The 51,514-nt window shown below is 40.1% G+C and overlaps 2 protein-coding genes, 2 long non-coding RNA genes and 1 pseudogene across 4 annotated transcripts; 1 reads left to right on the forward strand and 4 right to left on the reverse strand.

Annotated features, from left to right (window-relative positions):
- Positions 1-16,434: 16,434 nt before the first annotated feature.
- On the reverse strand, positions 16,435-17,972 carry LOC112190578. Its single transcript, XR_002932458.2, has 3 exons — positions 17,605-17,972; positions 17,400-17,434; positions 16,435-16,688 (listed from the first exon to the last, which is right to left on the reverse strand). It is a non-coding gene; the product is annotated as an uncharacterized LOC112190578 (long non-coding RNA).
- A 4,253-nt stretch (positions 17,973-22,225) lies between these two features.
- Positions 22,226-24,981, reverse strand: LOC112184966 (FBD-associated F-box protein At4g13985). Its single transcript, XM_024323186.2, has 2 exons — positions 24,275-24,981; positions 22,226-23,854 (listed from the first exon to the last, which is right to left on the reverse strand). The coding sequence occupies exons 1-2, from the start codon at positions 24,299-24,301 to the stop codon at positions 22,226-22,228; spliced, it is 1,656 nt and encodes a 551-aa protein (XP_024178954.1). The 5' UTR covers positions 24,302-24,981.
- A 240-nt stretch (positions 24,982-25,221) lies between these two features.
- LOC112185211 lies at positions 25,222-27,334 on the forward strand (annotated as a pseudogene).
- Positions 27,335-29,701: 2,367 nt separating this feature from the next.
- LOC121051493 lies at positions 29,702-31,631 on the reverse strand. The gene is made up of 3 exons (XR_005805878.1): positions 30,631-31,631; positions 30,327-30,406; positions 29,702-29,810 (listed from the first exon to the last, which is right to left on the reverse strand). It is a non-coding gene; the product is annotated as an uncharacterized LOC121051493 (long non-coding RNA).
- A 402-nt stretch (positions 31,632-32,033) lies between these two features.
- On the reverse strand, positions 32,034-32,474 carry LOC112185212 (E3 ubiquitin-protein ligase MPSR1). The gene has a single exon (XM_024323416.1). The coding sequence runs from the start codon at positions 32,472-32,474 to the stop codon at positions 32,034-32,036; it is 441 nt and encodes a 146-aa protein (XP_024179184.1).
- Positions 32,475-51,514: the final 19,040 nt, after the last annotated feature.

The raw sequence follows: 51,514 nt of genomic DNA on the forward strand, positions 1-51,514 counted from the left end.
ATAATCACATTAAATTCAAACCAACTAACTTTCACATTTTATAAACATTATCACTGTCACTATAAACATTGACACATTAACCTTTGCAAAAATAACTTAGAAGCTTCTACCTAATTGTCTTGGTCTACATAGAAGCTTCTACCTTGTCTTGGTCTACATGGGAATGCCAAAGAAATTTATATATAGTAACGAACCTACTGAAAGTGTAAGAGTTCTTAGTTGAAGGCTATTAAGAGAAAAAGTAGCACAACATTGTTTTATCTGTGAGTGAGTGTAGAGATATAAATTGAACAGAAATACCAAAAAGGAGAAGGGAAGAGTTTAATAGACCAGCACGTACCATCATCATCATCATCATCATCATACAGTCCACAATCCACCTATACCCATCATCGGCTTCTGATTGCATCAAAGTTGATGTTATATGCATCCATAAACATAAAATCTAAAGGCTATACACTAATAAGGAATCCAACTCAGAATGAGTAATGATAATTATCAAGAATGAAGTAAAAATAGAGCTCTCGAAATCAAACTACCTCTAAAGGAGAATCCGCAGATGCAGGCTTAACGTCTGTTACAAAACACCCCATTATCAAGCCATCAAGCAAAACAAACATAATTAACTCTCTATAGATATTTTTGTTCATACCTATCATTTTTTGACTTGATCACCAAGCATTCAACACATATACTTGCACTGTTGCACAGTCCTATCTCTTAATAGAATGTAATAGCAGAGTATGTGATAAAAGTGAAAATCTACTATCATAGAAATTGTTCAAATACAAAGTTCATTAGATACAAACAGCCAAAAACACAAATATACTCAAAACTGTCATGCTTCAGCAGACAAAAAGTGAAAACTGAAGCAAATATAACTATGGTAAAGTGAAACTGTAGGAAATATAAATGCAAACAGACCCATGAGAGAATTTAATGGCAGAGAATATTTAAATGCCAATGAACCATAAGCAAATGTAATTTCAAAATGCTGGGACAACTGATGGAAATGTTGAAACATAAAGTTCAATTATAGAGAAGTTGAAATACAGATCATGCTTGTGAACGGAACAAAAATCCAAAGCAAATGGAACTGCCTGAAATATTCAGGATCATTCGGTACATGAACTGAACAATAAGGAAGAAAGAAATGTTCAAACAAGATTCCACTTGCGGCATTCATAAAGAACATAGCAACGGACACTTTCAGGTGGGATTTCATCTTCGTCCTAGTCTTTAAGAGCCTTCATGATCCTCTCAGTAATTGCTATAACCAAAGAAAGCTCCATTTCCTACTGGACAGTAACGATGAAGCAATTGATGACATGAGGAAGATGGAGAAGTGTGTGATGACTGCAAGCAAATGAGTTTCACCTTTCAATTCTATGAACATTTTACCATAGCTCTCAATTATGTGAGCCAAGTACTTCATTTAGTTTGCATTTGCAGATAATCGAAACAAACGCATCATTCAATTGAAAGAGTCATTTTCACAAACACATGGAGGGCAACATCATCTCTCCAAAACCCATTTCATTAAGATCTCAAAAATCAAACAAGATATACAACCAGAGCTACTTCATCATTCTTCAAAACCAGATTTCTCAATCTAAATAAGCAAAAAACCAAATCTACATCTAATTATAGATGCCAAAGAGTGGATCAATAACTTGAAACCAGAACGTCACTTTCCAAACTTGAAACCAACCAATAACACATTACTCCCAGATTTGAATGAAGGAAAAAAAAAAGCCAAATCAACCAATAGCTTGAAACCAACAGTAGGACTCAAGTCCTCAACCATCAAACATTAGTATAAACTAGAAAGTTACTGAAACAAGTGGCTAAACACACAATCCAAAAGCCCAGTGCTTTGAAACTGAAACTGGGTTTTTCAATTTTGACTGATTGCATTGAAATCCAAGCTTGAAAAAGAAGCATACTTACAGCTAGGGAGGTCTCGACGAAGGCAGTGGAAGAAGCTCGAACAGTGATTTGGGTTTTGGGTTTGGGGAGGTCTCGCTCAATGCTTCTCTAGGTTTTGGGTTTGGAGGCTGCTCGAAGAAAAGAGAGATGGAGGCTGCTCTTGGTTGCCGAGAGAGAGGAAAATAAGAACGGTTGATTAAGCGGCATGAGAGAGAATTAGAACTCCAAAGATGCCGACCAAGAATCCTAAACTGAAACCCATCTTAGCTCTGGTCTCCAGCCAGCTAGAGCTCCCCTGAAAGGGACTCACCGACGTCGTTTACGATATGCGACCTAATTGACTCTTTTGCAGGTGAGGGATCTAGATTTGAACGATACCCCCAAAGATTTCCCCAATTTGGTTTGCCGATAAGGAAGAGCTTAGACAGAAGTATTGGCGGAAGATGGGATTTGCGATGATGGAGAGAGAGGGAGAACAAGAGAGACGAAGAGATCGGCCTCCGTTTTGAGAGAGTTTTTTTTTTTTTTTTTTTTTTTTAGCAGAGGGCGACTGTCGTGGTTTTCATACTACGGGAAGAATTGAAGAAACGCGATGCAAACTCTTAGTATTTTACTACGGCTAACTCTTGCCGAAGTAAACCATTGGGTTTGCCATGCCCAGTGACGACGGCAGTTGTTACCGTCGCAAATATTTTGCACAATCGCGACCCCTCAGTTTTTGCCGTCGCAAAACAGGAGGCATTGGCGACGGCAATTGAAGGCCGACGCAAATTGGTGAAGCTAACACAATTCTTTTTTGTAGTGACAGGAAACATTCTTTGAGATTGCTTGGTGTAGATACCTCTACTAGCAAGGCTAGTTTGCTACCTCACCAAGCATAAACAACACCCTCATGGGATCCAACCGCTACTTGCATCTTGTAGCCCTATGTTCAAGCTACGCTACGGTATCCGGAAGTCGCAAATCCGTCGCCGGGAAGGCACCTTTCTGGCCTTGCTAACATGCCCTCACAAATAGGCTTTCTAGACTAGAAATGGTGGTTGCTTGTCCCACATCGAAAACCATGTAAAGGAGATGGCTTCCTTCACCTATAAAACGAATGCCTCCTCCCACAACTCAAAGGATCTCATTACATCTTTTGTAATCTTGTTAGGCCGCAAGGCTCGACACACTAGTACACATTCAAGTGGACGTAGTTTCCCACTAAGGCGGGAGACGAACCACTATACATCTCGTGTCACTCTCTCTCTCTCTCTCTCTCTCTCTCTCTCTCTCTCTCTCTCTCTCTCTCTGAAGCTAACTAGGGATCCCTCGGATCACTAACGTTAACATTGGCGCTAGAAGGACTCGACCTCCTTTGCCTTGTATTCTCAATCAAGCCTTGCATCCGCACCCATCTCAGCGGTAAAACAAAAAACAACAACACAAGTTTGCATCAAGCTCAACCTGGGCTCTCGGTGCTTGCAGAGATCCAGGTCAACTCAGGGTCAACGCCCATAAACCTAAAGTCAGCAAGGTCAACGCTGAACTTAAAAAAAAAAATTGCCACTAATCTACTCTGGACACCCAGAAGACGTCTATGGGCACCCATGGATAGGCACCAGCGGCACGGCTCCGCCGGCATCGACCTTCCGCTTAGCTCAGTCCCTCCGCCGAGCTCCAAGTCAGCAACAAGGCTAACTAGCACCGTCAATAGCAGCTCCGAGCATCAATCGAAGGCAACGTCGAGCTCCATTAGCGGCATCGCTAAGTAGTATCAGCGGCAAACTGCCTTCGCTAAAGCTCCATCAGTGGCGAGCTTCGGCAGCCAACTCTAACTCTAGCGGCAATCACCAGCGAGCTTGCACTGAAATTAGCATGTCACCACCATTATCCGCCGGACAACCCACTAGCTCAGCCAGCCACCACCGCCTGACTGATCACCGCTGACCCCCAGGAGCGTCGTTGCAATGCGACACTCATCTAGAAGCTTGTGACACTTACGACTTAATTAAACATGCTCGGATAAACGACTTGTTCGGGTTACAACTCGCTTGGGTATCGAGTATGGCCACGACTTGCGCTTGAGCCACGCCTCGCATGCTCGCACAACGCCTACACACTCAACTACACCCAACTTGCTCGAACAACCCAACTTGCTCGATCATGTCCAACATGCTTTATTTAAGCCCCAAGTTCACAAACGTTTCATACGATGTCACCGGGACTACTCCCACAAATTTATATGGACACCCATTACATTTGCCACTATCTATTGTGCGTGTTATATGGCCATAAGATCCACATATACAACTACCAATATTTGACATGTTCATACACATTAATGGAATATTGAGTTCTTCTACCATTTGTTGCTCGCAATAAAACGAATTCTTTTCGCATTCCATTAATACGAGCGGTAACCAATACAACAAGCATTCTACATATGCGCGTTTTTGTCTCATTGTGTAGGTTAAAGGAGTCCCTTCTTGCTTATGGAGCTTGGGGACTTGTAGGGGCTAGGCGCCTCTCGGACATTGTTTATGCTTGATGACTTCATGATTATAACTCCCCAACCAAGAAGCTCCTCTTACTCGGGGACTTCAGGGACTTGTAGATACCTCTACTAGCAAGGCTAGTTTGCTACCTCACCAAACATAAACAACACCCTCATGGGATCCAAACGCTACTTGCATCTTGTAGCCCTATGTTCAAGCTACGCTACGGCATCCGGAAGTCGCAAATCCGTCACCGGGAAGGCACCTTTCCGGCCTTGTAACATGCCCTCACAAATAGGCTTTCTAGACTAGAAATGGTGGTTGCTTGTCCCACATCGAAAACCATGTAAAGGAGATGGCTTCCTTCACCTATAAAAGGAATGCCTCCTCCCACAACTCAAAGGATCCCATTACATCTCTTGTAATCTTGTTAGGCCGCAAGGCTCGACACACTAGTACACATTCAAGTGGACGTAGTTTCCCTCTAAGGTGGGAGACGAACCACTATACATCTCGTGTCACTCTCTCTCTCTCTCTCTCTCTCTCTCTAAAGCTAACTAGGGATCTCTCGGATCACTAACGTTAACACTTGGCAGATCCCTATAATGTGAAATACTGCTAGCAATGGAGAGATCAGATCCTAGTGTGTCAGGCATCTTCTTCCACTCAGTCAAAGGTAACAAGATTGAGAGAATAATCTGTATTGATATTTAACAGATTAAGATTGAGTTCATTTCTACATACTTGCTCAGAAGAGGTAATTATATACATGGTGCATTCTAATCTAACAGTGGAGGTAATAGACAAAGATCCACAAAACAGGTTGCTTTTACTTTTCCATGTTTTGTGGTTTCCATGTTTCCCTCACGCTAACACTCCCCCTCAAGTTGGCGCATACACGTCAACCATGCCCAACTTGCTTAGTGAGTCATAAAACGCCTTCCTAGAAACTCCTTTGGTAAGTATATCTGCAAGTTGCTCTTCAGTTGGAACAAAAGGAAAGCTAATAATTTTAGCATCTAGCTTCTCCTTTATAAAGTGACGATCAACCTCCACATGTTTAGTACGATCATGTTGTACTGGATTCTGTGACATGTCAATGGCTGCCTTGTTGTCACAATACAACTGCATAGTACTTTTGAGTTTGAAACCCAGATAATGTAATAGATTTCTTAGCCACAGTAATTCACACACTCCGTGAGTCATACCTCTATACTCGGCCTCAGCACTAGATCGTGCCACAACTTTCTGTTTCTTACTCTTCCATGTAACCAAATTACCTCCCACAAAGGTAAAGTAACCTGATGTTGACCTCCTGTCTGTAGTATTTCCAGCCCAATCTGCACTGTAAAGCCACAGACCTTAAGGATGTTGTTGTGTTTAGAGAACAAAACTCCCCTTCCTGGAGCTGACTTCAGGTACTTTAAAATTCTCATAACTGCATCCATGTGACTCTCACTTGGGTTATGCATGAACTGACTCACCACACTCACTGCATATGCAACATCTGGTCTAGTATGAGCCAAATAAATCAAGCGCCCAACTAACCTTTGATAGTGAGCTCGATCAGTAGGTACCTGATCTGGATACTCAGCTAAACAATGATTTTATTCAATAGGAGTATCAACAGGTCTACAATCCAACAAACCTGTTTCTGTTAGTAAGTCAAGAACATACTTCCTCTGGCACAGGTAGATCCCTTCTCTCCCCCTGGCTACCTCAATTCCTAAGAAGTACTTAAGTTCACCCAAGTCCTTCATCTCAAACTCAGAGGCTAGCTGTCTCTGCAGTCTATCCATCTCAACAGTATCATTGCCGGTGATTACCATATCATCCACATAAATAATTAGAGCTGTTATCTTCCTTTGTTGATGCTTGAAGAACAAGGTATGATCTGAGTTGCTCTGTTTGTAACCAACCTTCCTCATGAATTGTGAAAACCTCCCAAACCAAGCACGAGGCGATTGTTTGAGACCATACAAAGATTTTCTCAACTTGCATACAAAATCACCAGGAGAAGCAACTACATACCCAGGTGGAAGGCTCATGTACGCTTCCTCGGCTAACTCTCCATGAAGAAATGCATTCTTAACATCAAACTGTCGGAGTGGCTAGTTTAAACTAGCAGCAAACGAGAGCAGAACCTGAATAGTGTTCATCTAGGCAACAGCAGCAAACGTTTCATCGTAGTCTATACCATACATCTGAGTAAACCCCTTTGCTACAAGGCGTGCTTTGTACCGGTTTACTGATCCATCTGCATTATGTTTCACAGTAAACACCCAGCGACAACCAACAGCCTTCTTGCCTTCTGGTGACAGCACAAGTTGCCAAGTATTGTTCTTCTGCAATGCCTCCATCTCTTCCTCCATTGCCTTCCTCCACTTTAGATTCCCCAATGCATCCTGCACTCTGTTAGGTACTGATACAGCAGATATTTGATTCACAAATGATTCATATGACTTAGACAATCTCCTAGTGGACATATAATTAGCTACTGGGTATTTTGATTTGGCAGTAAGAGAAGGTTCATATCTTTTGGCTGATTGTCCTCGAGTGGTTCTATTTGGTAACACATATTGCTCAACATTAGACTCACTATTGCTAGTACCAGTGGATGGACATACCTCAAATGGGTGATCTTCAGTACCAGAGAGTTGTGGGTCAGGGGTAGAAGTAATGGTAGGAGCTTCTGCTTCTGGAGGTGGTGATGAGCTGTTGCTTTCAATTGGATCTGTCAAAATACCTCCTGCCTGTGCGACTTCTTTTGCAATGCCTGATTCCTCCCCCTCTCCATGATACAGCTCTTCAAAATATGAATTCTTCCCCTGAAGAGCTGTATCCGAGGAGGAAAAATAACTCATGTCCTCAAAGAAAGTAACATCCATAGTGACATAGTATTTTCTGGTGGGTGGATGATAGCACTTATACCCTTTTTGATAACCTCCGTAGCCCACAAACACACACTTAAGCGCTCGGGCGTCCAACTTAGACCGCTGGTTTTTAGGAATATGGACAAAAGCAACCAAAGACACGAGCTGGAAGGTTATGAAATGAAGGTAAGGAGACATGAGATGCAAGAACCTCAAATGGAATTCTTCCCTGAAGAACACTAGATGGAAGACGATTGATAAGATGGGAGGAAGCATAGACAGCATCGCCCCAAAGATACTTAGGCATATAAGCACCAAAGAGAAGGGCACGAGCCATATCAAGTAAATGACGATTTTTCCTTTCATACACTCCATTTTGTTCTGGTGTTTGTGGACATGTGGTTTGGTGAACAATTCCATGGGTTTTGAAAAACTCTTGGAAGACATGATTAACATATTCCCCCCCCCCCCATTGTCAGAACGAACGACTTTAATGGTGCTATGGTATTGTGTTTGAACAAGAGTACGAAAAGTTTGAAAAGCTGGAAAGACTTCATCTTTGGTTTTAAGAAGAGCAACCCATGACAATCTCGTACAATCATCAATAAATAACACAAAATATCTCATGCCGAACACAGTGGGTTCTCGAGAAGGTCCCCAAACATCAGAGTGAATCAACTCAAAAGGAATAACACTTTTATTAGAAATACTAGGAGAATAAGTTGCACGATGACTCTTGGCCAAAACACATGTTTCACAATGTAAAACAGACTCATCCACACCAATAAACAGAGTAGGCATGGTTTTTCTCATAAGACTAAAAGATGGATGCCCTAAACGGCGATGCCACAACCAAATTTCACTTAGCTTATCAGAATTCGAAGTCAAAGCAGCGTGGGACTGTGCTCCTGGTTTCTCCCCTGCGTATGTCTGATCCAGATGGAACAACCTACCCCTCAGATACCCCCGACTGATTAACTCCCTGGTGAGAAGCTCCTGAAAAATCACATACATAGGATAAAAGGTTACAGAGCATTTAGACTCAGTATTCAACTGTGGAACAGATATCAGGTGATGAGACAAGTCAGGCACGTATAACACATTATGAAGTTCTAAAGTGGGAGTAATACGCACTCTCTCTGACCCTAACACAGGAAAAGCCTCACCATTGGCATTGGTGACATAGGACACGGAAGGGGAAGACAATTCAGTAAAATATGATTTATCATAAGTCATATGATCGGAGGCACCAGAATCAATAATCCATATATCAGAACCAACAAAGTTAGAGACCTTTAAAGCCATACCAATCTTACCCCGACCAGCTATAGAGGTTGTAGGAGTAGCCCCACTTGCTATATGATGATCATGTCCAGCCACTCCATAGAAATCTGGTTCTTGAACCAATTGAACAGCAGCTGCTTTTGCCTTAGGATGATAACCTTGCTTTTTAGGTTTGAGGTGCAGGTTCAGTTTCCAGCAAGTCTCTCGAACATGCCCAACATCATTGCAATAAGCGCATTGTGGACGAGAGCAATTAGGAAAGCCTGGTGGATGTCCTTGCTGATAAAGTGGGACTGATCTTTGCTGTTGGAGAAATGGTGCTGGTGATTTTTCTTGAATGGCTAGGCTAACACTTCAACCCGTGCATGTTTGATATTGTCCTGTTGAGATTCATCCTTGCAGATGTATGTAAAAGCTGTGTTTAGGCTAGGAGGGTCTGTCATTCTGAGCAATTCTCCTTTGGCATTGCTATGCTTATCATCAAGCCCTCTCAAGAATACATGAACTCTTTCAAGTTCTTTTTCCTTCTGGTACCACACAAGATCTTCCTGATTCTTGATCTTGCAAGGACGCTTTTGATCAATTTCAGCCCATACATTCTTTAGCTTGGTGAAATACACAGCTACTGGTTGCCGATTCTGTTGTATACTAGCAACTTTGCACATCAATTCATGAACCTGTATAAAATCAGACTCATTTGTATACAGATCCCCTAATGTTTTCCATATTGCTTCCGTAGTCTCACACCTTTCTACCAACTGTAGCACATCTTCAGTCATAGCTTTGAATAAGATCGCCATCACAGATCCATCATCATCCTCCCACTTAGTATAGCTATCCACATCCTCCTCACTAGGAGCTTTAGTTGTTCCAGTCACATGCCCCATCTTGTGCATCCCACGGAGATAAACAGACATAATTTTCTTCCATGTTCGGAAATTGGTACCGGTGAGTTTGGTACCCCCAAAAGATCCACCTTCTGAGCTTTTAACAAAAACTTCAACCTTGTGAACCTCACTGATCTTAGAATTGGAACTCTGATCTTCTTTCATTTCTCCCATTGAAATAAGTTTTAGGACGGGTTGAGGTCTCAAAGTAGGCAGCGGAGATAAGACAAACAAAAGGTTTGCTTTAATTGCTCAGTCTGTTGGCTTTGCTTTAATAAGACAAATAGGAGGTTTGTTAGATTTGCTTTAATTGCTCAAACTGCGAAGTCCCGGTCTGATAGAGCAACAGGTATGGACGGAGGACGCCAACAATCTGGACGACGTTGGAACGATGTTGGCTGGGCTGCAACGAATTGGACTGATCGAACTGGACGAATTGGACTGACGAATTGGACTGCAACTGGACTGATCTCCAAACCAGATTGGGCTGAGAAGAGTGACGGCGATCCCTGAAGATGAAGCCGATCGAAGATGAGCGCCGGCGATCTTGAACTGAAGATGAATCCGATCTGGATGGGGATGAAGCCGATCTGGAAGGGAGACGGAGCCGGTCTGGGGAGTGATGAACTGAAGATCGTCTGGGCTACGAACTGAAGAATCCGGTTGACGACAAGGAGCGACGGCGGTCTGGGCAGAGCTGATCTTTAGCACCGGAGGAAGGTCTAGGGTCAGGTTTCGATGGATGGAAGTCCGGCGGTGTCTGCGTCGAGGAAGCCGGTTATCTGGGTAGTCGAAGGGCAGGTCCGCGGTTGATTCGACAGCGAGGGCAGGTCCGGGTTCACTGTGATCGCCGGCCGGTGATCTGGAGTGGTCTGAGGTGAACTGGAGGAAGACGAAGACGATCTGAAGATGACGCCGAAAAGGATGAACTGAACCTGCTCTTGCAGGTGACTTGCAGGAGGTCAGAAGCAGCCAGAATCAATTGATCAATTGAAGACTGCTGGACTTGGGTGATGAATGATTGCAGGAGAATATCTGGTCCGATCTATGACAAGATGAAGATCGGTCTCGGAGGAGACGAGGATCAGTCTGGTTTCAAACAAAGAATTAAGGAGACAAAGTTCTTTCGGATCTTTGCTCTGATACCAAGTCAAAGGTAACAAGATTGAGAGAATAATCTGTATTGATATTTAACAGATTAAGATTGAGTTCATTTCTACATACTTGCTCTTACTCAGAAGAGGTAATTATATACATGGTGCATTCTAATCTAACAGTGGAGGTAATAGACAAAGATCCACAAAACAGGTTGCTTTTACTTTTCCATGTTTTGTGGTTTCTATGTTTCCGTCATGCTAACACACTCAACTGCTACTCTCGGCGTCCTTGCTAGCAAAGTGCCGATTTGTGAAATTGCCCAGGGCATACCTTCACACCTCGTTACAATCTGTTCAGCCCAGTCCTCCAGATGGGTTGGACAAATATTTCGTACAACATCAGGAAAGGCCTTCTTGCAGAATAGCTGGTTGGCTTTCTTCGATGATAACCAAGCACACAAATCATGAATATACTTGGAGGAAACCGGAGCTACATCAATGTTCCGAGTAATTACGATTAGTTTACTACCCTCCGTTTTTGGTAGTGCATTTACAATGGATTCGAAAGCTTCGTGGCTCCAAACATTATCCAGGACAACCAAAAACTTCTTATTCTCCAAAATTTTTCTCTGTTTCGCTTGAAGGTCACTGATATCTTCATGAGGATCTACTTCCTGCTTTTGGGGCTTAAATCTTCTTAACAACTTCGGCAGGAGTTGGTCAAGATCGGGTGGCACATCAATCCAAGCTTGAAAATGAAACAAGCTGCTGACCCTTTCGCTTTGGTAAACATTCTTTACGAGTGTAGTTTTGCCTGAGCCTCCAGGACCTACAATCACAATTGTCAAAAGCTCTGGATTTCTTTTTCCCAAGTGTTGGAAAAGTCGTGTTTTCTCTTCATCATAGCCCACTATTTCATGGTCTTCAAGAAAGCTGTGGGTCAAAGTTCCCCCTGAGGTCCTGTGCTGGAGCTTAGGCGGCCTTCTTGGGGACCATTTGAATGTACTGAATCTAGTAACGTAACCAATTTCAGGTCTCGTTCCAGTTCATCAATGCTGGAGGACAATGGCGGAGCTAGGATTTTAAAATGGAGTGGGCTAAAAAAAAAAATTTGATAAAAGTTTACTAATGCTTTAAACTTTTTTTTTTTTTTAACTTTTTCAAGTAACATGTTTTATTCCTTTCTTAAATTAAACCTCATCATATATTATGGAAATTCTACAATGTGTTAATTATGTATGACATGCATATAATTACCTTAAAGTAGTAAAATGAGTCTTCAAAATAATAATATTAAAGTGGTAAATTTTCTTAGTTACCACATGAATTCTCAAGTGGTAAAATCAGTCCTTAAAGTGGTAAAATGAGTTCTCATAGTGGTAAAAATAGTTAATATATATATATATATATATATATATATATATTTGATAGAAAGATGTAAGCCCTTTATTGATAAACACACATTACACAACTGGGAGTTCATTGCAGCTGCTAGAAAACTACTAGGGACTGAAACATAAAAGCAATCCTCCACAATATATAGTACTACCATGTGCAACTAACATGTGAGCAACTGCATTTGCCTTTCTACTTAGAGCAACTCCAACAGCTTCTCTATAATTTTTGTATTATAGAGAAGCAAAAGTCAAACCTTTAGCCTATTTTCCTTCTCCAACTCCAACAGATTCCCTAGTTTACAGTAATCTATAAAATCTCCATATTCTTCTTTAAAATTATGGAGTTTGCTGTAAATATAGGGAATTTGGTTTTCTTTCTCCTCACTTTCCCTAAAATAGAGATAGTTATAAGGAATCAGTTGGAGCAAAAGAGGCTCATTTTTCCCTAAAGTAGAGAAAAATCAAAATATAGGGAATCTGTTGGAGTTGCTCTAACATAGCTAACTTTCAAAAAAATTTGAGAATCCATTGTCACGCCCCGAATTTTGAATAAGAAATTCAAATCCGAAACATGAATAAATACAAATACAAATACCAATCTAAAATTTTCTTTCAGAGTAATACGCCTCACACCACTCAATAACACATATATTTTATCAATAATAAAATATGTATAAAGTCATTTGCACATGTATTAACAGTTATAAATATTATAGCATTAAATATAAATATTTAGAACTCCGGTTCGTAAATGAACCATGTGCGGTTTACTCACCTCTAATCCCACTGCGTCTTCTTATAACTCGAATAAGAATCACAATTCGTCCGCCAAATCAAACCGTCAAACACCTAATCATAAGTGACTTGAATTTAGCCAACAACTCATAAAATAAAATAACTGACGATCTGACGGTCTAATCGAATTTATACCATGATCCAACGGTCAGATCGGATTTATACGATGATCTAACGGTCAGATCAAATTTATACAATGATCCAACGGTCAGATCAAATTTATACAATGATCCAACGGTCAGATCTTACTAAATCGCCCTTACTAACAATTTCCTCCCACATCAAATTCAACCCTTCTTTACTTGTCAATTTCGTCAAAACCAATATCCGATAAACACCTTCAAATATAAAATTGAAATTGTTCTAATTACAACTAAAACTCCATAAATTTAATAATTTGACCAAATCAGTGATAGCAAATAAATAGTAATTACCATTCCCAAATGATCACATTCTTACGATAACTTTGGGATATGGCAACACTAGAGTACTCTAATCTTTAACCTTATTTCATGAATAATTGACTAAATAAAATCAATTATTTTCATTATCAATTTTTCCTTAACCTTGTTCACAACATAACTCGATCATTTTCATTAACGGTCCATTCTCATTTATCAATTTCTTTCTATGTCGCATCACATAGTAATTCTATCGAATTTACTATGGGCACCCGACACCTTCCAACCTTTCTGCACACCCACAATCATTCTCTTCACGACCATTAACATAACAAAATGTCTTAGCAAACCTTAACCAAAACATTTACTCACAGAACCAAAAACAATCTCAAACCACCATTTCCAATCCCATGTTGTATTCTCACAACCACAGATTCACAATAAGCATAGTTAACATTCAATCAACCAAGTCTCCAATTCAAGGTTATAACACTAGGTTATTAACTCATCCAAACAGTCAAAAAGTACCAAAGCACATAACTTCGATTTTTACCTTCAGTGGTACAATTTGCAGGAGCAATGTTACTGACGAAGAGCACAGCAACCAGGAGCTTCAATGTGTATATGAATCTGAAAAGATCGAAGGCCTCGTTGGCTTTCAAGGATGGTAACGTTGTCTCCAAAAATGGACTCCATAGCAAGCAACTCATCCTCCTGAGCCTGATCATTGATCCTCAGCTGCTCTTCTGACAACTTCGACTCTTCGACACAGCGCTGCAGCTCTTCCAATCTTGTCACAGCATCATCCTCCTCTTTCCCACGCTCAGACACCTCAGCAGCATTCTCTACACTAGCCACAACTCTCTCTTCTTCTTGTTTCTCTTGCTGCCCACTTTCTCCCTCACCAATAATACTCAGAGACCCCCCCCCCCTCATCATTCAAAGCACCCACTTGTTCATTCTTCGAAGAAGAACCCACTACTACTCCACTCGAAGAAGAGCCCACTCGGCACCCACTACTACTCCACTCGAAGAAGAGACCACTCGGCCAATGTCTCGGACAGAAACCGCTTTAGTTCAAACAGGTCATTCTGGGTCTGTTGCTTGTGCTCTGTTTTCCTCAGCTTTACGAAAACAAAGAAAGGGATGGCGATGAAGAAAGTGAAGAGGAAAACGAAGAGATTGATGCTGGTGTGCAGTCTCAGGGTGATCAGAGATGGGACTTCCCTGTGATGGCAGAGACAAAGGAGAGAGAGATATGATGGAGACCAAGAGAATCTTCCCTTTAAGAAAAGGAATTCTCCTGTTGGCCTAGTGGCCTTTGCTTTACTTGGCCGACACAACCAACAACAACAAAGAAAAATGTAGAAAACGGACAGAAGGGAAAGAGAAAGAAGAAAGAAAGAAAAAAAAGAATCTTAATTATAAAAGGGGGTATTACATCTATGAATAGACTCAGATCCTCATAAAGTTGTCCCAAGGCTGAGGCATTATGGCTAGCTTGGGCAGCTAGTTGGCGCTGCACCTCTTGTGCGTCAGTCTCCAAAAGGGCTGGAACGAAGCCATGATCAATTGCAAAGTTAGTTGCATTCCGACACGCCAAAACTTCGACATGTTTTGATGATATCAGTCCCCGTAGAGGACCTACACCTCCAGCTAACATGGCACCACCTGAATCTCTAGTCACAAAACCGAAACCTCCAGACCTAGTGTTTTGATGAAAGGTTAATGCATGAGAAATGTTAACATACCATAGCCTTAATTACCCCATATATTAAATACATATCAAATAATCAAATACCTAATTGATAAAATAAAAATCAACATTAAAACATTTGATAGAATTTCAATAACAAACTTCTTAAACATATCTATTCATATTTTATCATGTGCTCTTGAATATAATCGAAAATATTTAATTATTAAATCTGTATCATAATTCTCAACTAACTCTTTTTCTGACCTAATTTACCTAAAAAAAAAAAACAAGTTTTTGATGCGATTATGCCTCTTAAAGCAGAATAGAAAACAAAAATACAATAAAATATTTCTAGCAAACTTGTATATGAACAATATATATATATATATGGGCTAAGTTTAGAAATTTGGAGTTGGCTATTTTTAATATTTAATTTTCTTAACTAAAATTAAGCTACAAATTAACGTTTTTTCAAAATTTGGGATGAACTGTAGCCCATGGGAGCCAGTGTGTAGCTACACCTTTGCTGGAGGATAACTTACTGCTTGCTATCCAGTCGGGGATGAAATGACTAACGTTGTGCGCCAGCTTAGAGAACCGATTGGTATGGGAATGCTGTGAAACCTGAAGCAGGTACTCGTTAATAGCATCCTCAATATTATAAGCCAGATCTTGGACCTGTTTCTCCCTAGCTTGGGGATTTGTGTGATTGCAACCTCGCCAAACAATTCAGGGCCCTTTCAAGATCCTTACGGACACTACTCGTACGACTGTGCAATTGGTCGGTGCAGATTATCGCCGTCTCAACTAACAGCAATGCGGCTGAAATAGCATCAGCCATTTTTTGTCTAGAAAGACAAATTTCTAGCTTGGACAAAATTGCTTCCTAGATGGTGAGACTGGAAACTGAATTGGACTTTTGATTTAGTAATTCAGGGGATAATAGATCTATTGCGAAATAAAGAGATATGGCACGAGCCTTGTACAAATAAATCTTAGAACAAAAAAAGAACTCTAAGCCAAAAGAACAACCAAATTGGGAAAAAACTGGAAAAGATCGATAAGGAGGTTTGGAGAGGAAGAGGTTTATGGAATAATTTTGGTGCATGAAGGCTTCATATGAAAGCTGTCAGTACTTGTGTAGTTGTGTTAGTACTATATTTGTACGGTGCTGGTGTGAGTACTATATTTATAGAGACTAGCCTTTCTGCACGCGCCTTGCGCGTGCGAAAGTGCCGCGCTCGCGCATGCGATTATTAGCTGCTTTCTTTTACACACTACGGCTCCATGAAAGTTCTAAACAATGGCTTAGTGCATCGCACGGGGATTAATGTTGCATGGAGTTTTAGAATTGTTTCAAAACACACATACTGCTCAATCCTTATTAATGTGAAAAGAAAACAGATTCTATACAAATTTGTTGAAGGCTACCTGAATTAATTGTTCTATTCTCCACCATTACTGAACAATCAAACACAGCACAAATTTGGCTCAGTATATAACACTAATCTAAATTTTGACTATTGATCCTGATCGATTTGCCAAAATCCAGATATGAGAAACATGAACTAAAAAATTCAAGACAGTTCATTAAAGCATATAAGGAATAATGTATTTTGAACAATAGTATGTGACTTGAAATTGCATTCAGAAAGTATATCAAAAGCCACAAAGGTGATAACAAAACAATAATACAGACAGCTAGGTAGGTAGCTTTATTTCTGCAAGAAGGTTTTGCGAACATTAGAAAGAATGAAATTATTCAGGTAGTAGCAACCTAGGATTTAACACACTTTAGCCTTCAACTATTCTTGTCATACAAAGTCATCAATAATTTCATTTGGACAACCTGAACCAAGAGAAGCGAGAACACCATGAGAAAGAAGCTTTGAACAGAACTAAACTCCCCTGCAAGTATATATGTGAAAAAGCATAATATACATTACATTCAAAGGGAAAGAGAAAGACATTTTTCTTATATGCAGAGATAGAAAAAGACAAAGAAGCTTAACAGAGATAAAGAAAGACATATATATACCTTTGGGTTGAGCAGATGCAAGTTCTTGAAGGGTAATAGTGGTGCATGGTCGGGTAAAGAAGTAGAAATTGACAGAGACAAAGAAGCAAAGAAAACAGACATATATACCCAAAAAAAAGATGGAGAACCATATTTTTGACAGTCATTTTTAATAGATATCTAGGTAGTTTTTTATTTTTATTTTTAAATAACCAAGTATTATTGATGCAACGTCTCTAGGGAAAAACCATGGTTGTCCATTTTGATGATTATGTTGTTGGCTAACACCAAAAAAAAAAAGAGATGCGTGATTATCCGAAAATGGAAACAATGAACAAACAGATGAAATATGACCGATGCACAAATGAATTGTATACCAACTGAAGAAAGCATTTGGTTGTGAAAGAGACAGCTTGAAAACCATAGATTCCAACCCTCAAACTCCAACTTGTTAAACTGAATGAACTAAGCATAAAGATTTTGATCGCTCTCATTTTCTTTCTCAAAAACCAAAACAAAAACAACACATAATCAGGTGTTTACCTCAAGTTGTTCTTCTATAGTTCTCCGATCTGCTCCTGCCAAAAAAAAAAAAACAGACACAAACAAAACTATTGATGATAAATTCTTCAGCAGTTTCTCAACCCAAAATTTATCAAAAACCGAAATTAAAACTCTTAACGATTGAAAAATTGTTAAACATAAGTACAAAACCCTGAATTTAAGTTTAAAATTTGCAAAAGCCAACCTGGTTTAAGTTTTATCTACTCAAGTTCTCCGAAAATCTTTTATGTTTTGGCCTTCTGCTGTTGATCTCCTTCCTTTTTGTATGAACTATACATGGTCGTGGAAATCTAACTGTATCCCACAATCAGAATTCAAGAGAGTCATGAACGGTTACTAAACCTGGAACCAGATTCATACAATTAAGAGAGAAGAAAACTACTAAAGCAAAAATAATATAGCCTCTTCGGGTACAAAACTGGAACTCCAAATCCTCAATTGCTCGGCCAGAAATGGGGTAGGGTTTGTTTAAATTGTATGAATTGAGATCATGATAAAAGAAATCATCAATTCACTTTCTTTTTCAAAAGCAAGCTCGATGTCGATCAGCAATTCCTCCCCAGCACTCTCGCTGACTTCCTCCTTTTGTTTCAGTTTTAGAGAATGAACCGCCTTTCATTCACGTACGTATTATACTATATACTAAAGCCCGGTTACTGTTACTACTGTTCCGGTTACTAGAATAACAAAAAATCAAACAACATACAATGCCAAAACAACATTCCCTTAAGCGCCAATTTTAACCATGACAAATACTTGTTTTCTCAAAAATGCATTATTGTGCTTATTTGCTTTTGCAGGTTTCACTGGACTTACAGCATATAGTGATTTTTTCAAAGTATGCAAACTGAAGAAGGGGAAAAAAGTGTTTGTCCCTGCGACTTCTGATTTGTTGGGAATTTGGTGGGATAATAAGCTAAGGTTTCCGGTTCCTATATATGTTGGTAGATGCGCAGGAAGGAAAGCACCACCTCAACTGAATTTGAACGCGTTACAGGTAGCAATGCATTCAAGGACAAAGAAGAGCCTGATTTAAAGTCAGCTCTGCAAAGGTAAATCCTAACTTTCATAATCATCAAGGGCATTTATGCTATGAATCTCATCAAAACTGGCCCATAATTCAAACAAAAAAAATGAGACTACATTTTTAAATAAGTTGCTTCAGAATCACCAGATTACAATGATTACATATTAGGATGCTCAGGCTCATTAAAAAAAAGCATACAATCCTTGTTCACACTTTTAACTTTCTTAAGAAGTTTGTGTTCACTTCCGATTTTGTCCAAATAAATCAGCAATATAATGCAAGTAAATATCATATGATTATATCAATACATACCACATGCAGGACTCTGTTTCATATCTTGTTTCTGGAGGCAACTTCCTTGAAAGCTTGACCTGCATGGAATAAGTAAAGTACAGAAAGAATGAATCCAGAATGATAAAAGGTCAGGATTTGTGATGGTATTTTTCAAAACAATAGGACTTTAGCATAATAGACTAACTTGATTAAATTAACATTACAGGAACAATCTTCTTACCCTTTTCTTCATTTTATGAGATGATATTGTTGAGTCCTTGTAGGATTAGAACATTTGTTCTTGGTTTTGGTAGCAACAGACCATCCTACTGTTACATTTTGTTCCTCATCATTCTATTACATGATTCAGTAATGCATGCCCTTTAAGAACTAACATGCTAAATTCTCAACCTTTTAAGTCAAAGAGTAGTGAAAGTTTTGGCCTTGATTTCTTGTTCCATGACTGATTCCTCTTCTGCTTCTCCTTATAGCTTCGTAAGAACAAAACAACATATACAAATCGAGTCATCAAACAGTGTCCATCTGAAAACAAAAAATGTAGATGGATATTGCAGCTTTGGCTCTGACTTTGAGGTGGGCATGGCTGACATAGCCTTTAAGCAGAGGCAGAGTTGTTAAATACTTCACCACTGCTCTTAGCACCTTGTCTGCTTCTTCGCAAACAAACGTCTTGTCTTGTGAGGCCTCCAGCAGCAATTGCAATAGCTGCAAAAACCCATCATGCAATCCAAGCCGTTAATATGATGATCAAAATTGAGAAGTAGTACAACAGGATTGGATACACACAAATTGGTCAAATGCATCAGGGGTGGTGGAGTCGAGCAAACTGTCACCAAAGGTATTGAAGATATCAGCCGAAGCATGATAGAGGTCTTGATCAGAGCAGTCCTTGGATTCTTCATTGACTTAACCAATACCACCATCACTTTCTCCCTACATATAATCAGCATATACATGTTAACAAAACCATCAATCTCAAATAAAAAATAGAATAGGAGCCAAAGAAAGAAACACTTAACAGAGTTGGCACCAAAAGAGCAGAGTGAAACAGACCAAAATGCCTAGCATTGTTCAGAGACTCGCACACTGATACTCAGATTTAGGATGTCAAATTTGAAATATGCAAAAGCTGAAAACTTGTTTAAAGAACCTTAGTTAGTACGAATTTTAACTGAAATAAACTGGGCAATAATTCAACCGAAAAATGAAACTACTTGGAATTCTAAAACTGACTTGGATTGATCATGCAGCAGCAAGAAGCCAAGAGGATGATGTATGCTTTGTCTGAGCTTGCCTTTTTATGTACAGAAACTAAAACCCACCAAGTTTAGAGGCTTAAGAAACTGCGAAAGAATAGACAGAGGAAATTAGAATCAATAGTCTTGCTTTCCACAATGGGAAGTCAAAGAGTTTTGTTGGATAGTCAAGAAATTTACAGTGATTTGATTGAAGCGTATGTTGCTGTTGGTGAGTTAGATAGGGCCATTTCGGTATATGATCGAATTAGGGGGTCTGTAGTGCCATCGTTGCAGTGTTGTTGTGTTCTACTTGATCAATTGGTGGGAATGAGGAAGACCCAATTGGAGTTTCGAGTTTGTAGTGATATGGGGGTTTTGATTTGAGAGATGTGAAGAAGGCCACATTTGAGGATGTCATTAGACTGCCTTGCAGGGATGGAAAGATTCAGGAGGCAGGAGATTTTGTAAAGATGGCTATGGCTTTCAAACTCATCAAGCCTAGCAACTTGGTTTTAAATGAAGTTGCTGAAGGACTGATGATTTGATGAGTTTATGCTGAGATAAAGTTTATGCATTCTCTATGAAGCAATTTGGGGACAAGAAGAGCAGAACCATATTTGCAAGAACTAGAAGTTTTAGGCTTCATCCTTTGGTATCATGATTGGCTGGAGCTGTCGTGAAGGAAAGCTTAAAAGTGCCTTTGTTTACCTATCAGAGATGTTCAGAAGACACCTAAAACCCCATATATGTACCTATAATATATGCTCTTATCAGCGGGATCTTTATGGAGGATTGGAGAGTACGTATGTGGAAGTATGCTGGGGAAGTCTTTGATGAGATGGTAGATAGGGTGGACTACACCTGATTTGTCAACTTTCAGGATTCTCTTAGCAGGCTATTGTAAAGCTAGACAATTTGATGAAGCCAGAAGGATAGTTTTTGATATGGCAAGCCATGGACTGACTCAATACTATTCAGATGACGATCCACTATCCAAAGCATTTATGGTTCTGGCTTTCAAGCCATTAGCTGTGACATTGAAGAGAGAGAATGATGTGGGGTTTGCTAAAACGGAGTTTAATTTATGATGATCTTGGGAATGCATTTTATTTGGATACAGACCTGGATGAGTATGGGAAAAGAGTCACTGGGATCCTAGAAGATTGCATGGCAACTAATAATTACTCTCTTATGATGAAAGAATGCAATCGTGGAAACTTGAAAGGGTGCAGTGGTCTTTCTCTCACCTTTCCATTTATCTGTCTATGATCTCTGACTTACTGGTCGAAAGGGCTTTCTGCATCCCCTTTACGTACCAAGGGAATCACCAGCATTGTAATAAAAAGCTTCACTTGGTAAATCAGCTAGACCAAGAAACTCCAAATTTTCTTGCCCAAGCATACGAGAAGAAAGGATTGACATATATATAATGCAATGCAAGGATAGTAGTGAATGGAATGATACAAAGGCATCTTAAAATCAATGGGACTTACACTGCTTCAGTAAAAGGTTTTTGTATGAAAGGAAACTTGAGGGAGCTGAATGCTTGCTGGAAATTGGAATATTGCTCAAATTGACAGATAATTACCAGGGCCGGAAGATCGTAAAGCCTTGATGGAATGTCTTTGCATTAAAGAAATGCTGAGACAAGCAGTGCAGCTTCTTGAAAGCATACTGATATCTCACCCAGACTTAAGGTCAGATAAGTGTCATATGATCCTAGACAAACTTTTTGTTACAGGTTGTACAGGAATTGCAAGCATATTGTTAGAAGAACTTGAACAGCGTGGTAGCATCCTGGATCAGGTGGCCTATAACAATCTTATTAGACGATTGTGTAAGGACATGCAAGAATTTTTGGGTAGCCTTTACATGTTGAAACCATGATTTTGAACACTCAGGTTTATGCAAGAATAAAGATTAATTGTGGAGGCAATCTGCCTTGTTGCTCGAGAAAACCAAAAGAGTCTGTCGATTCTTTTGGGCTTGTGCGGTTGTGCCGCAGGTATTGAACGATCTACTCTACAGAGGTGTGGGCTTAGTAAAAGTACTAGGATTACAAGGCGTAATTAAGTCTTAATACTTGAAGAAGGAATAATTATGTATCATCTCTTCTGCCTATCAAATTTGGTTTTGGCATCTTACACCGATGGGGAACATATAATTTCATGTTTGGTTTTGACATCTTACACTGGGGAACATATAATTCCATTTTTTTTCTTTCTAAAAGGGTATAATTCCAAAGTTTATAGGATGATGACTTGAGCATCAGTCTTTACTTCTTTCAGCTTTTGTTGGACAACTGCCCTACCTCTTCTTTCCCAATGGAAAATCCAAGGCTTGTCTTCATCTTTGTCCTCGTCTTCATCCTTGCTTAATTCCCGAGCCTCCACCCCTTCATCGTCATCCTCATTCTCATCCTCGTTCTTGTTCTCATGCTCACTCCCTTCCTCAACCTCATTGTCCTCCTCGTTTTCATGCTGTGTCCCTTCTTCGTTCTTGTTCTCATCCTCTCTCCCTTCCTCAGAGTCCACATCCTCATTCTCGTCCTCATTCCCCTCCTGATAATAAGAACAATCGTAATTGGTCCACCTTCCACAGCCGTGGTAGTGTTTTCCTAGTGTATCTATCACCATTACCTCAAGCTTTGTTGCAAATTTAAGAATGCAAATGGCCAACTCTATCTCTAGCCGCTTGCCTTGGAACCCCTGCATTTTCACTTTTCTTAAATGATTATGTGAGAATCCGGAAAGATTCCCGATCTCTCCTTGATAGCTATAAGCTCGTGTCGTTAGTACGAGTTCTTCCAAAAGAGGTGCAGCCTTGAGAAAACTCACTACACTCCCAAGGTCAAAATCTGAATTAAAGAGATCCAAGCTCACATGCTTGAGCTTTGAAAATGTTGGAAGTGTTTCTGGTATATTTTCCAGTTCAGTAAACGACTGCAGATGAAGAGTCTCAAGGGAAGGACACAAGGCGAGTAGGGTGAACGCATAAGGTAATCCATGGATACCACTAAATCCCCTAAAAAAGAATCTTACAAGCTGTGGAGTTTTCATGCAAGAAATGTCAAAAATAATTCCATCATATTCAAAGAAGGAAAGATTTACTGCGTCAATTTCTATTTTCAGTAATTCATCGCACTCGAGCACCTTCAGATCCCTGAGATGACACGATGGACCAATAATCAGATTTGAGAGTCGCACCCTGCATTTTATCAACGTCAAGCCTTCAAGGAGCACACAAATCGAGAACAGATGTTCCAAAAATCCTGGATCAACGAAGACCTTGTTTAGACAAAGAGCTGTTAGCTGAGCCAATCTGTTAAAATCAGTAGGCGGTTTTAGAACACATCTGTGCAGTGACAAATGCTTTAGGGCTGCTGCATTATTCAACTCTGAAAAGATCCAGTGGGGAAAAACGTAAAATTCTGCATAGTCCCAATGTGTGCTATTCAATAAGTGAAGGTCGAGAACTTTAGCTCCCTTCGCAATTGCAAAACGAATCCACTTATCAAGTATGGCCGTAGATTCTACATCAAAAAAGAATGCCACTCTGAGAGACTCTACCTTGTTTCCAGAGTAGAGCTCCAAAAGTTTATTCACACGTCTTACAAAGCATTGTCTGTCGAATCTATCAACCAAAAAAGGAAGTCTATCCTTTTCTTCATGTTTCTCAATGAGCCTGGCATACTTGCTTCCAAAAATGTTTGGAATGTCAAATTCCAGATTGGGCCTTGGACCCTTCCAAAGGTCCCTCCATCCCCGGGATATCAAGCAGGTATCCACTGCATCTTTTATTCTTAAACTAGAAAGTATGTATGACAGAATGCAATCCGGAATTTTATTAACCCGATCCTTACTGTCTTCCTCAACCTGAAAACATACGTCAACAAAACACGTTAAGGTAATTCCATAATAGTGCAATAGTAACTTTATATGAAATGATTGACAAGGTTGGTTATCTTTATCAAATTAAATCCCTGAATAATTTTAAAGAAAAAGAAATAATATTATCAACAGAAAAAAATGTACTGAAGTTTACAATTAGACTAGATAGCTTTGTCCAAAAAATAAATAAATAAATAAAGCAAGCATATCTAGGGCATCTCAAACACTGTTGGACATCACCACTAGCTAAATGGTGAAAGCAAATATGACTTGGCTTCTTTAGAGTTTTTCTCCAGCAATGGCCTTTTAAACTTCTATATTGACTTTGTCCAGTATCTTGGAGAACTATTAGCTATATATATATATATATATATATATATATAGAGAGAGAGAGAGAGAGAGTACCACAGCTATTATTTCATTGCGGTCCATATCCAAGGAATAATCTTTTGCAAGTCCCACTGGGTTTATAAAAGACTTTCAATCTTCTTCTTTTTTCTATTCTGTGTCTTTTCTTTTTCACCCTTTCTATAACATACCCAGGCGTCCTCAGGCGTCCTCACTGCTACTCTGGATGAGGAACTCCCTCCCTTCTCCTCCACTCTTTGTTCACACAGTTAGATCACAAGCTCTTTGTCCCAAAATTTATCCTGCAGCAAGTGTAGTTCACCAATTCCACCAAATGCCCTGATCTCTAGGCAAAGATTGTGCGAGTGTGCAGTTATGAGTCCAAATGTGCTGCACAGCAATTAAAGTTGAATCTTGACTACCTGTCAATCAAGCAGAATCATATTAAAATCAAGGCATCAGCAAGATTGTAACATATAACAAAAATACAATAGCCACATCCTTCGGAACCTAGTTACAGATACATCTGTTGCTACCAGTGGCAGTGGCGGATCCAGGATTACAACCTTGGTGGGGCTTGAACTTCTTAATTAAGGCAAAAAAAATTATAGTGGAGAATCTCGACCCCCAATTTAATCAAATGTAACAGAAACAATTTAACAACCTGTGCAAAACCAATTTACCAATTTAATCAAATGTAATAGAACAACTAGAGTTTATAACTTGGTCATTTGGTTGCCTAAAACACAAACATGATATCAGATTGGTATCAATTACGCTATCCTAATTATGCTATCAGATTCACAGCAAAACACAAACATGCTATCCTAATTGCAAACAGCATTAAATCTGCAGAAAATAAAATAAGGAAAAAACAAACCCACATCAGATATCTAGCAAATATATAGTTTCTAGATAAAAGGAATGCTGCTGCTTTTACGATTACAAAACAGAAAATCAAAGCACCCTGATAAAAGTCATCCCTTAGATTGCCGAAAGAGAAGATGAAACCAAGTGGAAAAGTTGATGTACTATGGCTAGTTATGCTATCAATTAATTTGATTTGCTGTACTCATATATACCAGTCCAAAGAGGAAGAAGAACAAACTGCCATCAACCAAATTGCAATCCATACTTACACACAGTTAAGAGAGGAAGAACTGAAGAAGACTGAGGAATCGGTTAGCGGACCTGAGAGTCTCAGATCAATGCCGCGCCAACTTAATATAGCAGGAGAAGAGGAAGGGAAAAACAATCCTACCGACCTAGTTATAGGCAATCGCCATGGATCAGGGCTTTCCCAGTGGGTTTCGGATGGATGTCCCGTTCCGGAGATTATGGGCTTTTTGAATTTGTGGGCTTTTTAATGCAATTAACAAGAAAACAAAACCACTGACTAAGTGGATCTCCTAGTTCTTGTTCTCTTTCGGCCCAGGCCCATACCCGCCAAAATTGAGGCCCAGATTGCAGTACCCGGTTCTGGGATTTGTAGTCAGATTGAGAAGTTGGTTTTGTATAACAGGTATGGGCAAGCACTTGAAATGTTTGAGTTTTTGGAATCTAGAGGTGAGTATGAAGTGGGTGGTGGTACTTATGATGCTTTAGTGAGTGCTTGTATTAGCTTGAAATCGATTAGAGGAGTGAAGAGGGTGTTTGGTTATATGATTGGTAATGGGTTTGAGTTGGATCAGTACATGAGGAACAGGGTTTTGCTTATGCATGTGAAATGTGGGATGATGATTCATGCACGCCACCTGTTTGAGGAAATGCCTGAGAGAAATTCGGTTTCGTGGAACACGATAATTGGGGTCTTGTGGATTGTGGAGAGTTCATGGAGCCGTTCGGGTTGTTTTTGGATTTGTGGGAGGAGTTTTCTGATGGGGAGTCGAGGATATTTGCCACAATGATCCGGGCTTCGGCTGGGTTGGGACTCATTTCTGCAGGGAGACAGTTTCATTCGTGTTGTGTGAAGATGGATTTTTGTGTCTTGTGCGTTGATTGATATGTATAGCAAGTGTGGGAGCATTGATGATGCTCACTGTGTTTTTGATGAGATGCCGAAGAAGAATGCCATTATAGCAGGTTATGAACTTCATGGTTATAGTGAGGAAGCTTTGAGTATGTACTATGATATGCGTGATTCTGGTGTGCCGATGGACCATTTTACGTTTTCCATGATCATAAGAACATGTGCAAGGTTGGCGTCGTTAGAACATGCAAAGCAAGCACATGCAGGTCTAGTTCGTCATGGTTTTGGGTTGGATATAGTGGCAAACACATTGCTTGTGGACTTCTATAGCAAATGGGGGAGGATAGAAGATGCTCATCATGTTTTTGATCAGATGCCTAACAAGAATGTCATATCTTGGAATGCCTTGATTGCTGGATATGGTAACCATGGTCGGGGTGATGAGGCTGTTGAGATGTTTGAGAAGATGCTTCAAGAAGGAATGGTACCCAACCATATATGTTACCTTTCTTGCTGTCTTGTCTGCTTGCAGTCGTTCAAGTTTATCAGAACTTGGATGAGAGATTTTTGAATCAATGAGCAGGGATTACAAGATTAAGCCCCGTGCTATGCATTATGCTTGTATGATTGAATTGCTAGGACAAGAGGGCAATTTAGATGAAGCGTTTGCAATAATAAGAACTGCTCCCTTAAAGCCTACAGCAAACATGTGGGCTGCTCTGCTGACAGCTTGTCGAATCCATGAGAATTTAGAGCTTGGCAAAATTGCTGCTGAAGAGCTCTATGGGATGGAGCCTGAGAAGCAAAGTAATTATGTTGTGCTCCTAAATATATACAACAGTTGTGGAAAGTTGAAGGAAGTTGCTGCTGTTGCTCAGACTCTAAGAAGAAAGGATTTGAGAATGCTTCCGGCATGCAGTTGGATTGAAATTAAGAAACAGGTACATATTTTTCATTCCGGAGATGAAAGGCATGCCCAAACAAGAGAGATTTACGAGAAATTGTAGTGAGGGACGCCAGCAGATTCCACCACTTCAAGAATGGGAGTTGTTCTTGTGGGAATTACTGGTGATGGCTAAGTTACTTTACTTGTAGCGTTATATTATTTATTGTAAACATACAATAAGGTCAATTAATAACAGGAGTTGTTTTACTGGAAAATTCATAGGGTGCTCTGAACCTGATTTTTTTTTTCCCAAGATTCATAGTTCCAACTTCCAAACGAGTACTGTTACCTGTTGTTCTTCCAAAAAAAAAAAAATTCCCCTCTTTTCCGCTAATGCTATGAGTTCCTAAAAACAGCAAAGAACTGCTAGACTAGAATCACTAGATACAAGGTTCCACGCTTAGAGAGCTTGAAAACTGGGTTTGATGGCATTATGATAAAGAAGTTGCAGCCTACTGTTATAGGAGAACTGTAGGAATTGAAGCTAGTGTGTGTTTGAAATTACTATAGTATATTAATCATACTCTTTTATCAACTATCAAGGATTCAAGATTGTCATTCTTTGTCATGATTCTTTTTTATCCCAACTTGTGTAGTTATCATTAGACTGAATTGCAAATATAAAGTAATAAATTTACAAGAGAAACGGTAAATCATATTGGACTTTATATCCTTCTGAAATAAGATCACTATCAACATGCATGATGAAAATATGATATAAATCCTTGTCTATATGCAAATTAACCTTAACTTGTAATACGTCGAACCAAAAAGGCCCAAAGGGCATCATCAAAATACATTGAAGTCCTACAATTGAAGCTAAAAGGATGAACTGCGCCTGCTGATATATACACTCTGCCTAACAAATCAAAACAGCAGAGCTCCACTTTTGTGCTCTTGGAAACAAGATGTAGAGAGAGGTTGGATTGCGTGGTAACGACGTCAATTACTTGCCAAAAATGAAGAAAAAAGTTGAACATTTCCTATCTCAAGACAATCAAACACATTGATTGTCATTGAGAATTTTGAGTTTCGGTGTCGTCTTGTCCGTACCAGTCATCGTCAGACGACGAAAACACCAAGCTCTCAATGTATGCATCCTCTTCTTGGTCCAATCCCATATCAAAGTCATCATCATTTCCCAGACTCATAGGATCAAGACCATCGTCATGATGATATGTCACGAGTATAGGAATATAGTCCCTTATATGCTCCTCTACTAAACCCACTAATACATCTTCAGCGTTATCAACATTTCCAAGACCTATAGGATCAACACCATTTTCATGATCTGGTATGAGTATGGGGATGATATCATCTGTCTCATCATCATCCTCCATTAGTAGGTCATGAATGCTAACATAAGGACCATCATCATCATGATCATCTTCGTACTCCTGAACAAGTATGGAGATGAGGTCCGGCACAACTGCGAATCTCCGGCACAGTGGGCAGCAAGCATTCTTTGCAAGCCAAGCGTTGATACAGTGAACGTGAAACATGTGCTTGCACTTAGGCATCTCCTTGACATGGTTCACTTCCTGCAATTCTTCCCAGCATATGTTGCAGATCTCCGACGATGCTTGCTTCTTTATATCCACCGGTGGCTGGCCGTTGGCCATTGAAGTCGGCAGGTTCAAGTAGGTGTCTCGAAAATGTATTGGGGCCTCAGCGTAGGTTGATGAATGAATACATAAGGAAAGGCTTGGAAGGGAGTCCTCCTTTTAAAGGGAAATTAAGGTCTCCCTATCCCTAAAGGAAAAGGAATTGCCCAGCATTTCCCGCCAAAATTTAAAAAGTATTAATCCTAAAGGAGGGAAATTAAGATCTCCGTATCCCTAAAAGAATGGGAATTCCCGCCAATTGTACTTGGGTTCCAAGGAAAAAAATCGGTTACAACTTACAAGCTAATTTCAACATCGTAGTCAATATTATTGATGATCTCATTACCCATTCTCTTGTACCTATTTCAAAATCGCTTTCTAGCTAGGGATGAGTACTTATATATTTTGGGTCTTTTAAGTGCTTGCATTAGCTTAAAATCTATCAGAGGAGTGAAGAGGGTATGTAATTACATGATTAACAATGGGTTTGAAGTGGATCGATAACAGGGTGTTGCTTATCATGCGAATGAAAATGTGGCATGCATGATGATTGATGCACGTAACCTAGTTGTTCGAGGAGCTTAATTGGTCTTGTGGAATACAATAATTGGGGGCCGGGTCTTGTGTGGACTCTGGAGAATCCATGGAAGCGTTCCAATTTCTAAGTAAGTGGGAGGAATTTTCTGATGGCATGTTCTTTGGGACTCATTTTTGCAGTGAGAGTTCCGTTCATGTGTTTGAAGATGGGTGTAGGTGCTGATATTTTTTGTCCATGGCTGGATGACCTAGAAAAGCGTTAGATGGAACAAGAACTCTTAACATTAATAAAAACATTATCATGCATACACAACATCTGAAATTGCCTGCATGTCATTTTAAAAAAATATATTAGAGAAACGGCTAGCAGAAAATACTAAACATGTACATATACCAAAATATAAAGGTTAAGTATTTGGCATTATTGATCCTTTTTCTCTTCAATCATTTAGTCGAACCAGCACTAGAACGTACATAGCTTTATGCACATCTAGGGAAGATAAGAGACATTAATTCCCGTCGTTTAAGACAGTCCTCCTGCAAATACAGATCAGAAAAAGGCGGAAATGTGAGCTTTTGCATATCTGCTGCATTACAAATTGGAGTCTTGGGTCTGACTCTTATGGAGTACATAGATGGGTAGTATAAAACCCATATAAACAGATTCATCAGATAACAATTTGCACATTAACTAATCTGGTTTCACTGAATCCTAACAAACCCTGAACCGTACCTTCCTAACATCAGCACATCAGAAAATAACAATGCCAGTATTATAATGTCCAGCATCAGAACTACAGAGGATGCTTCCAACAAACATAATTGACAAGAGTTTAAAAAAGATGGCAGAAAAGGAGTTGTTGACAAAAGTTCAAGGACACCCCTAGTCTTGCTAATAACATCTCGGTTCTTACTCCTTTTGGTTGCCAAGACTTTCATGCAACGCTCAGTCTAACCAAATTACGATACACACGACAATGTTATATGGGCATCACAACACAATGAGTGAAATAAACCTGGTCAACAAAGAATAAGAGCAACATTCGTACATACCAGATTCAGTGGGCATGAAATGTCATACTCTTCCAACGCCGATTCCACTATAGCTAGGCAAGCTTCTTACAACTTTGTTACTGAAAAAAAAAAAAAAAATTATGGGCAGACTCTAATCTTCTCATTCTTTGAAATAACAATTAAAATTCTGAATCACAAATTAAGTAAACATAGACACAGTGAAACAAAAGCAAAACTACTGTGGACGTAAGATGGTAAATATGTTTAGTGTGAAAACAAGATGGGAAGATTTTGCTCCAGTAACACTGTAACAGTAAACAGAGGAAGCTTAAGAGGGAGGTACCTGGTATTTCATCGGGGATTGAATAGAACGATGTAACTTCATGTTCGTTTTCCATCTCAGTGCGCACCACGACGCCGTTTTCACTGCCGGAAACCTAGAATATATAATACGTACATAATTCTTTTTTGAAATGAAATATTGCAGAGTTTGATTAAAGAGAGAGATGAGGAGATTATGTTTGGGCTGTTTTAGGTATGCTTTTTGTTTGGTCACATTTCTATTGTTTGGAACTTTGCTCCGGGTGAGAATTAGACCTTTGTTAACCTTTGATTACTGCCTTTTAAAACATTCTAAAACTAGAAACTTGGGGGCCTTTGTCTGCGTTATATCAAAGCTTAGGGGTTTGGTCTGCGTAAAATCAAAGCTTAAGGGTTTGGTCTGCGTAAAATCAAAGCTGTGCTTACGCAACTCAACCAAAGCCAAGTTTATGATCACCGGAATTCCATCTCGCTTTTTCCGGTCATCATGATCATGACTGGGTTCTCAAGTTTCCTTCAAGTTCATCGATCACCTGATCGCCACGGCGATCATCAGGACATGGGTGAATGGTCACAAGGAAGACAATGACAACTAAAAACAAGGAGGAGATGATCCAAGTCGCTTTTTCAAAGGGGTAAAGAGGGCAAACAGAGGATATTACTGGGCAAATAGCTAGATTCAAATAAATCAACCATGCACACAACCAACCTGTAATCCAACAAAAAATAATTAAAACATTAGCAAAATATGCATATACTAATCGCCAAAGTCTACGACTCAGATTGCTGCCACTCAGAAACGGCCTCCTGCAAAGAGGGCAGGATTCACTTCTGAGCAGCCAAGACTCGATACAAGGGGAGTGAAACCTATGCTTACAAGGCATCTCCCTCACCTTGGAAATCAAGTCTTCCAAGCAAATAGTGCAATGATCGTCATATTCCGTCGTCCCTTCTTCTGTGACGGAAGAGATTGACTGGGACATTTTGACCATATTGAGATTATTAATTAGTAGTAAAATTAGATATGCTTAATGTTGCTTACTAGTAGTACTGAAGGGTGACTGCTTTGCTTAAAAGAGAGAGAGTGAGAGAGAGAGTGTGTGAGAGACAGAGAGAAAGACAGTAGAAGAGAATGAGATCTGAGGTTGATGACCGAGTGCCGACTACATGCGATTATATAGACCACGGTGGCGTTCATATTACGGTTCTATAATTATTAATTATATACACACACGGTATGTACACTGATCGACACTACAATTAAATTATAAATCGATCAATCAATTGTTTCCCTGGTTAAAAATGAAAAATTAAACAAATCCAAACACATAACCGCCAGTTCTGGGATTTGTACCCAGATGAAGGCGTTGGGTACAAAATCAAAAATGAAAAATCAAAATAGTACTTTTTGATAAACCCTAATGTTCAATCCATATCCCTAAAATCCAAAAAATCTGTGATATCAATCCAGTGTTCGCTCATGCCATTCGTCTCTTCTTCCAAGTCAACGGGCACGGTGAACCTGCAAAGTGGGCAGGAAGCACGCCTGTACAGCCAGTTTTCAATACAGTGCGCGTGAAACCTGTGCTTACAAGGCATCTCCTTGGCTTCACCGCAGACTTTGAAGCTTTCCAAACATATACTGCACTCCATTCCTTCGTCGGTGACTATCACCCTCGGCATGTCTTCTATGGATGCCTTTGATGCTCCCACCACCACGGTAGGCTGATCAGCGAATACAAAATCAATTAAAGCAAGTAATTGTTGCCTTGATGCACTGACGTCAATGGCTGGTGTAGGTAAGGCGAGTACGGGAGTTTCCCCTATCATTTGATCACTAGTACGTGGGTTGGAAAAGTCAGACATGTTTGCCTTTTTATTTTCTTGGTTACTAATTCGAAATTGCAATTAATAAAAAATCGAGATTGAGAACAATATATGTACAGAAACCCAAATTCTTTAGGTCCTAATTCGTCAAGGAAAAGAGTTTCTCGCTCTCCAAGACCATTAAGGGTAAGACGAACTCAAAATCCAATCAACAAACGTTTTTCTTATTAGGGCAATGATATAGGGCCTCAATGAGGCCTAAGATGTGTGGCCTCAAATCCTAGGTGTCATGTCATGTAAGTAAATAACAATTTATTTTCAATTCCATATAATATATCTTGCTACATCATACTATTTCAACACCAACTTTACCCTTTTACATTTCCTTTTAGATGTTAGGAGGTGAATAAATTACATTAATGAATTTAATTAGGTGAAAAAAAATATCAGCTATTAATTATATATTAATTTAAGGGATATGTCTACAGATTCTTTGATCAATATTTTTCTTCATTTAATTAAATTTTTTCCTTTAATTTTTCTTCCCAAATGGCATTAATATATTGAATTATGTGTCAAGAAATAGACGTTAACTTTTCTTTCCAAATATTGATTAATTTCATCCACAAAAATATAGCATTAGTAAATTGAATTTGGGAAATACTTATGTCTAAATTAAGAGGTAAGAAAAAATTACACGTTAGCAACCATTAATTAACATCTACAATCTAAATATAAGGGAAAGACAAACAAAAAATAATAAATTCAGATCTAACTTTTAAACCCTAGCTACATAAAGAGAAAACAATGAACAAAAGAAAAAATACAATTATATGAATATGTATTTTTACATTATATTTTCAAAATTTGCAGGAACCCAACAAAAGTTGAATTCATATACATGTGTTATACAAATCTGTTAATCGAATGTACGTGCAAATCCATTGACTAAATTTCATGAAATTTTTTCTACTCTTGATTGAAGAAAAAAAAAATTGATATTTAAATCTAAGCATGAGTGTAATGAAAAAGAAATGAAAGAAAGCCATTTTTTTTTAGAAGAAAGCCAAAATAATTTTTGAGGTAAAAAACCAAAATAATTTAGAGTCATTAGATTTTGGAAGGGTAAGATGGTCTTTTTCTCAAGAATTACGTGGCATGATTTGACAAATAGATGATTTGTGTAAATGACATGGCATGACACCTAAGATTGAGGCCACAAATCTTAGGCCTCATTGAGGCCACAAATCATTTTCCTTCTTATTAACATTTGGTATATGTTAACAGAATGGGTCAACGCTCCTTTGCTCCACAAAAATTGGAGCAACGTAGTTAGGGTTTGGAAAAAACAGAGGCGGTTCCTTTGCTTATCCGGCTGCACCCTCCCATCGACGACGGCTACCAGCCTCATCGGCAAGCGAAGGGTGTGGCCGGATGGGCGTGTTTTCGCTTGGTGGCTGGAGGTGATCAAGATTGGGGGCTGCAACAGGAGGCGTTTTCTTTTTCTTAGATGAAGACAACGGCGGATTGGTGTTCTGTTGCAGAAAACTTGAGGAATCGAAGAGCGGTCATCTCGGTAAGATTAGGAGGCATATTGACATTGGGTCGGTGTTAGGACAGTGCTGGGTTGGAGAGTTTTGTCATCTGGGTTTATAGTGGAAGGAGATTTCAAAGATGGAGTTTCTCTCCAGGATGGTTTTGTTGACCTTGGCTTAGATGTCAGATAATTGGGGTCGAGTTTACCAACCTCAATCCCAACTTTGCTGTGGCTGATTCTGTGAAGCTTGAGTCGATTTTGTGGAGAAGGAAAGTTGATTGTGGCAGTTTATTTCTATGTTTTTTTAGGCTTTTATTCTTTAGTTCATGGTTAGGATTAATAAGTCCCTCCTCCCTTGAGCGAGGGTTTAGGTGTTTTAGTGGAGTGTCGATACCATTGTTATGGTGTCATGGTCGTTCTGCTGTGTCATGGTCTGGTCTTTTGTCTGTGCTTTCTGCTTATCAACATGATGGTGAATCACCCTTACACGTGGTCTGGCTATTTTTAGATGCGGTGTCTGAACGGGTGAAAACAGTTCATCTTAATGTTGGTGGCAGGGTTGTATCAGTACAGGTTTGGTTGTTACTCATTGTAGCTCGAGAGTATGGGCATAAAATTTGGTTACGGGTTGAGCCTTTTTGGCTCATGGAAGTCACTCATGTTGACGGTCTCGTAACTATGGATCCAATGCTTTGTAATCTGTTTTGTTATTAATAGAATTTTCATCTTCTCAAAAAAAAAAAATGTTAACAAAATGGGTCAAGGACCACCTAATAATTTCCCACATAGGGTGATTAATCATGTCTCTCTCAACATGTACGTAGATCTATACATAAAGTCAAGGGGCTTTCTATGTATGTCAATTTATCTCTTAACTTTTCAATTTTGATAAATTGCACTATAATATTTCAATTTTTGTCGATTTACCCCCTACCGTCAATTTGTCGTTAATTTTTATGTAACTTCATCCAAATTTATAATAAAACCCAACTCAGATGCCTATCACATGAAAGTATTTTCATAATTTACACTACAACATGATAATTTTGTGGTTTACATCATTGATATAATCTTTAGAGATGTGTCCAGTAACTTATTAAGAGTAAAAATACCAAAATGCATTGACATGTGAGTTGAGCTTGACGTCAAATTTGGACGAAATTGCAGAAAACTTGATCACAAATTGACGATTGGGGATACATTGGTAAAAATTGGAAAAATGATGGTGCAATTGATCAAAATTGAAAAGTCAGGGGGTAAATTAACAAATATGAAAAAGTCAGTCTAATTTGCCATGTACAGATTTTAAATCAGTTAACTAAATATATGATTGGACAATAAGAATAATCTGTCAGCATTGTTACTAGTATTCAATAAACAGTTTTTTTTTTTCTTATGTTAAAACAGGAGCCTGGAAGAGCAAAGAGCTCTCCGACCCCAAATTTATTGAAATAAATATAATATACAATCTAACAGGGTGGCATAAAAGCCAAACCCTAGGGGAACAAAGTGAATGACATCAAGTTTAAACAATACAACTAGCACAAAGAAAAAGAACGACAAATCAATGAAAACGAAAATTAGGGAGACCAAGCTTATCTCGTTGACATTGGTCATAAATGAAATGAGGAGGCTTGTCCCACCAAGCACCTGATTATCTTCCCTGAAAATATGAGAAGATCGAAAATTCATCTGAGATATGCGATGCCAATAATTACCCCATCCCACTCGTAAATGCCATGGAACAAGATGAGGATCTCGGAGAAAATTAAGCACAAGTGTCAAATCTACCTCAAGCTAAATATGCTTCCATTCCTTAACCCAAGCCAGCTCAATAACTTGAATAACTACCATGACCTTCGCATTAACAATAGAACAGTTAAACTTTGCTGAATATTATGTTAAATTACATAGAATTATTAATGCATGTTTTTGAATATTTCTTTCCATAGGAAACACCCACTCAACAGGTTGAACCTCCCATACATCAATGTTAAATACAAGTTGCATGCTATTACGATCATCAGCTTGGTAATCGCTATTCCAGCCGTTGGCCTGATCTTCCTCTAGTATTGGCATAGTGGACCTACAAAGCGGGCATGAAGCGTGCCGAAGAAGCCAGGTTTCGATACAAGCCGAGTGAAACCTGTGCTTACAATTAGGCATCTCATTGGCTTAACAGCCCAACTTCAAGACTTCCAAGCAGATACTGCACTTTGATGGCCCTGCAATTGACGTCACTTCCACTTTCGCCATGGCATCTATGGAGGCCTTGGATGCCGGCAGCACTAGCAGCCCTTGGTTGTTGTTCTGGCCTATCAGGGGTGGATCCAAAGCAAGGATGGGTAGGGCTCAAGACCTATCGGGGATTTTGGGAAAAAAAATTACCTACATATACTATATATGAAACTATTTCGTTTCGTTGTTGAAGCCCCACCCATAACTGGAGATTGATCTTTACTCCCTTCGGCTACTCCGTCATACTCTCCCTGACTCCACTCTCATCTATTAGTAGGTGAAGGAATGCAGTAGATTCGATCTCTCTATGACTCCACTCTTCTCCAACACTCCGTCATACTATCCAAGAGCCCACTCTCCTCTGATCGGTCTTTAAAGCTTCTTCTTCTCTATTCCACTCAAGCTTTGATTTAATTCTTGATTAAAGCTCTGGGTTGTTGCATTCATGTTTATGACCCAGTTTTGTTTTTCTGTATTTCTTCAAGGGGAGTGAAATTTGCCCTCCCATTTTTGAAAACCACACACCCTCTTAATAAGTTAATAGTTTATTTTGTTCTCCTTATATTTCTTTCCGATATTTCCCTTACAACCATAGCTTTTTGACTCCTTCCATCTCTCTCTCTGGAACCTCTCTTCCTTCTCATCATCTTCCCATTTCTCTGATCACACAATTATATCTTTCATTTGGTTTTGTTACCTGATCTGGGAATTACATTAATTAGATTATTTTCCTCTGATTGTTAACCGAACATCTCCTCTCCTTTGCTTTCACAATCTTGATTTGCCGAATAAATTGGATTTCATATTGTTTTGACTGTGATTGAAACTCAAAAGATTGAAGAGGAACAACTCAGAAAACAAGTGTACTCAAGACTGTATCCCAAGACGTAAAAGGATCCTCTCCGGCCTCGTCTATGCCATGAGATCGAAATCTCAACCACTGCCCAGATTCCGGTTGCAGCGGTGATGCCAGAACCAGTCGCCGGCAAATCACAGCCCAACACAGCTCCTCGCTTGCTCTTGTCCCTGATCTGAGAAGAACATATCGAAATCGATCTACCCATTCTGATACCAAACAACCATTCGCCATCCCTAGACCACACCTCTGCCAATCTATTCCGGATCAACATCCTCTCCTAAACCGGAACACAACAGCGGGAGAGCCGGCAACGTTTGATGGGGAGAGATCGAACTCACTTTCCTCTGTTCTTCTTCTCTCTGTGTGTGAGGCGCTTTATAAAACCTTCGAATTTGTATGAAACTACTTTATCAAACTAAATGAAAGCCACAAGCACTGAGCCACTTCAAATTGGGCTTTTCCAGTTTTTCTGCCATGATGGCTCTATTAGAGGATCATGAACAACTGTATTCATAAATTTGGCCTTGTTGCTGGGTTTTTTTTTTCTATCGAGTTGGACTGTTGGAGAGAGATTAGAGAGCATGAGAAAATAAAGTGACTGAGCATGGCTATTTTAGGAAGAGAAAAAAGCATCAACTAACTAAAACTATTAAAATATTAAAACGGTGTGTGGTTTTCAAAAAATTTGCACTCCCCTTCTTGAATTTTTGAAAGTTAATGGTATGCAGGAAATTTGCTCTTTGCTGATATCAAAACCAAGCTTGAAGCTTTGTTAAAAGTATAACACCAATCAATTATATCAACTCTGACATAAAATTATATTCTGCTGCTTTTGTAGTGGCTCTTGGCTATAATAATATATATCATCATATTTATGTAAGGGAAGTGATTGGTAATTTGGTATGGAGCAAAGAAAAAGACACAAGTCTAATTCCGAACTGAGAATGGGGTTGGATAGAATTATAAACTTGCTAGGTGATGTTATAGAACTAGTTTTAAGATGTTTGTCAATTACAGAGCTAGTAAGGACAAGCGTTTTATCGCGCTAGTGGAGGTACATAGCAGCTTTGCTTCCACATCTTGTGTTTGATTATAAATGTGTGTTTTTGTTTTGTATAGTGATCAATAAAAACTGAATATTTTGTAGTAGCTTTAGATTAAAGGAACAAAATTGAGTAGTAAGGTCAAGGGAAGAAGCAGAAGAGACCTGACAGCCAATTCCCTAAGGTTTCTCTCTCACCTCGGGGAAACCCTTAGGCCTACGCCGTTCGAATTCTCCTTCTCGTCCGGCGGCGCCCGGACATGGGAGTGGGCCTCCGGCCTTGCCGCAGTCATGGGGTTTGCTGCCGGACGGGAGATCTAATGCCCATAGGACTCAGTCGGAGGATTTGCTTAGGTTTTGTCATAAGGTTTTTCGGCTGGGAGGTTGGCGACGGCGGGGTTCATGTGTTACTGTTCGGTGGCGATCTGTGTTGTTGGGTTCTTGGATCGGCGTTGCCATGGATATTAATCAATGGTGGTGGAAATTCGAGGCCTGGATCTAGATTGTTTTTCTGTGCTGGTGTACGTCACGGCAGCGTAGCTCGGGAAGGCTTGGATCGCCGGGATGATGACGTGGCAGGGTGATCGAGACGACGCAGGTCGGGTGATGTGTGTCAACAGGAACTTGGCCGGACGGTGATGCACGTCAGGGGAGGGGAGGAAAAGGTGGACTGGACCGTACCGAATTGATGGCCCTGGTGCAATTTCCTTGCTGGACTACCCTATTGGGCCACAAAATATTGGGCTGGGTTCTGCTCTAGTCCATTACTATTTTGGGCTAGGGTTTTGGCTCTTGGCCCAAACCTATGTTTTTAGCTTTTTGTCTAATTACAATTAGTTCCCTTGTATTTGGAACCTAACGAGTGTTTTGTTTAGCTTGTCTATTTGCTATGTTTTTTTCATAGCTTATAGGCTCGCTGTTATGCGAGCGATAAGTTCAAATATAGTTGGTCTATCCTATGTATCACTGTGGCTCCTCCACGAAGTCTTGCCTGGCCATTATTATGTGTCAGCGGATGGGTATGTAATGGCCTTCTTGGCATGCGCTATTATCAATGGAATTACCATTATTTCAAAAAAAAAAAAAGGAACAAAATTGAGTTTTTTTTGTTTGTATGGTAATCAATAAAGACGTGTTTTCCTTCTAACTCATGCTTCTGTTTTATTTTTGTTCTTATTCATGCTTGTGCTCTTATACATGAAATATGTGGTCTGTTGCGACTTGCAAGAGTTCTTTGTAGACATGGTGTTAATCAATTAATCAATTTCTATCACCAATATTTTTTATTTTGTTAGAAATGTCTAGCCCCACTAAGTTTTTATTCCTGGATCCGCCCATGCATCTTATGTTCGAGTTCAAATTGAACATTGATACGTACTGCAGGGAAGACTGTGATAGGCGGGCCAGAAGGAACTAGATTTTGGTGGGACATGTATGTACGCAAGTCTTATTATAGCTTGCTTAATTCTACTTGCAGTGTAGGAGAAGAAAGAGGTCGGGGTTTGAGGAATGTGCATGGTCTATATGTAAGAGATAAGTCAGGTGGTCTAGTCCATGATGGATTCCTGAGCCTTTTCGATTTGGAAGAAGACATGATTAATGACTAATCTGTTGTAGAGAAACTGAATTTGAGAGGAATTTGCTGTGTATTCTCATTGATAATAGGGGTCTCTTTATATAGAGGATTACAATGCATAGAATCTCAATCATACAAGGAAAGTAATTCTACATTGATTAGGATTCTAGATCCTTCTAATTAAATCCTATTACCACTAGGTCAAGTAACTTAGAGTTTGGGCTAAACACAAATTAGGTTTTCCTTCAACACTCCCCCTTGTGTTGCCCAAACGCGGTGCTTCTCTCGTTGCCTCGTTAAAAACCTTGCCGAGTAACAAAAACCTAGTGGGACAAAAATAACCTCGGTCGAAGGGGAAAAAGAGCACAACACACCCTTCACGATTCGAGACGAACATGTAGACATCTCCCCCTGATGTCTGCACCTCCCCCTGATGACTACGATCATGGGAGTTCAGATAATTTTCGCAAGTCAATTCTTGCCACATGTTTCTCGAACGTGGATTTGGGCAATGACTTAGTAAACAAGTCCGCTACATTGTCCTCAGATCGAACCTAGTTCACTTTGATCTCGAGGAGTGTCTGTTGTTGCTGATTATGCTTGGTGTTGTCGCTTTTGATGTAGCCTTGCCTCATTTGTTCAAAACAAGTAGCATTATCCTAAATACTCGTAGGCTCATCTGTGGTAGACTTCAAACTACAACTGCTCGAACATGCGTAATTATGGATCCAATCCATATACATTCGCGAACCACTTCGTGAAGAGCAATGATCTCTGCATTGTTCAAAGATATAGCGACTACGGTCTGTTCTGTAGACCTCCAAGATATCACGGTCTTTTCCCATGGTGAACACTTAACCAGTTTGGGAGCGACCTTTGTGTGGGTCAGAGAGATACCCAACATCAGCAAAACCTTCCAAAACACATGTCGTTTTGGGATGGGGATAGAGAACGTAGGTCAGCGTTGGCGGCGTACCTGGTGTGTGATGGGTCTGAATCCATCATATCTTTGTAGGGATAGAACAAGCCCATATCATTCATATATCTCAAGTATCGAAAGATATCTTTTACACCAATCCAATGGCGTCGAGTTGGCGCAGAGCTATTTCTAGCTAACAAGTTCATGGTAAATGAGATGTCTGGTCTTGTGCATTGAGCTAAGTACAATAATGCGCCTATTGTACTTAACTAGGGCATTTCTGCCCCTAGCGCATCTTCGTCATCATCCTTCGAACAAAGAGGATCCTTTTCAGGATCAAGACTACAGATGATCATGGGGGTGCTTGGAGGCTTGACCTTGTCAAAATGCCTAAGCATCTATCGACACGATGCTCAAGTTCCAAACCGAGCCATAATCGTGTTCTCCCAAATCCTTCATCTCAAACTACAGATTTCAAGTGTTCAGCGGTTTCCCTTAACTCTTTAAAGGCTTTAATGAAGATCATGTCCAACATGAAGCGCGATAGAATCTGAAACTTGTCATAGAAACGCGTGGGCATATCCCTTCCCAATCAAGTAGTCACTTTAGTGAGCGTTTCAACCTAATTGTAAACGCGCTCCGTGGTCTAGAACTAGGGCTGGGCGTCCGGACCCGAAAGACCGAGGGCCAGACCCAAACCGAGTGAAAAAGCCCGAATCGGTTCAGTTTTGGAATTGAAATTCTCGGTTCTGTCTAAAGCCCGACCCGAATTGAAATTTTCGGTTCGGTCTCGGGTTCCATATTTTCAGGGCCCGAAAGCCCGAACCGACCCGAATACTGTAGCACATGCCACATGTCAGTCTATGATTGGGTGTTAAAATAATAAGTTAAATATTAAAAATAATAATAATACACAACGTCACAACCCTAAACCTAAAGGCCTCCGTGTCCACTAACTCGAGTTCCAGGCCTACTCGACAGCCTCCTCTAGTCCTCTCTTTACTTGCCCCAAATTTTCGATCTGATGAAAATCTCCCTCAGTCCCTCTCACTCTCTCAGTCCCTCCTCTCTTTCTAGTTTCTCTCCAGTTTCTCTCTCTCTCTCTAGATCGAAAGTTGGAGACGTTGGAGACGTTGGTATTGGATCTGAGCTTGAATTGGATCGGCGGAAGGAAGACCCAGCCAGCCATCCGGTGTGTGGAATTAGGGTTTCGATTTCGTTTTCGGTGGAGAAAATTCTGATGGGCGATCTAGGTTTTCGCGATTGATAAGGGAATTGGAAGGGGAGGTGAGGAGAGGAAACGGAGTCGGCACATGTTGACAATTAAGTATGAGTTCTTAGCTCCGGCCTGCTCTATCTCTCTCTCTCTCTCTCTCTCTGTGATCAAAGATTCTTCTTCTTCTTCTCTGCTATACCCACTTACCCAGGTATTCGGTTCTTCTTCTTCTTCTCTCGCTATGACTAATCTGTGTTCTGCAGTTCATTTGGTAGAATAGTCTTACGGTACCAAAGCTGGGTTCTTTTTTCTTTTTCTTTTTTTAATCTGTGTTTTGCAGTTCATGTGCTATCATTGTTTGTTTGTTTGTTTAGAGTGACTATAAAGTAGCTATAAGATACCAGATTAAGTCAAGTATCCTCATTTTCTTGTGGTTGATACGGTTACAAATCTGGAAAATTGATAGTGCCCATCGTTACAGGTGTAATTTTGCTTTACATGCTCACATCTGTTACATTTGGTCCCAACATATTCTTTAGGTACCCAAAACATTGCACATTCCATAACTGTACCTATGGTCATGTGTTCAGTGAGGATGCCAGTTGTCATTGTCATTGTGTCTGGAAGATTTCTATCCAGTAAAATGCTTGTTTATTCCAGGGTTTCATTATTTTCTAGGCTCTAACAATGACTAATCAGCGGCTCACGATTTCGGAGTTTCATTACTTTGGAGGCTAAACAAGTGACTAATCAACAACTCTCGATTCCGGAGTTTCATTACTAAATAGGACTATAGAATTTTCGAAGCTTAAACCAAATTGAGGATAATGACTACTGAGTATTTTGGCTCTTGTTATGGGGCTTAACTGCATCATTAAGTAAATGGACATCTGGAAAATGAATGATAGTGATAAAGAACATGTAGTGCTGGGATATTTGCATTAGATGGTAGTTGGGTTTTTTAGGTGACCCAACTTGCTTTTTGGATGGTGTTGCTTGTTTGGGGACTCTAAAAAGCAAACTTGTCTAGTACTAGTAGCATCATTTCTGTGTTCATATTCACTTCAACTTGACTACCTTTTCATTTTGCATGCTCCCTTTTCATTTTCCTTTATTACCTGCTTTGATTCAATAACTGTGTGGCTTGCAGGGTTCTACTCTACTTTTCGGTGGCTCTGTTTTCTTGTGATTAACGTTTACAAATGAAAAGGATTTGATTCGAGGCCGGCATAGTCCCAGACTCCCATCTGTATCCAGTTTGATTTCAAAAGGTATGTGAATTGGATTTATCTAATTGTGTTTAATTGACTTTCTAGCAGTCATGTTTGGTTTTTGATATTGGTTAATTTACTGGTTAATTTTTTTTTTCAAATATTTCTCTATAATGACACTGCAATGGTTATACTTTTGTGGGACCATGTTCTTAAACCAACCTTCTTTGTGACTAAAATATAAAGAAAAGTTAACTGTAATGATATTTGTGCAGCTTCATATAGTTTCTGCAATTAACAATTCCTTGTTTACTATTTGTGCAGTTCATTGAATGTGTATTTAAAGTTGTCATAGTCATAGCATTTCATGGCTTCTCCTCAGAATTCATCCCACAGTTCCGATTCCAATCCATCCCAAAGTTCTGATTCCAATTCCAATTCAAAAGCCATTGCTCTTCCAACACCAACTGATGCTTCAAGGGTTAAGACGATTCCCAAAACATTCAAAGCCTCAAAGAGGAAGGCTGGTGTGAAGAGAAAACATGGTCAAGCTGCTGGACCGAGCAATGCTGGAGATGATGAAAAAGAAGAAGCAAAAGAAGAAAAACCTGCTAGAAGATCTTGGGTGTGGTTGCACTTCCAGAAGATTGAGAAGCCTCAGTTCGAGATTAAGGATGGTAAGAAAGTTCAAACTTGTGTTAAACAGAGAGCTAAGTGCAATTACTGTGGAACTGATCTTGCATCTGATACTTATGGAAATGGAACTAGTTCACTTAGGAGACATATACTAGAAGTGTGCAAAAAATATCCGGGTAGGGTTGATTTAGAAAGTGGGCAGCAGGTATTAAGTACTGGTGGCACTAAGGAGCTGGTGATGGTGAAATGGAGTCAGGAAGCTTACAGGGAAGCAGCCTGCAAGATGATAGTAATGGATGAACTGCCTTTCAGTTTCATCGAAAGGCCGGGGTTTAGATACTTTTGTAGTGTAGCTGTACCTAGGTGGGATGTGCCTTCTAGGAGGGTAATTGTGAAACTGTTTCTGTCCACGTATAAAGCAGCCAGATTAGAGCTGAAGAAAGAGTTAAGGAATCATTGCCTTTGCTTGACCACCGATACATGGACATCAGTGCAAAATATCAACTACATGGTGGTGACTGCCCATTTTATTGATGCTGGTTGGACATTGCACAAAAGAATACTGAATTTTAGGGTAATTCCTGATCATCAGGGCAATAGCATAGGGAAGTTGTTGGAGGCATGTTTGCTTGATTGGGAAGTTGAGAGAGTGTTGACAATTTCCGTTGACAATGCAAGTGCAAATAAGGTTGCAATTGAGTACGTTAGGAAGAAGATGTTAGGCTGGGAGAAACAGCCTGTTCTTGGAGGCAAGTACCTGCATGTTAGGTGCCTTGCACATATTCTGAACCTCATTGTCAAATCAGGCCTAAAAATGATGGAGAAATCAATTGCTTCAATTAGGAATGCGATACGCTATGTTCGGAGCAGTGGACAAAGACTTGAAGTTTTTAAAAAGTGTGCAGAGAATGAGAAGGTTGAGTCGAAGAAAGTATGCATCCTTGATGTGCCAACAAGGTGGAACTTACCTTTCTAATGCTAGAGACTGCTTTACAGCTGCGAAAAGCCTTTGATAGAATGGCTGATGAGGAGGACAGCAAGTACACGCGGTACTTTGATGAGGAAGAAGACATCGACGGTGAAGTGGATGAGCTGCTAGTTGTTGGAGGGTCTGATTCAAGGAAGAAACAGAAGACAACAAGGGTGGGGCCACTGGTTAAAGAGGACTGGGAAAAGGCAGCAGTTTTTGTGAGGTTTTTAAAGGTCTTCTATGATGTGACAATGAGGATTAGTGCCTCAAATCACCCAACATCATGGAAAGCTTTTCATGATATAGTGGCCATCAAATCGGAGATCGATGAATTGTTCAATAAACCGTATGATTTCACTGGTTCAGAGACTGAAATGATCCTGTTCGATATGGTTGTGAAGATGAGAGGGAAGTTTGATAAGTATTTTGGAAGCTTGGAAGACTACAATAAGCTTTTATTCATTGCCTTGGTGTTAAACCCAAGGTTCAAGATCAGAAACTTTGAAAGTATCTGCAATAAGTGGCTGAAAATGAAGTCCGATGACATTAAGAAGAAGTCTGCCAAGGTTAAAAAGCTTCTAGTGGCCCTTTGTGATCTGTACCGCTCCTCATTGATGTCTTCAAAGGCTGGAAATGGAAAAGCTAGGAGTGGAGAGAGCTCAATTAGCCAAGGCAGCAAATCCAGCTCCAAAAGGACGGTTGAGCCTACTGGAAAAATAGCTGACATGGAACAAGATTGGGAGAAAGAATTGGAAGACTCCGACGAAGCTGTTGTTGCACATGAAGTGGATAGATACTTATTGGACTCGATTGAGAAGCCTGCAATTCCTCATAAGTGGGATATATTGGAGTGGTGGAAGTTGAATGGTGCCAAGTATCCTAATCATGCTGCCCTTGCCAAGGATGTTTTGGCAATACAAGTGAGTACAGTGGAAAGTGAGTCTTGCTTTGGCACAGGCAGAAGGGTCATTGATCCCTTTAGGAGTTCTCTAACTCCCAAAACAGTGGAAGCATTGATATGCTACCAAAATTGGATCAGATCCGAAAGTATCCACAACATTCAATATGTTCCTAGTATCGAGGACATTGAATTTTATGAAAGTGTGGAGGATGGTATGATTTTTATTTTTGGAATGGCTGCGTTGTTAATTTATTTCAAGTTTATAATGCAATGTAGTAATGTCTACCAAAATTGGGACAGTTCAAGTTTTTAAACTTTGTACTTTTGTTGTTTTGCAGAACATGCAAGGGAGGAAGGTACTAGTACAATTGATCAGCTTGAAAACCCATCTACGTCTAAATCATCTAAAGCTTCAAAGAATTCAAGGGTAGGTAATGCAGGCAAAAGTAAAGCAGCAAAATAAGGTACTGCCCCAGTTATTATTTAAAACTGTGCATTTCTGCATTTGGTTGAGCCTACTGCCTTAAGTTAGTTAATGTTATGCAATCTGCCCCAGTTCTTGTTTAAAACTGTCAACTGTGTGTTTATGCATTTAGTTAGCACAAAAGGGTGCGTTTATGCATTTAAAACTGTGCGTTTATGCTTTTTTTGTTCTAGGCTGAAATTAGTTTAATGGAACTATTCTAGGCTGAAACTGTATGATTTGTGATGATATTGGATTCATGGATTGTTGGTTGGTGATGATATTGGAACTGTTCTAATGGAACTGTTGGTTACTGATGATTCATGCGTTTAATGGAACTGTTCTAGGCTTTTTCAGTTAATGGAACTTGGTTTCTCAGTTACTTTTTCTGTTTCTCTCTTCAATTTTGTAAATTGATCAGCTTTCAAATGTGAATGCAGAGCTGCAAGTTGGAGTTGTCATGGAGTTCTAGACCTGTTGAGCATGGGAGCCGGCCTAGCAGCAATTTGTGATTTTGTGCAAAACGGGAGGATTGTGATTTTGTACCATTCAAACTTTGAATTTCAAATGATTGAACACATGGTTGAAATGATTGAATAAGTTGGATTGTTTTCTGTTGGACAATGGACAATGTATTTGTGAGTTTGTGACTTTGTGTTGTAAACTATATAAATTTGTAATAATGCATGATTACTGTTATGTTAATGAGATAATTGGATATGCATTCTAGTCTTCCAGGTGCCAAAATGAGTGGCAAATGACAGGGTGCAGAATTGTATTTCGAAAACAGGGAAAACTGGCAAACATTCACGAACTGGAAATTGGGCCCGAAAAAAGCCCGAAAGCTCGAACCGGCCCAAACCAGTTTGGTCCCTGTCGGTTTTCATTTCGAAAAAAGCCCGAACCGGCCCGAACCGAAAATCTCGGTCTCGGTCTCGGTTTTACTGATTTTCGGGCCCGGCCCGACCCGAGCCCAGGCCTATCTAGGACCTCTTGACTTGGGTAAATGAAGTTCGCCATGAACCTTCATGTATGTTCCGTATCTAGATCCCTATGGAGATACGTAGTGACCACATTTGTAAGCTGCATGTTCAGTTATTCGGAAACTACCAAACTGACAGGGTAGTGGAGTGCAATGACATCCATTACGAGAGAATATGTCTCATCGTAGTCGATTCCAGGGCGTTTTGTGAGAAGTCTTGCGCCATAAGGCGAGATTACCATCTCTTTTTCTCATCACGCTTTCTAACGAAGACCCATTAGTCAACAGGTTTTATGTTAGGAGGTGTTGGCATCTCTAGCTTGAAAACCTTCCTCTTCGTTAGAGAATCCATCTTAACCTGGATTGCATCTTTCCATTTAGGCCAAATTTCTCTACGTTGGCATTCATTCATCAACGGAGCGTGGTTCGATATCATCTAACTCAAAAACTCATGCGCAACAAAATACGCAACTACATCATCAATTTTGATGGAGTTTTTATCCCACGTCTCATGTACACTAGTGTAATTTTCATAGAGCTCTATATTCTCAGGAATAGGTTTTGACGTTGAGGCGTCCCCCAACGATAACCATAACCCGGGAGATTCTCATGAGACGGATTTTGAGTCTTGATGATCAAAGGATTGGAATGTGCCAAAGTATCCTTTGAACCCACGGGTCTCTCCACGCATCCTAGCTGGGGCCATGGCCTGTAATGCCAAAGTGCCACTTTCTTTGGCATTGGCGCCATGCCTACCTCCGTGTAGGGTGGCGCTACGTCCTCTCGTAGGGACGTCCTTTCTTGCAGGCATGTTTGCATCATATTTGTGTGATCTCGTCACTTTAATAGGGATCAAGATTAGACATAGTGGGGACAGACTACGACAATTCATGTCGTTCCTGTTGAACATTCGTGTTCTTATCTCCCCCTAACGACGGGAAGACTGTCTCATCAAAGTGACGTCCGCAAATCTAGCAGTAAGAAGATCGCCTAGCAAGGACATTTAAGTGGCGGACGATTGTTGGAAGCTCAAATCCAACGTAGTTGCCCATTCGTCTGTAAGGACCCATCATAGAGCGCTGTGGCGGCGCAATTGGCACATAAATGGCTCACTCAAATATGCGTAAGTACAAAATACGTGTACCCAGTCACTAGCTGTAACGCATAGGTACATTGAGTGGCGGTAAGTCGTAGATGAATTAGCATGACTGCATGCGATATCGCATCACCCCAAGCGGATGTAAGAAGATTGGTGCGCATTACCAATGTTCGGACTACCATCGTAGTCGTTTCCGCGAGACCAATTGGGTGTGTACATGGGAATGTGATGTCCAACATCAAACCCATTGCAATATCCATCGAAAGTCTTCGATGTAAACTCACTAGCATAGTCAAATCCAATTGACTGAATAGGATGATTTGGGGAGTGAGCCCATTGTCATATGATATGTGCTAGGAGTGTAGCATAGGCAGCAGTTATATGTGGACAATGGCACAACACGTGACCAGCATGTTTGCGTGTCAACCCACATCATAAAATATTTAAGCGTCCCCAAGTTGGTTGAATCAATCCACAAAATCCCTACGGATTCTTTGTAAGAACAGAATGAGTATTGTCATATCCTTTGCATAGGATTGTCTCAGTCCTAATTTCCCTAAGGAACGGGCTTAGTAAAACGAGCGAGAGGCTTTAGAAGCAACCAATGAGAATTTTGGTTAGGCCTGAGCGTCTGAAACGCTATTATGAAGCAAGTTGGTGATTGCAACATCACCTAGGGCGCCATCACCATGATGGATGCCATCCATGGAGTCATGTATAGGGACTACGCCAGCCCTAGGCTGGTGGTGGACGGAGGCGGTGCCCTAGGCAGCAGCGTCGGTCACAGTTAGTCTAAGAATCAACTTTTGATTCATGCTTCATTTCGCTCGAGAGAAAAGATGTCCGTGTGAAGTCTTTTGTAGACGGATCATCATATCATGACTAGGATGATCTATCATGTCGTGACAAAGCCAATATGTGTCTAAATCCAAGAGATATTTTCTCAAAACTTTATTGGATTTAATAGCTCGAATAGTGACATAAAGTCCACTAGAGAGACACATAAACGTCTCTAAGATGCGTCTCATTAGAGGTAATGCAAAGGAACTCATTTCCGTTCTCTACATGCATTTTCGCATGGAATTCGTTGGCTATTCATAGGGTACTATTTTCCCTAAGAGCGTAGAGAGTTTCTGTGACAACTGTAATCAAGGTGCCATTTGGCAAGTGGAACTTGGGCTATTCCATGTCCTTGAATTAATATTGATGGCCCAGCCATCGTAGTCACAAAGTAATATGCTCAGAATCAAAATTGAGTCATAATGAAAAGCACTCGAAATTTTATTCATAAGCCAACGGAGTACATCATTGTTTCTATGATCAAAGAAAATCTAATCCAATAAAAAGTAATATGGCAATCGCCTACATCTCTTGGAAAATAAAGACTTAAACAGAATTGGCGATCTATTGATCCCATCCAGATTTGTAGTCTTCAACCCTTCACTCTAGATCATCTTCTTGATCTTCTTGTTCCACATAGTGAGCTTCTCTTGCTTCACAATATGCTTTGTAGGCGGTGACAAGTTCTTCACGAGCTCTACAAATGTGTGCCCAATGATTGGATACTCCATATCTAGAACGTACATCTCTTTGCTCAGACTCCATTGATTGAGGCGCTTTGAAAGCGTCATTTAGATGGCTCTGAGTGTTGGTGGCGCTACCAACATGGCCAGAGGCGTTGCCTCCCTCTCTCTTTCCACGTTGACCTCTTCGGTTCCGTGTTCGCCTATTTTGGCGGTTACCTTCCCAAGTAGAGCGATTATATGGACCAGAACTTCCAGAAGTATCCCTAAGATTAGGGTTTCGCTCTTGGCGCCCTCTCTTAGAGGTGCGACTATAATTGGATTCTGGAATATGTTCTGTTTCCACGGATCTCGAATTATAGTTCTTCACAAGGATATTGTCATGCTTTTCAGCAACATTCATAGCTCCAATGAGCTCATGAAACCTTGTGATCCATCTTGCATTTACATCCATTCGATAGTTCTTAGCAACCATCAATGCATAGACGGGGAAGGTAGAGAGAGTCTTCTCAATCAACATCGCATCTGTGATCTTTTTACCACAGAATTCCATTAAGGATTTAATGCGAAGTGCTTCCGAGTTATAGTCAAGAACTGTCTTGAAATCACAGAAGCGGAGGCTATGCCATCTCACTTCTAGGTCAGGAAGCAAGGAGTCACGGACGTTGCCAAATCTTTCTTCGAGTGAGACCCACAACCTTCTGGGGTCTTCTTCATTCATATACTCATACTGGAGCGAATCATCCATATGACAAGTCATTAGGATGATGGCTTTCGCCTTATTTGCCTATAAGGCTGCTCTATTTGCTTCCAAAGCTTGAGCTTGCTCAATAGTTAGCACGTCTTGGTTAGGCTAGAGAATCGTATCCAGGATTCCATCGGCCTTGAGATGCTGGCAGACATCACGAACCCACCTGTGATATTCAGAGCCAGTTGTTCCCAATGGAGCAAAGTCCAATTTGTTCAGGTTACTCATCCTGAAAGAGAACAAGAAATTAGGGTTAGTTTCGGAGCGAAAATAGCTACCATGAAAACAAATAAAATTTCTGAGCGTAGTCGCTTCTAAGAAATTAGGAATTTCCAAGCGTAGTCGCTTCCAAGAAATTCGATTCCAAGAGGAGTTGGATTAGATCGAAACAATGATGTTTGTGGTCGATCGTTTCTTCTCAACAAACTCTAAGTTTGGAGGACTCTACAAGCTCCAAGCTTGGAGTGAGCACGAACCCCCACAATTCGGCTTAATTAGGTCTCCCCTATGATGAAGAAAGGGGGGTAGAAGAAGGGAGGTTGCAAGTCCCTGAGAAAAAGAAGCGAAAAAGAATAAAAAAAACTTCAAAAACGGGAACTTTTAGTAAACCATACCTCTTAGGATTGCAAAGCGTATTTGATCCTCGTTGTAGGATTGCAGAGCATATTCGATCCTCGTTGTAGGATTGCAGACGAGCTTCAGTCCTAGGCGAATCAAACTTGTTGAAATTCGGAGCAGATTCGCTTCTGAACAGCTCCCACTCCGATTGGTGTTCAGGTCACAAAACCACTCCGATTGGGATGAAATTTGGAGGTCAAATAGAAGAGACATATGTGAATAACTTTGATGAAGGAAGAATTTTTATCTGAAGTCCTGAACTAGACGTTTCGGGGCTTGCAAACTGACTGATATGCACAGGAACGAGCATGCTGAACAGCTCCCACCTAAAATGGTGTACAGGTCTCAAAAAGACTCAAATATGTCTGAAATTTGGAGGTCAGATAGAAGAGACATAGATGAACAACTTTGATGAAGAAAGTATTTTGATCAGAGGTCCCGAACAAGATGTTTCGAGGTGTGCAAGCAGCCTGATCTGCATAGGAACGAGCGTGCTGGTGTGTTGCAGGGGGCAGCAGGCGTGCGGCAATGCTGCAGGGGC

This window comes from Rosa chinensis, chromosome 2 (assembly GCF_002994745.2).
Source record: "Rosa chinensis cultivar Old Blush chromosome 2, RchiOBHm-V2, whole genome shotgun sequence".
In the NCBI taxonomy this organism is placed as follows: Eukaryota; Viridiplantae; Streptophyta; class Magnoliopsida; order Rosales; family Rosaceae; genus Rosa; species Rosa chinensis.

Bases quoted from the DNA above. Each gene is read 5' to 3' on its own strand.
- LOC112185212 (XM_024323416.1), bottom strand. From the start codon at position 32,474: ATGTCTGACTTTTCCAACCCACGTACTAGTGATCAAATGATAGGGGAA.
- LOC112184966 (XM_024323186.2), bottom strand. From the start codon at position 24,301: ATGGACCGCAATGAAATAATAGCTGTG. The intron at 23,855-24,274 runs GTACTCTCTCTC...GTATGTTTTCAG, and splicing joins GCAATGAAATAATAGCTGTG to GTTGAGGAAGACAGTAAGGA.